At 45.2% G+C, this 72,089-nt stretch overlaps 1 protein-coding gene across 1 annotated transcript; it reads right to left on the bottom strand.

Moving 5' to 3' along the window:
- Positions 1–42,863: 42,863 nt before the first annotated feature.
- Positions 42,864–68,333, bottom strand: C16H17orf67 (chromosome 16 C17orf67 homolog). Its single transcript, XM_025363256.1, has 4 exons — positions 68,207–68,333; positions 67,314–67,414; positions 46,717–46,853; positions 42,864–43,304 (listed from the first exon to the last, which is right to left on the bottom strand). The coding sequence occupies exons 1-3, from the start codon at positions 68,259–68,261 to the stop codon at positions 46,737–46,739; spliced, it is 273 nt and encodes a 90-aa protein (XP_025219041.1). The 5' UTR covers positions 68,262–68,333; the 3' UTR covers positions 42,864–43,304; positions 46,717–46,736.
- Between the last annotated feature and the right edge of the window lie 3,756 nt (positions 68,334–72,089).

Genomic DNA, 72,089 nt, shown 5'->3' with positions numbered 1-72,089 from the left:
CGATTTCTTCCTTATTTGCCACTTACGGATTTTAAATGTGAAAATATTTTAGGACTTTTTCTTCCAGTTAATATAAGGGCTTATGCTCATCATTTATTTACAAAAGAGTCAAACAATGCGGGAACATTTAAAAACCAAAGTCGGAATTTCTTCTGCAGAGAGAACGAGGTTTTGCATGATGCTGCACGACTTGCTCTCAGGCTCTGTCTGTTCACAGATACGTGCATGTGCCGAGCTCTACACAGATGGGTCCCCAGTCAGTGGGTCATCCTGTAACCTGCCTTTCTCACTACACAACAGGCTGTGGGTGTCTTTCCATGTCAACAAATGTGGAACTATATCATTATTGATGGCTACTAGCATCCTGTTTTATAGACTTACCATGATTTACTGAACTCGTCCCTGTTGATGGGGGTTTAAGTTTGTCATTTACACTTCCCCACCCAATTCTCGTTTCTGTCAAGTAAAAGAGAAACTCATTTTAAGCATTCAAGAGAATCTGTCAGGATTCAATTGCAGAAGGCACAGACACCTCTCTTCTCTCTTGCTCTCTCCCACGCTCTCCACTTGAATGGTCTCCCATCTCTGCTTTTTCCTGAGCATCACTTAATTCTTCCTGCTCCTCCACACAGTGCCCACTGCTCCTCACCACAGGCCCTGGCCTATCAAGTCCACGCACATACAAAATCATGGCTCCTGAGTCTACGCAGCCTTTACATTTGCTCCCCAGTGAACACACTGTTCACTCTTAACTCTGATGCAGATCAGCCTTTGCCTCCACCGTCTTCTTGGATGGGTGGCAAAGGTTACATCCATTCCAGCAGGACTCAGGGAAGGTGCAAACACACACACACACACACACACACACACACCACTGCCAGTGGCAGCAGCATCCAAAGAGAACCTCAGAGAAGGCCTAGGGACAAGACCCTTACCTACTGACTATGGCAATGTGACCACAGTGGCTCCACCATGGCCTGGCAGCCATGGGGACTGGTGGTGAGGACATCAGCTATAGTATCTCACAGACCTGGGTTTAATCTCCTTCCCACTCTCTGATCTTAAGAAAGCCACACAAGGGCTCTGAGCCTGCTTCCCTATCTGTAAAATGTGGATAACACTCGCTGACTTGCAGGGTTCTTCTGAGCGGCCACCATTGCAGTGATTTGCTGGCACGGGTGCTTGGGCAGGGAGGAACAAATGGCAGCTGCCATCACTCTCATAACTATGGTGGATGTGGACTATTCCGCCTCCCAGGGAAAAGGTCACAGAGGAGCAGAAGATTCAGGAACCTGCCAGCTGGGCTGGACAAACTGGGGTCTAAGTAATGACAAGAATAGAGGCCACCATGTGTTGAGTGCCCAGGACTTGATTAACTTATTTCTCACATAAACCCCCATGAGGCACCAATTAGGAAATAGAAACTGCTCTGAGTCCTTAAAATAGAGGGAACTTAGTGCGCGGAATTGGCTTTCTTGGTGACAGAAGAGCAAAGAAGCCAAATAAGGATAGTGAGAGGGCCCAGAGATGAGCCATAGGAAGAAGGCACCATCCCTGCCCCTAGGCACAGCTGGGCATTTGGCTCTGGGGTCACCCGGAAGCTGGAATCACAGCATCCCTGTCCGGCGGAAGCCAGAGTCCTGAAGGAGAAGCAACTGCTTCTAGAAAGTAGGGCCCAAGGCAGAGAGAGAGAGAGAAGAAACCCTCTGTTTTTTCTCTTACTCTACCCCCCAACCTCCTGCCAATGCCTCCTACTGGCAAAACTCTGCTGGAGACCAGATGTCACAGGAGCCTGCAAACACAGCCTCCCCCATCCCCACCACCACCACCACTTCGATGCAGAGCAAGGAAAAGGCATAGAACGGATATCAAAGCAAATAGGCCCAGGACCAGCACAGGCACCTTTCTCATCCCCACTCACACATGAAGAAGCACAGAAAAGTTAAGCAACTTGCCCAAGATCAAACAGCTGACCTTGGAGTGGGAATGTGAACCCAAGCAGCCTGTCCCCTGAGCCCATGATCTCAACTGCAATGCTACAGCACCTCCCCTAGCGCTGTCTCACAGCTCTCAGCTTTCTCTTACTTTTCTCAGTCTTTCATCCTTTCTCTCTTTCTTTCTTTCTTTCTTTCTTTCTTTCTTTCTTTCTTTCTTTCTTTCTTTTTCTTTCTTTCTTTCTTTCTTTCTTTCTTTCTTTCTTTCTTTCTTTCTTTCTGGCACAGACAGCAGTGCTGGGGCAGGCACAGGGCTTTGGGGTTTCAGCTTCAGCTTTGTTACTGATGATCTGGGTAAAGTTACTTAATCTGGTCCATCAACATGTATTTATTGAGTACGTACTACATGTTTTCCAAGCCTCTGTTTTCTCATCTGGACAATGAGTATAATGATATAAGGTAGCCAAGCAGAGACAGCAAGGTGACTGCATACAGCATTATTACATTTGTTCCAAAAAATGCTGCTTCTCCCACTCTTCCCTCTTTCTGGCCTTTTTGTTCCTGCAAAGCTTTAGGTTTTCCTTGCCAGACTCACTGCTCATCTCTGCTGGTGGTTCTTGGAGTAGATGTCACTGGCTCGTATTGGAGCTAATCCCCCAGAGAAGCAACACACCCCCTACCCGTGTCACCTCCTGCCCTCCAGGCCAGCTCTACCTCTGTCAGCACCTCAGTGCCCCAAACTGGAAAGTGGGTTGAGGGGATAATGCCCAGCTGTCTCCCAGCTTGGCCGCAAGGATGAGGAAGGGGGTGCGGACAGAGGAGCAAGAGGGAAACTCACAATTTGGAAGTGTGAAAAAGCATTTAAAATATTTAATAGCATGAGCAATACCAGTAATAGCTTTGGGCAGCAGAATTTGGTGTTTGTTTACTTTCCCTGCTCCCAGACGTCCCGCTGCTTTGTACAGGAAGGAAATAAATAGATGCTGGGCACATTCATGCAGAATCCATCATCCCGGCAGAGTGATGTGATCTGTTCTTAGAACAAGTCACGGTGAGAAGACATGGCCAGCCGGTCTGAGCCCCCACACCACATGCTCCCCAACACCCCCACCGTGCACCCCACATACCTACTCTCACCTGTCTCTGGCCTCCCTGCAGCCCTGATGTCAGGGACCCAGGAGTTTGTTTCAGAAGCCATGTATATCCCATATGCCCAGTGTATAGTCCCCTGCACCCACAGGGGAAGCCCATCCTGCCTGCCAGCTTGTATGAGATAGCGAAATTGGAAAGACCACTATGTCTTCTACAAGCACTGCAGCCCTGGCAAGATCTGTTACCCTGAGCCTCAGCCTCCTCCTCTGCAAAACAGAGAAAGAAGCACTTGGTGGGTTGTAGGAAACAGAAGATGCAGGGTAGGGTGGGTTTGAAGAGAACTTCATGAAGGAACTGTTTATGGAAGTGGAAGCAGGGCTAAGGGACCCAATGTGGGATGTTGAGACACCCAAGGACTAGATAATGTAAAGCTGTTACCTCCCCCAGGGCTGAGAGACCAGGCAAGAGCTGGTGACAGGGAGGGCCCCACCACTAAGGGCTATCACTGTGAGAGACACAGAGCTGTGGCACAGAGCGGGCAGAAGGGAAACACCCCAAACTCTCTTCTCGCCCTCTGATTTCCTGATATTATCTCCCCTTGGACAAGCCCAAAAGGAAACCACAGGGCAAGCTAGCCCAGTTAATGTGGTCTGTAAGGGTCCAGCCTCCCTTGCATAAAAGGAAGGGCAAAGCATGGATCTGGAAGGAGAACAGCCATCACACCCTCTCAAAGCACGTCTGTTAAGTGAAACACTTGGCACAGTGCCTGCCCATAGTAAGCACTCAGTGCATTCTGGTTCCTGTTGTCATCATTATCAATTACATTCTTTGTCTGGCATGAAAACTGCCCCTTCCCTACAGCTCTGTTCTTCTGTCCCCTCTTCCTCCATTCTAGGGAATTAACTGGGATATCCCTTTGAGGCAGGAGAATAGGGTCTGGAAATAGGGAGCCTTCACTTCAGCCTCTGATTGGTCATGGGCCAATTCTTCATTTGCATAGGGCTGATTGGTCATGGGCCAAGTCTTCATTTGCATAGGGTGTAACTCTACTTCAGCCTCCAACAGGGTGAAACCAATAGGAAATCTCTAAAAGGTACTTAAAGATTTTGCAACTCGTGCTGCTGAGCTGCTCGCTTGAGCCCACTCCCACTTTGTGGAGTGTATTTTCACATCAGTAAATCTGTGCTTTTGTTGCTTCATTCTTTTGTTGCTTTGTTTGTGCATTTTGTCCAATTCCTTGTTCAATGCACCAAGAACCTGGATGATTCATAGTCAAGACCCTCCACTGGTAATACCTTGTCTTCTTAGGGAGGAAAAATAAAGATGACAACATTCAGCTCCATTCTAATGATCAAATCTCATCTCTGGTCTCACTTTACAGAGTTTATTAGGGTGCTAGGGACAAAGGCAACTAAGACACCAAGTCCTCCTTTATCCTCACCAAAGCCTTACTTAGAACCCTTTGCTCAGAATTGATTCCATTTGATTTGTCAAGGAATCAAGGAAACTAATCGGCATTGACTGGGCCCCTGTGCTGTGCCCTGCACATTCTATGCTCATACCTGACTCAGCTTAGTAGTTAAGGGTATTCGCTTTGGAGCCAGGCCAATCTTGGGCCATCTAGTAAACTTCTATAGCCTCAGTTTCCTCCCTGCCAAAATAAACCTGCTGCCACCCTGCAAGCTGCTGTGAGGATAGTTGGAGAAGGCCTGGCACAGAGAAGACCTTCCGTAACCTCTTGGTGCAGGTGTGACAGATGAAGAAACGAGCACCAGAATACAAAAGGGATTTCCCCCGGACCCACACTAGCAAGCTGCTCTTGAACCCAGTTTTGCCTTGGCCCAAAGCCGGTGGCTTTCTGCTCTGCACCCCACACTGTCTCTCCCAGTCGACTTATCCCCATCAGCAGATAGGTGCGGTGTTTCAAAGAAACCAAAAACATTTTCTTCCTTCTTTGTTTGAGAACATATTCTGTGTTTTTATTTTTCTGGGAATTATTTCTTTGTTGTTATGGACAGATGGGAACGTGTGTGTGCAGCCATTGGCCTCTGTGGATGGCAGCTGTGGACGCAGCTCAGAAAAACATAGGGTAGCAGGAGGGAAGATTTCTGCTTCTTCAGAGAGGCAAATCCAAGCAAAGAAACGGAGGGGCTGACCTCAGCCTGTTCTTTGGAGTTTTCTTTTATTGATTTTTTTAGGTTTTTCGTTTTTTGTTTTTGAGATGGACTCTGGCTCTGTCGCCCAGGCTGGAGTGCAGCGGCACAATCTCGGCTCACTACAACCTCTGCCTCCCGGGTTCAAGTGATTCTCCTGCCTCAGCCTCCCAAGTAGCTGGGATTACAGGCACTTTCCACCAAGCCTTGCTAGTTTTTGTTTTTTTAGTAGAGACGGGTTTTCTCTATGTTGCCCAGACTGGTCTCGAACTCCTGACCTCAAGTGATCCATCCGCCTTGGCCTCCCAAAGTGCTGGGATTACAGGTGGGAGCCACCGCGCCCGGTCTGGTTTTTTCTTTTATTGAAACGGCCAGCCTTGGGTTTTGAGTCAGGACTCTGGGAACCCCAGCCCTATTCCTGGCCTACCAGGAACCCAAAGCTGCCCACTTTCCCAGGTCCCAGATCTAGAAAGTAGATCCTTTTCTCTCTTGAAAGGCTGTGGGGTGAAGTCAAGTCATCCAAAAGTCTGGGATCCAGGAAGTCCATGTTGTGGGTGGTTCCAAAATGAACTTTGGAGTCAGCTAGACTTGGGTGTGAGTCCTGATGTGAACTTTATTCTATGGGACCTTGGGCAAGTTTCTTCATCCTTCTGGTCCTCAGTTTCCCCATCTGTGAAATAGGAGTATTAAGATATAACTCCCGGTGTCATTAGGAGGGTGCAGTGAAGTCAGGGTTTAGGGGAGACTTCACACTGCTGGGAGGTGCATTTAGGGACAGGGCCTCAGGGAGCGAAAGCCATCCTCTCCTGCCACTCAGGCCAGGGCTGCCAAGAGCAGCTTCCCAGGGCTCTTTAGGCCGAGGCCAGGCTCCTGTCTGCCTGCCTCAAGTCTGAGGGCCCTTCTCGCCTGGGTTTCCTGTTGTCCTCTTTTACTCTTTTTAAAGAAAAGAAAAGAAGCATCCTTCCTCTGGAGACCTTTGTCCTGAAGCTAGCAGGGAATGCTAGAGACAGTCAGTCCATGCTGAGTGTGTTGAGCCACTTTCTGGGTTTAAAAAAATATATTATTGTTTACCTAACAGTTCTTCTGTGAGAAATGGGTGTCTGTTCCTTTAAACAGAGCACAGGGCAGACAGAGTGGCTCCGGGGTTGTTTGCAGCAGAGAGGAGGGGGAGGGAGAAGGAAGGCATCCTGTTGTTGAGTAGAAATGAGAGAGAAGCCAATGGACAGACAGACAGACAGCAGAGGGAGAGGTCAGCAGAGACCCAAACAGTGGAGCTCAGCTGTTTTTGTTTTTGTTTTTGTTTTCTATGAAAAATTTGCTTTGAAAAAGCAAATTTTTTTGCTTTTCTTTCTGAAAGAAAGAAAAAAATTTACAATTTTTTTTCTTTTGGCCTGTATTTTGCCAGTCTAACCCAAGATACTACTGGTTTTCTTAAGACCAGGGAATCTTTTTCACCTGAACTTTGCTGGGGGATGACATTTCAACGTAAAGAAAAATAAAAAAAAGGTCCTGGCAGTCTCAACTCATTAAACTTTGTGCAGAAGATGTTGTGAGCTTTTCCTAAATTCAACACTTGGGAATAGAAATCAGGAATAATCCGTCTTAATATTTACTGAATGGCCATGCATTTCCTACATTATCTTCAATCATCCCAACATCCCTGCCAGAGAGGTTTATGTATCCCTATTTTACAGATATGGAAACTGAGGCAAAGGCAGATTAAGAGCGTGCCCAAGATTAGGAAGATACAGAGGAAGCAAGTCGTGGGCTGAGGTTTCACCTCCTTTGTGAACACAACAGCAGGTCCAGCGGGGCACGAAAGGGGAGAGGAGAGAGACAGCGTGGACTTCCTGGCTGTGTGATTTGCCAGCCTCTAGTATAAATACTTCTAGCAACCCCTTGGCTCTTTAGGGTTCTCCAGCAACAAGGAACAAGCCCAAGACTGTAAACTCCCAAGAGTAGGTCTAATTCAACCACCACCATTGTCAGCAACATTACAGAGCATTTTAAAAATTTAAGAGACGTTTTGTCAATTGCCACATCAGACTGTGTGACTCTCCTGCTGACATTTAGGAGGTGGCCCCCGAGCTCCTACATGATTTGGTCTCTGCCTCCTCCAGTCCCGTCTCCTTGCTCACTATGCTCTCCATAAATCTCTCAGTTCCTCAAACATGATGCTACCGGCATCACCTGGGAGTAGGTTGGAAATTCAGTTCTGCCCCACTCCAGAAGTACTGAGACAGAGTCTGCCTTTTAATAAGGCCCCCAGGTGCACAGTGAAGTGTGAGAAGCACCACTCTTGCACATTTAGCTTTTCCACCTCGGGACCTTTGAACATGCAGCTCTCTGTCTAGAACATTCTTTTTTTTTTTTTTTTTGTTTTTGTTTTTTGAGACGGAGTCTCGCTCTGTAACCAGGCTGGAATGCAGTGGTGCAATCTCAGCTCACAGCAACCTCCACCCTCCCAGATTCAAGTGATTCTCCTGCCTCAGCCTCCCAAGTAGCTGGGACTACAGGCACGCATCACTACACTCAGCTAAGGTTTTTTTTTTTTTTTGTATTTTTAGTAGAGACGGGATTTCACCATGTTGGCCAGGATGGTCTCCATCTCTTGACCTCATGATCTGCCCGCCTCGGCATCCCAAAGTGCTAGGATTACAGGCGTGAGCCACCGCTCCCGGCCACACTCCTTTTTTTAATCTTGAATTCTGAGATTCATATCTGAGCTCATTATGTCACTTCCTCTGAAAAGGCCCCCTTGACCTTCCAATGAAGTTATTTTTTCTTAAGAGTCCAGTTCTTTTCTTTCATAGCACCTATTGCAGTGTGTAATTACATACCGACTTACTGAACATCTGTCTCCATGAAGGCTGAGGCCATGACTCACTTGCTTACCAGGGACATAGTAGAAACTGCACAGACACATGCCGAAGGAATAAGCATGGTGCTGTTTCTGTGCAGCATCAAAAGAGTTCACAGACAGAGTGCATTGGGTCTCTCTAGGCATTTGGTCTCTGCATGAGGCATTTGGTCTCTGCAGGCATTTTTATTCAGTTTCACCAAATATTCACTGAGTGCTATTATGTGTCCGGAGCTGGAGTCATACGTGTAAGGAGGCCTGGTGTGACAAAGTGGATCCCAGAATTTGGTGTAGTGACTCAGTTGTCTTGTTCAGTGGACAAGGTTGGGGGCTGAATGAAATAGCCCAGGAAGTGTACATTTCTGGTGATTACAGCAACGAACCCTCAGAAGGTGAGAAAGGAAATTAGCATTTCCTACTCCCCACATCTGGGCCAGGCACCTACATGGTTAGCAAGTGTCAAAGAGGGATTTCAAATCCACTAGAATAACATATGAATTGCTTAACTAAAACCCATGCCTTTTGCCTTTTAAGTAAGATTAAGAATGCACACAGTTAAAAATAAGATAGTATAGAAGTGCTTCATCCCTTGCCCCCCTTAGTTCCATACTCCAAAGATAACTACTTTTTATCTCTTTTATCTGTTTCTTCTGGTAGCTGATTTCAAATCTCTGAGTATTTTTATTTACTGTTTCTTGATTTGTTAATTTTAAAACATCAGGAAGCAAATTTCGCTGTTTTATATCACTCTCACCTCCTTTATTCTCCCCAAATAATTATATCACTATTATACTTGTAAATATAAGTTGATATGGTTTGACTGTGTCCCCATCCAAATCTCAACTTGAATTATATCTCCCAGAACTCCCACGTATTGTGGGAGGGACCCGGGGGAGGGGGTAATTGAATCATAGGGGCCAGTCTTTTTCCCGTGTTATTCTTGTGATAGTGAATAAGTCTCATGAGATCTGATGGGTTTATCAGGGGTTTCCACTTTTGCTTCTTCCTCATTTTCTTTTGCTGCTGCCATGTAAGAAGTGCCTTTCACCCCCCGCCATGATTCTAAGGCCTCCCCAGCCATGTGGAACTATAAGTCCAATCAAGCCTCTTTTTCCTCCCAGTCTCGGGTATGTCTTTATCAGCAGCGTGAAAACTGATTAATACAGTCAATTGGTACCAGTAGAGTGGGGCATTGCTGAAAAGATACCCGAGAACGTGGCAGCAACTTTGGAACTGGGTAACAGGCAGAGGTTGGAACAGTTTGGAGGGCTCAGAAGAAGACAGGAAAATGTGGGAAAGTTTGGAACTTCCTAGAGACTTGTTGATTGGCTTTGACCAAAAGCCTGATAATGATATGGACAATACGGTTCAGGCTGAGGTGGTCTCAGATGGAGATGAGGAACTTGTTGGGAACTGGAGTAAAGGTGACTCTTGTTATGTTTTAGCAAAGAGACTGGTGGCATTTTGCCCCTACCCTGGAGATTTGTGAAAATTTGAACTTGAGAAAGATGATTTAGCGTATCTGGCAGAAGAAATTTCTAAACAGCAAAGCATTCAAGAGGTGACTTGGGTACTATTAAAGGCATTCCATTTTATAAGTGAAGCAGAGTTTAAAAGTTTTGAAAATTTGCAGCCTGACTATGTTATAGAAAAGAAAAACCCATTTTCTGGGAAGAAATTCAAACCAGCTCCAGAAATTTGTATAAATAGCAAGGAGCCTAATGTTAATCCCCAAGACCATGGAGAAAATGTCTCCAGGCCAGGTCACAGACCTTCACAGCAGCCCCTCCCATCACAGGCCCAGAGGCACAGGAGAACGTGGTTTTGTGGGCCAGGCCCAAGGTTCCCGTGCTGTGTGCAGCTTAGGGACTTGGTGCCCTGTGTCCTAGCCATCCAGCCATGGCTGAAAGGGGCCAACCATCAGCTCAGGCTGTGGCTTCAGAGGGTGGAAGCCCCAAGCCTTGGCAGCTTCCATGTGGTGATGAGCTGCAGGTGCACAGAAGTCAAGAACTGAGGTTTGGGAATCTTAACCTAGAATTCAGAAAATGTATGGAAATGCCTGGATACCCAGGCAAAAGTTTGCTGTAGGGGTGGGGACCTCAAGGAGAACCTTGCTAGGGCAGTGCAGAAGGGAAATGTGGGGTCAGAGCCCCCACAGAAACTTTCTACTGGGGCACTGCCTAGTGGAGCTGTGAGAAGAAGGCCATCATCCTCCAGACCCCAGAACGTAAATCCACTGACAGCTTGCACCATTTGCCTAGAAAAGCTGCAGACACTCAACACCAGCCTGTGAAAGCAGCCAGGACGGAGGCTGTACCCTGCAAAGCCACAGGAGCAGAGCTGCCCAAGACCATGGGAACCTACCTCTTGCATCTCCCTGGATGTGAGACCTGGAGTCAAAGGAGATCATTTTGAAGCTTTAAAATTTGACTGCCCCACTGAATTTCAGACTTGCATGGGCCCCATAACCCCTTTGTTTTGGCCAATTTCTCCCATTTGGAACAGCTGTATTTACTCAATTCCTATACCCCCATTGTATCTAGGAAGTAACTAGCTTGCTTTTGGTATTACAAGCTCATAGGCAGAAGGGACTTGCCTTGTCTCAGATGAGACTTTGGACTGTGGACTTTTGGGTTAACGCTGAAATGCGTTAAGACTTTGGGGGACTGTTGTGAAGGCCTGATTGGTTTTAAAATGTAAGGAATGGGCCGGGCACAGTGGCTTACACCTGTAATCCCAGCGCTTTGGGAGGCCAAGGCGGGCAGATCACGAGGTCAGGAGATCGAGACCATCCTGGCTAACATGGTGAAACCCCATCTCTACTAAAAATACAAAAAAATTTGCCAGGCATAGTGACGGGCACCTGTAGTCCCAGCTACTCGGGAGGCTGAGGCAGGAGAGTAGCGTGAACCCGGGAGGCGGAGCTTGCAGTGAGCCGAGATCGCGCCACTGCACTCCAGCCAGGGCGATAGAGTGAGGCCCCGTCTCAAAAAAAAAAAGTAAAGACATGATATTTGGAGGATGCAGGGGCAGAATGATATGGTTTGGCTGTATTCCCACCTAAATCTCAACTTTAATTGTATCTCCCAGAATTCCCTGAGCCTCAGTTTCCTCAACAGCAAATGGGAATAACCCTTACCACATAGGAATGTTGTGAGGGTGAAATAAAATAATGGTAAGGCACAATAGAAATGTTTATTGTTATGGGAAAGTGAAAATTTACAGCAGCAGACAGGAGGGGTAACCTGGGAAGGCAATGAATTGGAAAGGCCTTTTTCAGCATTTTGAAAATAATTAGATAGGCCTGCTCCATGCTAGATTCCCACCATCTCTGGTTCAAGCATCAGCAACATGAATTCTCATGTCTCTGAGCAGTATAATAATACCTTACATTTACATAGCGTGTTAGGCTTGCAACATGCTTTCTCATGCATTATCTTACTGGATTTGAGTCTTCCAATATCCCTGAGAGGCAAGGAGTACCAGCATTCAAATTTCCATTTTACAGACAAGAAAATTAAGAGTCAGCATGATGCAAACATGATCAAAGTCATAGAGCTAGGAAGCTCTGGGACCAAGCTCTAGTAGAACTGGAACCAAATCCAAACCTTCTGAGACAGGAAGCTTGTCACTGCCCTGCACTATGATGCCAAGAAAGGACATCTCAGGGCCAAGCGTGGTGGCTCATGCCCGTAATCCCAGCATTTTGGGGGGCCAAAGCAGGAGGATCACTTGAGCTTAGGAGCATGAGACCTGCCTGGGCAAATAGGGAGACTCCATCTTTACAAAAAATATAAAAAATTAATCAGGCATGGTGGGGCACACCTGTGATCCCAGCTACTTGGGAGGCTGAGGTGGGGGGGTCATTTGGGTCTGGGAGGTTGAGGTTGCAATAAGCGTCAGTAGTGCCACTGCACTCCAGCCTGGGTGACAGAGAGAGACCCTGTCTCCCAAAAAGAAGAAGGAAGGAAAGAACGAGGGAAGGAAGGAAGGAAGGAAGGAAGGAAGGGAGGGAGGGAGGGAGGGAGGGAGGGAGGGAGGGAGGGAGGGGAGAGAGAAAGAAAGAGAAAGAAAAGAAAAGAAAGAGAAAAGAGAAAGAAAAAAGAAAAAGAGGAGGAGGGAGAAGAAGGAAGGAAGGGAGGGAGGGAGGGAGGAAGGAAGGAAGGAAGGAAGGAGAGAGAAACTTATGTGTATGCAAAGGTTACTGGGAACAAGTGAGTACACTCATACACCTTCCTGGACTTGGGATGTCTTAATCCAGAGATGGCTAGCTGGAGACCCACTGGGTCAATCAGCATGCCAGAGTTTTGTTCAATAGTAGCTCAGTGTTCTCAGAAGTGCTGTATGTGTCACCATTCAGACATACCTAAACACAGTGGATGCTACCCCATGTAATCTCTCCACCTCTGTGCTTCTGTCACTCACACAAGGTTCCAGGCCTTAGAAAGGAGCATCTATTGGCTGAGCCTAGAAAGGGCACCTGTGCCTGAGCTGTCAGGAGCAAAGATAAAGAGGTATTTCTTATTCACCTTCCACAATGGGAAGCAAGATCCTCCATCCCAGGCCACCCTGTGTGACTGTGTATTACACAAAAGTAGACTAAAGAGGGTGCATAGGGGCTGAAACCTAGCCTACCTCTGCTCTTCGAGTCCTGTGTCCTGGCCCAGGGCTTGGTACATGGAGCTTGTACTGAATTTTAGGCTCCAGCTACCCTCTCGGCTGAGCACTCCTGTGCAGTGTACAACCTGCAGAAGCAAACATGGCAGCCCTGTTTCCTCAGAAGAGCTGGCAACGCTAGATGCCACTCCTACATGGCAACAATTAGAGGGAGCCCAGTCATAGCTGCCCTTCTGGGACAGGGCACACACTCCCGCATCACCATACTCCCCACCATGCCTACCTCACTTGTTTGTGTCACCTGCCAGTCCCCTAAGGTAATTGAGTTTATGACCCTGTCTGAAACAATAAATTTTGTTACATTGGTTTATCCAAGTAATTAGTTTCATGGTCTATTTCTGAATGGCATTTTTCTTTCCCACCCAACCCCCTTTTCCAGCAGTCCTAGTTAATCTATTTATTTTTACTCTACCTCTTTCTAAAAATACATACAATACAACAAGATTTTTTAAAAGTCAGACTCCTGGTAATCTCTGGAATGTGGGAAAAGCACTCTTACCACAAAGTTATATTAAGAAGTTTAATTATCAGAAAATTACTGTATAATAAATATATCAAACATTAAGTATGTACACTGTATATGTACACTGCGAATTCCTGGGCAACCTCAGTCTATAAACCCATTCACCTCACCCACAACCTCAACCGACTCTTTGTTCCTCTTCTTTGGCTGGCATGGGAGACTTTGAGGTACACTTGCTTCTGTATGTATAGCCTCCCACCTTTTCCAGGACCCACTAGGTATGCTGAGTTTTCCAGGCAGTCATGAGAACTTTGTCAGCTCATCCCAAAGTTTATGATCATTTCTCCTTTCTGTTGGTATCAGCCCACTCCCAAATTGTTTGCCATTTACTTTTTTACTTCCTATCTTTAAAGAAGCCATGGGACTCATGGTTGCTATTGCGGGTTGTCTCAGTCAGCCACCACCGCGTAACAACCAACCACAAACAGCACAGTGCCATATAACAGGAGGTATTTCTCGCCCATTTGCCTGAAGGTCACATGGGGTGGCTTCGCTTCAGGCCACAGGTCTACAGGGCACCTGGGGCAGCTTTGTTCCAAATACCTCTCATCCTACTGGACTCATATCATATTTTTCTTGTGGCAATGGGAGAAGTGCAAGACAGCAAGCTCTACAGCGCAAGCACATTTCAACTCCTGCTCATGTCACCTCAATTAACATCTCATTTGCAAAAACAAGTAAAATGGCAAGGCCCAAAGTCAAGGACAGGGAAGTGTGTGTGCCCCCTAGAGATAGGTAGAAGAGGAGGGAGTGAATATTTACAGACAATGGCCACTCTTTGCCCTTTTGGTCACAAATATTCACTTCTTTCCCACATGCAAAATACACTCACTGCATCCCTAGGACGCTCCAAAAATCTTATCCAACGCTGGTATTGAGCTGGAAATCCATGTTCCATGCCAGATCTCACTGAGGCTCCTCTTGATTTGATAAGGACCTAAAAAATCAAAAAGACAAGTTGTTTTCCATAGGTACCCAGGTACGGTGGAACAGGTGTAGAATCACAAAAACACTGCTACTTGGAAAGAAAAGGAACGAGAGTCACTCAGCACTGGCTGGGCTGCAGCAATTCTGATGTTCTCCTGGGAATTTTTGGCCAGGTCCTCCTAATCCAGGAGTTGAGAATTTTCCTTGGTTGGGCCCCTGTTCCACACTCAGTCCTTTCTTCTGTGGGTTCTTGGCTCTGCCCTGTGAGAGATTTTCTCTTACCATCAGCCTTGATCACTTCGAGAGAGCACATCGGAGAATATGACAATGACCATACTCTCAGTCTGCTTCCTGTCTATAAGAAGGTGGGGCCCCAGAAATTTGTTTTTATCTCCAGCAGTTTCATTTTCTTTTAGACAAGCCTGGTGGTAGTTTTGACAGTAAACTCTCTCAAAAATTTTGTGGGTTTTCTGTGCATTGGATTCCATTCAACTCCAGGCACCAAAAGCACAAAATCCACAATTTCTTGGAGACATGCTTCTCTTTCTCTCTAGACTCACACCCTTAATTTTTCTATGAGTTCTTTTGTCCAGCTGAAAGGGTACACTGGACACTTGTGCCTTCAGAGGAGCTGCATCTTAGTGGATGTCAGAATCAAAAACTTTAAGGAAAGCTAGTGCAATTGAGCACAAAGTTTTAGTGATTTTCCTTGTGGCCAAAGGAAAACGTAATGAGACACACAATTAAAATATGCATCCTAGTTTGTTAATTGAGGTACCTTTTTTCCTAGGGACCATCAAGCACAGTAAGCAAGATAAAATTCAGATGCAGAAAACTTCCTACAGTGAAGACAATGTCCCACAGGCCCAAGAACTCAATGATTACCTTGGGATTAAAAAGAAGGGTCTTGCCGGGCGCGGTGGCTCACGCCTGTAATCACAGCACGTGGGAGGCCAAGGCAGGCGGATCACGAGGTCAGGAGATCGACACCATCCTGGCTAACACAGTGAAACCCCGTCTCTACTAAAAACACAAAAAATTAGCCAGGCATGGTGATGAGTGCCTGTAGTCCCAGCTACTCAGGAGGCTGAGGCAGGAGAATGCAGTGAGCTGAGATCGCGCCACTGTACTCCAGCTTGGGTGACAAAGTGAGACTCCGTCTCTCACACACACACACACACACACACACACACACACAAAGGGCCTTTCAGAGTTCATGAGAACCTCAAGCTAAGGCTTTATATCCTAAAGGCAGCATTCTGTTTTGTGGGGGAGATTGGAACTTGGGATGAGGGAAAAAAGAGAAGGCATTTAAAGCATCTTCCAAGAGAGAAAAACTCAAGATTTACCCAAATGTTTTTTATTTTTCAAGCTGCAAAAAGCTGAGGAGAATCATAAAATTAATTAGCTTAGTTAACTAGAGAGCAAGGAAGATGTATTATTTCAGTTTCATGACTTGTTAATTTGCAGGTGTTATCGTTTGTACTCTAATGACTTGGGGATATGACTTGGGGATATGACTTGGTCTGATGGCTGAGGCCTGATGCAGAGATTTGTTTTTTGAGTGTGTTAGGGAGCTAAGATCCTAGGTACTCCTACATCAGGTTTAGGGAATAGTCAACCACTCTGGCTCATGAGCAAGAGGCTGTAATGTCTCTTCCAGCCTGGAGGGGCAGGATGCCAGAAAAGGAGAGTTACTAGACTGGTAATAGAAAGTGTTTGAAAGAGGCTGGGCGTGGCTCACATCTGTGATCCCAACACTTTGGGAGGAAGAGGTGGCAGGACCACTTGAGCCCAGGAGTTTGAGACCAGCCTGGGCAACATAGGGAGATCCTGTCTCTACAAAAAAAAATTAAAATTAGCTGGGTGTGGTGGTGCATGCCTTTAATCCCAGCTACTCGGGAGGCTGAGGCAGGAGGATAGCTTGAGCCCAGGAGGTTGAAGCTGCAGTCAGCCGGAATCACTGCACTCCAGCCTGGGCAACAGAGTGAGATCCAGTCTCGAAAAAACAAAAAAGAAGAAAGAAAAGAAAAAAAGTTAAAAAAGAGAAGCTTCTTGTGTTAAAATTTTCCTTCACCATATGGAATGAGATTTGGTTCCTGGGACAATCCATTCCCAAACTCACTGCCTATTTGGGGCCTTTGTAAAACAGTGCCAGCCCCTCCAGTTCAGTAGTTTATATTATTACCTTTTGTTCTAGAAGCCAGGCTTCAAAGTTCTGGGGGCTGCTTTGTCACAGGAGGACAGGGAGATGTGGACATCATATTTATGGCATATCTTTGTTTGGAATTTCAGAGAAGTGAACTCAGTTCAGAGCTACTTTGAATATGACACTATCCTCCTTAATTTGGCTCTGTTGGGCTTGAAGTGGAGGTAGGGGATCAGAGGAAGAAAGACAGGAGAGTTGACTGGATCCAAGAGGTTAAGTTTTAAAAGCACTTTGGAGTTAATGTCACCAATACAAGGGGCAGTTTTGTTTCCTCAGCCTGTGTTCTGCCTGGCCCACGGCTGAGTGCTGAAGCCAGAATTTGGTCAAACTCTTTCCCGGATTCCCAGCTGGGTCTCCCCTGTCCTGGATTACTGGCATTTTCTCTACTTACTAAATGTGCTTTGTGATCTCAGCTAGTGGGAAGCAGAAAACCCACTGCTAAACAGGGAAGCAACTGAAAACCCAAAATGCCAGCGTGTCTAGTCAAGTACACGGTAAGGCACTACCCCGTTCATTCATTAATCTCTCCATTCACAAATATCTGTTTTCTGTCCATTGCAGTGTGAGGGCTTTCAGTTCTAGAAGTTTCATTCAGAACTGAAAAAGGATAACCAGTCGTGGTCAGAGTGGTTAGAATAAGGGAAAGTGCCTTCAATCTAGACAATGTGGTTGAGTGTAGCCTGGTGGCAGGGTCTCCATTAGATATCCCTCTCTAGCTGGGGTATCCTAAAGAGTGTCGTGAAGAATGAGATGGAGCCAGTGGGTTAGTAAAACAATTAAAGAACAAAATGAAGAGCACTCTCAGCACTGGCCCCCAGGGAAGGTTACGAATTGGAATAGAGCACAGCAAGCCTCATCTAAACCTCGCCAAAGAGACCAACCCCAGGCCACTGCGGAACTCGGGGCGGCCTCCCTGCTGTGGGGCAGGCATCCTTGGCGGGCAAGGAAATCATCAAAGGCTCCAGCAGCAGGAACGCTCCAGCCATCAGACAGTGGAAGACAGATTTCCTCTAAAATGTGCCTTTAAAGGCAGCTCATTTGCCTCCATGGGCCCCGGGAAAGCCTAAGATAGGTGCCATCCAGGAAACCCAGACTCTTTAAGATCAACATGGTTTAATGCAGCATAAGAGCCTTAGGTCGGACCAAGAAATGACTTCCTGACTGTAAGGGCTTATTGGACCATGAAAGCGGACTCCTAGAGAGACTGTGAAATTGCCTTCAAAGTTTTTAGATTGTGTGTGTGTGTGTGTGTGTGTGGTGGGGAGGGGAGGCAGTGGATTGAGGGCCAGCCCAGAGACTGGCAGAGAGGTTTGATGAATTCTCAGGCCACTCCATCTCACCCCAGGAGGCACTTTCCAGCCTAAGAACTGAGGTTTCCCCCTTTCTGGGTAGATCATTGGGTCCAGAAAACCAGCAGGGGCAGCAAATATTAAACTCTGCCTAAATTGCTCTAATGTCCTTGGGGGCAGCAGGAATAGGATTAAGCCTTCATTTTTTACTTTCTTCTTTTACTTTCCAGAGATGGGTCAACTGGGTAAGCTCCAAATCCTCAAACACTAAATAAGAAATATTGTCAGTCTGGAAACCATTTTAATATTTTAAATACGTGGGGTTTCCCCAGCATTGCAACAGCTGTGGGACGTAAAATAAAATCCATTTCTCTCCAGCCCCTGGGCAGCTCTAAAGTATCAAATGGTCAGTCAGGATGATGGGAGGTGGGAGGTAAAAGGTGAGAGCTTGGGGGGTTGGCAGGCAAGGGTGGGGTAGAGGGTGCATTTTCTTCGTGTTGTGGTACATTTTTTTAAAATAATCAGATCCAACCCCTCAGAGTCCTGGGGAGCTATGGATTTTGTATCAGAAGGATATCTGAGAGTTTGGGAAATGCTTCCAAAATTTGAACACAAACTCCCTGGGTGACCCAGTTGGACTCAAGCAGGCTGTGCCTCCAGCAGCTGGACACTGACATTCCCTGGTTTGAAGAAGAGAGAAAGGGTGGGAGGGTAGGGTAGGATGGAGCCCTTTCATCTGGGCTGTTGGGATTTGTGATCCTCCTCCAGGATAATTCTAAATGGGCTTATAAGCACAATTGCCACACAGAGCAGATGCCACAGCCTACTTGGTTAGATGAGTTCACGTATTTAATGAATATGTATTGGGCCCTTGCATTGCTTCAGGAAGTGAGATAAGGGGTTGGAACTGGGCTTCTGATGACAGCACCAGTGGCCCTGATCTTACCTGACCTTCCCTCCCTGCTATGTCCCTATCCTTGGTGCTTTGGAGAGCACAGAACTACTCATTCATTCATTCAATTATTCAATGCCTTCAGTAAATACTCACTGCACTCTTCCCAAGAGCTAAAAATACAGCAAGGAATAAGACAGCCCAGCCCACTGCCCTGCTCCTATGGGGCTCACACCCTAGTGACAAAACACCCATAAACAATGAACAATGATATATAATAGAGACACATAGATAGAAGAATTCTTATATTTATCAATAGAAGTATGACCAACTTTATATATGTATCAAATAATTTTAAACGGTGTTGAGTGCTATGAAAAGAACAAACCAGGCTCAGGTAATAAAGAGTAACTGGAGTGAGATCCAATATTAACTCAGGTGGGTGGGAAAGGCCTCTCTGTGACATGTACACTGACACCTCCTGCATGTCCAGGAGCCAGCCTGGCTCCTGAAGTCGGGGGAAGAAGCTCCAGACAGAGAACCTGCCAGGTGCCAAGGCCATGGGGCAGAAAGGAGCTTGGCATGTTCAAGGAACAGAAGAAGGCGGGTGGCTGGGGCATAGGGAAGGAGCAGAGTTGGAAAGAATAATATAGATCCAGCTGGAACTTAGCCCAGAATTAGTGCCAGCTAGAAATTTAGAGGTCACTGGATTCAATTCCCAGATTTACACTTGGAAAATCTGAAGCTCACAGAGAAAGTATGACTCGCTCAGGGTGACCCAGCAATTGGGAGCAGTGCCAGGACAGGTCCCTGTGCCTACGGACACTCCTGTGTAGTGTCATTCCACTGTTCATGTCTGTCACGTGTGTCAAAGCTCACGTGTGTGCAGCACAGACCCTCCAGCAGATTCCTGCACATTTACTGACCCCCGGAGACCAGCGTGGCCCTTCATGGAGGAGTCAGGTTTGGAAGAAAAAGCAACAGCAGCAGGAGGTGGTAAAAGAGAAGAATGAAGAATCCAGACTTCAGTGTTAGCCAGAGCTAACCTCAAGTTCACACTGCCCCTTACTAGATATATGACCTTGGAGACATCATTTAATCTCTGTGAGCTTCAATCTCGCCATTCGTAAAGTGAGATCACAGTCCCACCCCATAGATGTACTGTGGGATTGGTGTGAGATGGTGCATCGAGAAGACTTAGCACAATATCAGGTGCATGTGAAAAGCCCCCATTGCAGGGTCATCGTTACATGATTATTATATAATCCCAGGCCTAAAGGAACTTCCCTCATCATGCTGGAGAAAACATCCATGCACAAACACTGCAAACACTCTACTCTTCTTCATGCACTCACCAAATATTTATTGAGTATTCATTCTGTGAAAGGCACTTGCACTGATCACCAGAAATACCTCAGAGAACAAACACAAATGCTGCCCTGCAAACGTAGAGGCAGGCAACTATCCACATAGCCACATAAAAATAAGTGAAAAATCGCCATTGCAAGAAGTACTAGGAGAGGGGGATTTGCAGTACTTTGAGAGACCATCAGGATTTCAGTGACTTGGTCAGGGAGATCAGCACAGACAGCATAGGTCTCCCTGAGAAAGTAAAGCTTGGGATGTTACATGATGAGCTAGGGGTAGCCAGGCAATGGATGAGAAGCAAAGGACAGTGTTCCAGGCAGAAGGAACAGCATGTCTTAAGACCCTGGCATGGTGGGTGTGAATAACTGGGCAGAGGCTGGACCACTAAGATCTTTGTGCCAAGATAGGGAGTTTGAGTTTTATTCTGAGAATAGTAAGAAGCATTAAGGGAAATTTAAGCAGGATGCTTGGGATATAATTTTGCCAGTCCCTCAAATGTATTAATTCATTCAACAAATACTTACTGGGTGCTTTGTAGGTACAAAAGACTGTTCAAGACACATGAGGATAAAGAATTTTCCCCAGCCACAAAGTCTCTTACAGAAGAGTGGAGTAGAAGACATATTAGCAACTGTTACCTATAGAGGAAAGAGCACTGGACTTGAGTATTAAAGACATAGGTTCAAGTTTCAATTCTACCCTTTATTTCAATTCTACCAGAGTTTCATGAGGACAACGACTAAGTTTAATTATGTCTGGGACCAATCACCTGACATGCAGGAGAATCAGCAAACTTAGAATGATTATGTCACCTTGGGAAATATCAATAAGAGAAATATCAATAAGGCCTAATTTTTGTTTCATATATTATCCTCTTTAAAGACCTTTCACATACTGGATCTTATTTTACCCCCACAATATCCCCGTTAATGTTATGGAGTTGAGGTGAATTCAGCACTGGCTACATAGTTTGAGGAGCCAAGTTCAAGATGAAAGGTGGAGCTCTTTGTCCAATTAATAAGCATTTCAAGACAATGACAGCAGAGCATTAAACTAAGTGCAGGATTGTTGTGGGCATGGGATCTGGTGTCACTGCACAAGTTGTGCATACATAAAGCCAGCTCTGAGTAAGTTCTGTTTCATTCACTTTACGGATGAGAAACAAGGTAGAGTGACTCTGTCAATGTCACTCAGCTCACCGAAAGAGTGAGGCCTCAAAATAAACCCAGGACTTCTGACTTCCTGCTGAAACAGGACTGCCCTGGTTTCTGCCTGAGTTGCAGTGTTCCTGGAAGGGCAGTTGGAAGCATCTGTTTAAATGGTGATATAGACAAGAAATTGAAGGGAAATGTTCAGGACGCTGCCCTGTGTGAAACCTTTCAGCAATTCATGCTGCTCTTAGGACAAAGCCTAAAGGCTTAGACTGATGCACAGAGTCCTTTCATGCTCTGACCCCTGATTAAAATTTTCCAGCTGCACTGCCCACCTCTGCCCACTCCTTCAAAATGTGCTTTACAACACACACTTCTTGCCATTTCCCAGCTGGGTCTTGCTCCTTCTGGCCTCCAAGCCTTTACTCCCGGCCCTCCCTCTGCCTCAGATGCTGTGTTGTGAAGGGGGACTACAAGTAAGCCAGCTGAGGAATGCAGCAGGATGAGGAAAGGCAGCTGAAGCACAGGGAAATCATGACTGATTTTTCTGCATCTTTGGAATAGCTATCCATCCTGCCATCCACCCACCTTTCCATCCACCCATCCACCTATCCACCTATTCATTTTTCCATGTACCCTTTCATCTATCGACCCATCTCCCTTCCATCCATCTATCCATCCATCCGTCCTTCCATCCATCCATCCATCATCCATCTATTTGTCACCCATCCATCCGCCCTTTCATCCATCTGTTCATCCATCCTTCCTTCCATTCATTCATCTATCCATCATCCATCTATCCATCCATCCATCTATTCATCCACCCACGTACACACCCATTCATCTATTCATTCACCTATCCATCTACCCTTCAATCCATCTATCCACCCATACATGTATACATCCACCCATCCATCCAATTATCCTTCCATCCATCTATCCCTTCATCCTCCCATCCATATTTCCGCTCATCCACCCATCCATCTTTCCATTCATTCAACAATTATTCACTTAGTCTCATATGCTATACGCCAGGCACTATGTGAAGCACTGGGGATCCAGCAATGAATAAGCTACATTTCCTCCCCACAACAGAGCTCACAGTCCAATGGAAGGACAAACAAGTATAACCCATAGCTTGAATCCCCAATTTCAGAACCTATATGAATCAGGACTCCCTTCTCACAACTTATGGAAATTCCACTTTCTTCCTCTTGATCCTGTCTCCATTCCTGTGTCTATAGGTGTCATCCCAGGATGGTCTTGAGCCAGTTAGGACACAGTTCTAAGCCCCTTTACCATTTTTCCACAAGAAATACAAATTCAGCAGTGATATCGTGGGTTTAGTGATTTGACTGTAGATCTGAGAAGCTACTGTAAAGGATTATGTTCCACATGCCACAGCCTTCCACTGTCTTGCTGCTTTCCCACCAATAATTGTCCAGTTCCCCAAAGCCCAAGCTATTGACAAGAAACCCTCCCTGCTGCACAGACTCCTGGAAGTGTAATCTAGTCCTCACTCCCTAATATGACGTACCACCCCTGCCCCAAGACAGTCAGCTGTCCCTCAAATCTGGTGAATATAATGTGCTCCAACTCATGACACCTGTAAATAGACTGTTACAGTACAGAGAACAGTGAGCTCTACAACAGAGGTAAGGTCAGGATGCACACACAGAGGTGGCAGAGAAAAGCCAAACCTAAACTAGTCTTGGGCTTCGGGAGGGGCTTCTGGGAAAGATTCTTAGATAAAGAGTGGGTGATGAAGAGGATATTTCAAGCACGACAAATAACAAGGACAAAGACACCAGAAAGGTCACTGTGCTTTGCAATGGGAACAAAACTGGTTCAATAGGACTAGAGAATACAGTATGGGGAGCAACAGGAGACAACACTGGAGAGGGAGGCAGGCAGGGGCTAGCCCATAAAAGGTGGAGCAGGCCATGCTTGGGATTCTGGACTCTAAGCTACAGCAGTAGAAATGCTACTGAGGGCTCCTATGCCTAGAAGGGACTCGATTTGAGAATTTTAGAAAGACAGTAGGGGCTGGGATATGGCGTCACTCAACCCTAACCTCAAGCCTGTGATAGCCTCCAGCTCAAGGCCAAAATTATTACAAGGCAGCAGTCCTTTCCCCTCCCAAGGAGTAGGTATGGGATCAGACCAGTCCTGGAGCTTAAGGTCTTGTGATAAAGACAGACAGTCAGAGCACAGAGTGGCTGTCCTTGTTTCCCCGGGGAGGTGGCCTAATGCCCACTCTGTTTTCTAACAACTTTTCTTGGGTATGTATCAGACCAAAAACTAGGTCCACAAGATTCACTGACTGTTGAGACCTGGTCAGAGAATTCATATTCATTTTCAAACGTCTTTGGTCAGCAAAACTTCACATGCACTTTTTCCAGAGTCCTTTCCTCCTCTTCACACCCCCACCCCACCCTGTTGCTGCTAATTGTAAAAGCCACATGCACTACAAGGGAAATGGAATCAGTCTGGTCCTGGTTCATTCACCTTCGAATCCTCAAACAGGCTGTTTTATAAGAGACCCTGGACTTCCAAGGCACCCTCGCAGGCTCCCTTAGACAGTGTCTTGTTTTGAGTTAGGAAACTTTATTTTGCCAGAACCTGATGTTCAAGCTCAATATTAATGTCAGAACCCACAAAATGTGAGCGGGTTCTAAATTTGGAAAAACATGGTCTCTAATCTCTCCCCAAAGCATTCCTTCAGCTATTGACTTTGGAGGCAACTTCTCAATACTATGTAACTGTCCATTGTTTGCTCTGAATGACACATGGAGCCTTCAAACACAGGAGGTGCTTACTTAGCAGATCAATATATCATCACCCCCATCATCGGCATACATTGGTTGAACATCGTAGAGGAAATCCAACATACAGCCTGCTTCCTGTCCTGGCAAAGCCACCAGATTGAGTCCTGTTTCCATGCAACACTTCTGCCCTGACTTAAACTTTGACTCCAGTGTCCTTTCTGAGCTATTTGCACTGTGAACATAGCACCTAAAAAGATTTATTAAAAAAAAAAAAAAGTGGAGGGCGAGTGTCATTTTTAGAAAGGCGAGACACCCAACACATCCTACTCTGAGTAGATTTCTTTGACAGCTTGTGATGTTGCCTGAATGGTAAACATATCCTCAGACTCCGAGTAAATAGTCCATGGCATGTAACTTGGGCATAAAAGAGGAAATTTTACACAACGTGGCCACAGACGCCTTGTCATTTCCCAGAAAATTAGAGGGTCTTCCAGTGACCCTGTAAATTTATCGCACGAGTACTCTTCCACAACTTCAGAAACAGATGGGGCCTGTTTTGATCATGTTTTCCAGTCCCCATAGATAACATGCTAGGGGTGGCGGGAGAAGGTGAGAAGCAAGAGAGCCTGCTATTGCTCCCAGAAACTCAGCCTGTGGGCGATCTGTGCCTCTGGTCATCTGAAAGACACTTTGTTAGCACCAAGCATTTCGTTGCTGAAGGGAGCAGCAGCTAATTTTTTTATTGGGTAGCCTCTTTACTAAAGCTGGAAGATGTGAAAGGATTGGCTAAAAGACAGGTTCAAACCCAGAGGATGGGCTGGAGTCAAAGAGAGGCTGCAAGGCATCTTGAAGGCATCCCTCTGCCTCCAGGAAGGATCAGAGAGGTTTTGAACCCAGGGGAAGATTTCACAGCCTCTGGTGGCAACCCTTTTCAGCATCTCCGCAGAGATGGGGAAATACAAATCAATGTCTTCTAGGCAATAACTATTGGTTCACCTTAACCCAGGCCCTTCCATCAGTAATAATAATAGCTAATATCAACTATTCCCAGGCACTATGCTGAGCACTTGATGTGTTAGGTGAAATATATCACCTATTCCTCACCAGCCTGGATGCCAGAGGAGGAAAATGAGGATCAAAGAGCTCACAGCCATGCACAGTGTCAGCAGCTGGTGAGGACAGAGCTGGGAGCAGAGGTATGATCTGTGCAAGTCTCTTGGGCGCTCTGTGCCTGGGTTTCCTTACCTGTAAAGTGAATGGACCTAGTAACAATATAATACCGAGGCTTCAAGGACTTTTTGTTTCTGTTTTTTGCTTTTTCACTTTTGTCTTTTTTTTGACCAGGTCATGGTTCTTATTTCCAACTGTCATCATTCATTTGTCCATTCCACAGTGTTATTAAGCACTTTCTATTTATGTCTCTGCCATTCAGACTTTTAATCAGAGCCTTTATAATTAGCCAATTCATCACCTCTTCACAGTGGGCTTTACACATCACTATCATGCCTTTAACAAGCATCTCGTTATGCTACTGTCTGTTTCACAAAAACTAACTGATATCTGTTTTTACTTGGCTGTTCACAAAGTCCCTTCACATACACTTACTCATGTCATCCTTATGAAAACACAGCAAAGAAAAGAAAAATAGATGTAATATTACTTATTATTATTATTTTCCTATTTTACTCACAAGTAAAGTAAGACCCAGGCACATTAAGTGAATGCTGGAGCCAGAATTCAACCCCAGTCTTGTGATACCTAAACCGGAACCCTTTCCACTACCACCCACAAAATGAATGTGGACATGGCCTTCCGGGAGCTGCCACATAACAGCAGCGTTCATAGGAACACACCACAAGCACAGAGGGTGGGGAAGCTTGGTGATTAAGCACACGGACTCTTAAATTAGACGGCCTGGACTCTAAAACTTGCCTCTGACACTCACCAGCTGGATGAATGCAAGTGACTTAACCTCTTGATATATCAGTTTCCTTATGACTAAAAAGGGGTTAATAATAGTACCTACCTCAGAGGATGACTATGGAGATCAATGATTAATATACATAAAGCTCTTAAGACAATGTCTCAATTTAATTAATATCTTCTAATTGTTAATTGTCTTAACATTATTATAGATGCACCCAAAAGCAAACAGAGGCTGTGAAGGGCAGGACAGAGTTGAGCAAAGAGGCCTACCACCCCCGGGGGAAGAAAATTAACTGAAACTAACAGTCAGGAGATGTGGTTCCACTCCTCATTCTGCCACTTACCATCTGTGCAATCTTGACAGCGCTACAATTGTAAAAGCAAACTAGCGTCACTTGCCATAAAGAGAAGGAAAAATAAAAAATCAATGAAAATAAAACAACTGTCACTAGGTAGCAGTGCTGACTGAGGTTCCGTCTAGCCCCAGGGTCCTGCTCACTCTTTGTTAAAAAGGAGAGATAAGTAAGCATTAAAAGTATGCTGGAATTTTCTCCTTTTCATAGCAGGATTACAAATAAAGTAAGTTCATCACTCTGTGATTTAATGTAATTTAATGCCATATCTGTTTGCCACTTAACATTATCTCCCTGCCATCAGCAGAGCACCTCACACACATTTGGGAAGTTGGAATCAGAGAGAGTGTAAAGGTGAGAGGATGAAGGCTGGGTCGTCATTTAAATTTAGGGGCACTCCTCCTTCCAAAGCAGCCCTTCCTGCTAGTTAATACCTAATCCAGACAGGGCAAGGCGGCTCACACCTGTAATCTCAGCCACTCCGGAGTCTGAGGCAGGAGGACCTCTGGAGCCCAGGGTTTCAAGACTAACCTAGGCAACATATTGAGCCCCCTATCTCTACAAAGAAATTTAAAAATTAGCCAGGCATGGTGGCATGCACCTGTAGTCCCAGCTACCTGGGAGGCTGAGGCAGGAGTGTCACTTGAGCCCAGGAGTTCAAGCCTGCAGTGAGCTATCATCCCGCCACTGCACTTCAGCCTGAGCAATAGAGTGAGACTCTGTCTCCATTTTTTATATATATATAATATTATATATTATTATATCTATTATATATAATACTCCATGTTATATTAACTTAAATAAATTATATATTATATGTTGTATCATTTATTATATTAGTATATATAATATATATACAAATATGTATAATACATTATATATATATAGATATACACACACACCAAGTTAGATAGGCCAGCAATTGAGAGAAGATGCCCTTACAAACTTGCTTTTTTCAGGAATTTTCACCTTGCCCCAAAGGCTACCTTGGAAGTACTATAATGGGCCAAAGAACAGAGAAGAGCACCCAAGAAAGGTCCTTGTTCCAACAAGATCACATGGGAAGAATTTCAGCAAAACAAACCAGCAGCAAAGGACCTGTGGCTTTTCGACCTCAACTTTGAGAAGAGTCTGCTGACTCCTCAAAGCAAGCTAAGAATGACTGAAGATTCATCATGTGGCTGAAATTTCAAGGTCACTACTATTTCTTCCAAAAACATAAAAGTATAAAAAATGGTTTGCCACCTAAGATTGGTTTCCCAGACAAATGCCAAATCATCCTGTAGGAGAGCCTAACCCCGCCATGTGTGATCTTCCCTTATACAGCCCCTCCAATTTGAGGAACGCCATTCATCTTCTCCATTCCAGCACTGCCCTGCACACTCAGTTGGGCCACCTCACCCATTCCGTGGCATTAAATACCATCTATGAGCCAATGACTCACAATCTACAACACCAGCCCAGCCTATCAGCTGCATGCCAGACCCTACCCGACACCTGCCCCGGACATCTCACTAGAACCTCAATCTCAATGTGTCCAAAACTGAACACGTGATTTGCTCTGCCCCAAACCCACTGCCTTCCACCATCCACTCTTCTGTTCAGACTCAAAACCTAGAAGTCTTCTGTGATTCCTCTTTCTCCCTTGTTCCCACATCCTATCAATTCTGTCACCTAAATCTTTGCAGAATCCATCCACCTTCTCCACCCTGACCCCTCCCACCCTACTCCAGGTCACACTCATCTCTCCCCACTGCCTACTACAGAGGTTCCTAGTTAATCTCCCATGCCACCTTGGCTTCTCTGTAATCCTCTCCACTCCATGTTGCAGATAGCTACAAGAGACATTTTTTAGATGTAAATCTCATTACCTTATTCTCCTTGCTTAAAATACTTCCGCTATATCCTATTACCCTTGTAATGAATCCTCAAAGCCTTACTGAGGCTATGAATCAAGGCTATGGATGGCCTACCCCACCCCTGCCCCATTTCTGCAAGCTCACCTCAACTCACTCTCCCTTCCTGTTGTTCTCTCCGCTCCAGCCCTGCAGGGCTTTTCTCTGTTTTCTTAAACTTTCCACGTTTTCAACCTCAGGGTCTAGCACAAGCCTGGAACACGCTACCTCCTCTCTTTGCCTAGCTACCTGCCGTTCATTCCAGACAGCAATCCTCTGGAGGCCTTTCCTGATCTCTGGGCCAAAACAGGGTCCCCTCACCCCTGTATAAACTCCATAGCACTCTGAGCACACTGGCCTTCTCCTTCTCCTTCCCAACACTCAGCAGAACAGCAATTATTGTTCCCCGTTAGGCTGCACCCTCCATGGAGACAGACCCACCAATATCCCCACACCTAGTACTGTGTCCATGAATATAGCAAGTGCTTCATAAATATTTGGAGACTGAGTGGTAACTGTGAGGATCACTCCCAAGCAGCCTGAGTCCCCACCCACACAAAGAGATCTGAGTCTTCCTCTCCATCCAGTTTCTGAAGAAAACTCAATAGCATGCATTTTGGTCTTGGAGAACGTGGTATCTCATGACACCACTGGGAACACTGACAAAAATGTGGCCATAGTGGGTTCACCCAGCTTTCAGGAAGGAATAAGTGTCAGGTCATGCTGCATCATCCACAGGAAGAGCATGAGCTGGTGCCGACAGCGTGGGGTGTCCCAAGCTTTTGGTCTTGGGTTTCTCTTCCTAGAGTATTTATATCCATCCGGAGAAGCCGGCTGGCTTCATTAATTGTGAGCGTGTATCCACTCATAGCAGCCATATACCAAATATCAAGTATCAAGCCTAATATGGATATCTTTGTTGATTTATATGTTGTTAATAAGCAACATGAAGTGAATGTCTAAGGTGAGATGCCAAATGTTTGTCTTCCTTTGTCTTCTCAAACGTGCAAGGTTGTTGGTTTGGTGTACTGTTTGTTTTCCATGGAAGGATGACTTTTTAAAAGAGAAAGAGGGAGTTATGAGGCCCACAGTCATTTGATGAACTGAATAAGGACAAACATCCAGGTCACAAGTGGCAGCAAAGAATGCAAATTCTATGTCCAGTGTCTCAAAATAAGAACCACTAACACTTAGTGGAGATTTGTGCCAAGCACCATTCAAAACAAATACATTAATTCATTTCATCCTCATGACACCTCTGAGAGGTAGGGGCTACTATTACCCCCATTTTGCAAATGAGGAAACCAAGGCCCAGAGAGGCTTCAGTGACAGTCCTGTTTAGCAAGCAGTAGAGTTGGAATTTTCACCCAGGAACTCAAACTCCACAGAAGCAGTTGCGCCCCATGGAGATCCATTCAGTCCAAAGCAAAGACAAACCCAAAGGCCCACTTCCAGAGGGCTCAGACCCCTGCCCTAATTTGATCTTTTCTCTCTTGAGGGCCACAGAGAAACCATAGCCACAGTGCTGGCCTCAAGGAGTTTACATTTTTGCAAGGAGATCAAACAAGAGCACATGTATTTACAGTAACATAAATTAGTAAGTGTGAAATGCCTGCAAGGGATTTAGATGCTGCAAGGAGAGAGAGGTCTGAAGCATCGACTGATGGGTCTGCCTTCCTGCTCTGCAATTGCCAGGTTCTGTACCTGTGGGCAAGTCGGTTGCTCCCGCTGAGGGTAAACTTTCCAATCTGTAAAATGGGAAGATGATGATAATGATGATAACATCATCTCTAGTTCCTATCTCACAGGGCTGGTGTAAGGATTCAATGAGAGAAAGCATGCAACGCATTTAGGACAGGGGATATGATATGTTCAGTATGCACTGGCCCTTCCTTATTTCTAGCAGAGGAGTTCGGGATATCATATATTCACTCACAAACATATATTAAGCACCTCCTAACAATGCACCGGGAACTGTGCCACGTGCTAGGGCTACAAAGAAGAATGAGACAGTAGCCAGGCTTTCAAAGAGCTCATCCTCTAGAGAAAGGGACAGTGGGGGAGGCAGGCTACCAGGAGGGTAGGAGTCTTGAGTCCTTGCAAAAAGAATCAGAGAGGGTGCCTTGGAGGAGGGTGACGGGAATGCAGGAATGGGGTGAGGGTGTTTCCCACGTGTACAAAGCAACGGCAAGCAGGCAGTTTCAGGGCATCCTATCTGCCGAGTGGGTAGGATTGGGGATGGGCCTTGATGACCACACACAGTTGATTCCAGGGACACTCAGTTCGAGGTTCCAGGCAGGTAGCTCTGATGTTGTGAAGTCTGCCTCCAAGTTCTGAAGTTCTCTTTACCTCCAGACTCAGCTTGAGATGAGAATAAGTACTGAACATTGAAGTGGAAATCTAAGCGGGTTTTTCTTTTCTTTTTTTGTGCCCTGTTATTTGCCTGTTAGCTAGACTGAGGATAAAACTGAATTTATGTCTCACCAAGGAGGCACAGGAAAGTGAAGAGAGAGATTATACAGGGTTTTTTTTTTTTTTTCCTTCAAAGTGTCTCCTCTGCAGACGCCTGGTGCAGCTCTGTCTCCGGGGAGCGGTTCACCCTCCAGAAAATATGACACTTTATTTCCTGCCCTTGTTTGCTAACACACCCCATTACCATCCATCTCAGTTTCATGTAACTGCCAGCCGGCATTAACGCCCTCCTCCTCGCCGAGGCAGAAAATAGAAAAGGAAGAATTCAGCAGATTTTCCCCGGTGGCCCCCACGGCGGCACCAAGATAACCAGGGCAGAAACCACAATTGGATCCTTATTCCTCCAGCCCAGGAATGCGAAGGACAGGACGGTTTAACCGCCTTCTGCATTTTCCTGCAAAGAGAGCTGGCTTGTTATTTCGGTTGTCTGGGCTCCCTTCTTTACTACGGAGAAAGATACATTAATTAATTTTTTTTTTTTCTTTTTAATGTTAGGCAGGAAATGTTGCAAACTGTCAAGAACTGTCAGCGGGCGCCTGCCCCAATCAGGTAAGCGGCGCGCGGGCGCCTGCGGCGGAGACACACTGACCCCTAGTGGCCGGCCGGGCCCCGCGCCCGCCCTTGCTCTGGGCGGCCAGAGTCACAGTCAAGTCGCTCCTTGCACAGAGCAGCTCTGTGTGGACTGGCGGGGGTGTGGTCGGTGCTGTGTCTCCACCGCCCACCCCAACGCAAGCATGCGCGCGCATACACACCATGTCCATTTGCTCTTCCAAACCAGAGAAGCAATTGCTGTCCTTGTCCAATTTCAGAGAACACAGATGCCTGAGAACCTTAAGCAGAGTGCCTCTGTGCTGTTGCTCAGGCATGTGCCTCTGCTCTTAAGGAAAGACAGACAGGGTCCCAGTAGTGTGACACACAGCTCAGAGGAAGGAAGGGGGTGGCGTTTGCGGAGATTCCCGGTACCAGACACTGTGCACACAGTTTTCCCTAGGAGCCTAATGATAGTCCCATATTTGGAAACTGAGGCCCCAGCCGTCACATGGCTTGTCCAGGTCACAAAGTTGATGTTTTTATTCATTTGTGTTGATTTTAATAAACAAATGTTTACATAGCTCTTGTCTGCCAGGCTTTCTTCTAATGCTTTACCTATATTAAAATTACCTGTGTAGAATCCTCATCACAACCCTGTAAGTACTACTATTACCTCCATTTCCCAGATGAGAAAACCAAGGCACAGAGAGGTTAAATAACTAGTGAGCATGAGTCCAGCATTTAATCTAGGCAGCCTGGCTTCAGAGTGCTCTCAGCCACTGCACTGGGCTGTTTGTGTGTGTGTGTGTGTGTGTGTACCCCACGGATACTAGTTAAAAGGAGACCAGGATTCTAGTCTGCACATCATGGGCTCAAAAACCCAAGCTGTTCTGAGTGTACCTCCTTTGTTCCCTAGGGATGAAGTGCTACAGCAATGCAAGAGAGGCAGCAATAATTCTGGCTGCCACAAAAGGAAGGCACCTTGTGGAAGAGGTGTCTGATAAACTCCTCGAAGACATAGACCGTGCCATCACCTTCAGAGCCTCATTCACGCCTGGCACACAGTGGGTGCTTAATAAAAGCTGAACTGGACTGGACCTTGAGGGAAGGTCCAAGGAAGGTGTGAAGGCAGGAGGGAGGCTAAGTGGGTTGCAAGAACCACAACACTGCGGTAGAGAAACACAGGTCCCTTAGCACCCCATGAAAACGCATTTTCAGACACACTCACACTGCATGTTCTCTTTTTGGCCGGGACAAGGGGATGAGCTAACTGCAACTGAGCAGCCCCTACGACACAGTGATGTGATTAATACCATCTAAAATGTGTGTCCCCACTTTAGTTTTTCTTATTTGCATTTCATAGTAGCCCCATGAAGTAGGTATAACCAGCCTCCATTTTAACATGAGAAGATGGAGGCCTCTTCCAAATGGGCTAGGTAATGTGTCTCAGGTTTTCCTAACTAATAAGCAAGGACCTGCACACCCTGGCTTCCTCACTCCAAAGCTTATGCCTTCTCACGCTGTTGTTGTCAGCCAGGACCCCACACGCAGAAAGCCCAGCCTCCCCATCCCCACCCAAGCAGCTCTGGCCTTCTCTCAAGCAGCCCCTTGAACTGGCCAGGCTTGTTCCTGCCTAAGACCTTTCCCTGAGCCATTCCCTCAGCCTGAAATGCCCTTCCTGTACATTGGTCTTCACACAGTCGGCTCCTTCCTGTCATTCCGGTGTCAGCTCAAATGTCACCTCCTCCGAAAAGCCTTCCTTGTCCACCCAACCTAAAATAGCCTTCCAGTCACTCTGTTGCATCACGGTTTTATTTACTTCCCAGCAGGTATTAATCTCTGGTAATTTCTTATTCAGTTACTATTGTTAGACTCATCTCATGTCTAATAAGGGGTATCAATTACAGAGTGCAAACCGATAATGTCCCAAGCAAAGTTCCAAAAGCTTTACTCACAGTGAGCCATGAAATTTTCACAACCACCCTTTACTGTGAGTGCTGTCCTTAACCCTCATTTTACAGAAGGGGGAACTGAGGCAGGAAAGGTTCAGTAACCTGTCCAAGATTTCACCCTGAGTAAGTTGTGCTCTAGTCACTACAAAAACATCAGCAGAATTTGTAAATGGATAAAAGACTTAAATAGGCATTTCTCCAAAGAAAATATGCAAATGGCCAATAAGCACATGAAAAGATGCTGACATTATTAGTTGTTAGGGGAATGCAAATCAAAACCACAGCAAGCTACCACTTCACACCCATATGGTTTAATTTTTAATTTAAAAAGAGGGGGTGGCAGGGGGAAATAAGTTGTTGACAAGGACATAGAGAAATTGGAACCCTTGTACCTTGCTGATGGGAATGTAAAATGGGGCAGCCACTGTGGAAAACAGTTTGCTGGTTCCTCAAAAGTTAAACAGGGAATTACCATTTGATCCAGCAATTCTACTCCAAGGTATGTACCCTAAGGAATTGCAAACATGTTCGCAAACAAAAACCTGTACATGAATGTTCATAGCAGCATGGCTCACAATAGCTAAAAAGCGGAAGCAACTCAAATGTCTATCAACTGATGAGTGGATAAATAAAATGGGTATAACCATACAATGGAATATTACTCAGTCCTAAAAAGGAATGAAGTACTGATATGTGCTACAACACTGCTGCCCTTGAGAACATTTGCTAAGTAAAAGAAGTCAGATACAAAAGGCCACATATTGTGTGATTCAACTTATGTGAAATACCCCAAACAGGCAAATCCATAAGGATAGAAAGTAGATTGGTGGTTGCCAGGGGCTGGAAGGAGGGAGAAATGGGAAGTGACTGCTTAATGAGTATGGGGTTTCATTTGGGGGGTAGCAAAATGTTCTGGGATAGGCCAGGTGCAGTGACTCACGCCTGTAATCCCAGCACTTTGGGAGGCTGAGGCAGGTGGATCACCTGAGCTCAGGAGTTCAGGACCAGCCTGGCCAACATGGTGAAACACCGCCTCTACTAAAAATACAAAAATTAGCTGGGCACGGTGGCATGCACCCACAGTCCCAGCTACTCTACTCGGGAGGCTGAGGCAGGAGAATTGCTTAAACCCGGGAGGCGAAGGTTGCAGTGAGCTGAGATCGCGCCACTGCACTCCAGGCTGGGAGACACAGCCAGACTCTGTCTCAAAAAAAAAAAAAAGTTCTGGGATAAATGGTGGTGACGGTTGTGCAACATTGCAAATGTACTAAACACCACTGAATTGTATACTTTAAAATGGTTAAAATGGTTAATTTTATGTTATATGAATTTTACAACCTTTTTTTTAAATCAGCCTTGTCTGTCTCGTTCATCACTGCACTCCTAGAGCCTAGAGCAGTACAAGGTACACAATAGGCCTCAGAATATATTTTTTTATTTTTTAGAGAAATGAGTAAAGGAGATGAGAACCCAGGTCTCAGTTTCAGGTTTCTTTTGTTTTTAATTTTTGTTTTGAAGTTCAGGGGTACACGTGCAGGATGTACAGGTTTGTTACATAGGTAAACGTGTGTCATGGTGGTTTGCTGCACCTATCAACCCATTACCTAGGTATTAAGCCCAGCATGCATTAGCTGCTTTTCTTAATGCTCTTCCTCCCCCATCCCGCCCCCTGACAGGCCCCATTGTGTGTTGCTCCCCTCTCTGTGTCCTCATTGTTCACCTCCCACTTGTAAGTGAAAATATGTGGTGTTTGGTTTTCTGTTCCTACGTTAGTTTGCTAAGGATAACGGCTTCCAGCTCCATCCACGTTCCTGCAAAGGACATGATCTTGTTCCTTCTTATGGCTGCATAGTATTCCATGGTGTATATGTAGCACATTTTCTTTATCAAGTCTATCATTGATGGGCATTTTGGTTGATTCCGTGTCTTTGCTATTTCAAATAGTGCTGCAATGAACATACGTGTCCATGTATCTTTATGATAGAATGATTTATATTTTGGGGGGTACATACCCAGTAATGGGATTACTGGGTGAAATGGTATTTCTGGTTTTAGATCTTTGAGGAATTGCCACACTGTCCTCCACCATGGTTGAACTAATTTATATTCCCACCAACAGTGTAAAAGCGTTCCTAATTCACCGCAACCTCGCCAGCATCTGTTGTTTCTTGTCAGCCCCAGCTTCTTTCCACACATAGAGCTTTCCACTTCAGGAAGCTCTATGCTAACTCCAGCATGCATCAGAATCACCAGGAGGGCTTACGAAAACCCAGATCGCTGGGCCTCAGCCCCAGAGTTTCTGATTCAGAAGTGTCACAGACATCTGAACCACAGACTCCATCTTGAATAAGAACTGAAGAAAGGAAGACCTGCTGGGTTACAATCCCAGGAGGCTAAGCACTCCTGGTCACAAGATGTTTAAGGCTGAGGGAACAGATTAATGATGCTTACTAACTAAACAGGACTCAGAACTTAAGGAAATCTCCTGATGTCCCAATATCTTCAGAACAAAACACATTCTTAGTTTAAGAATAGGTTTCGCTTTAGAGATAATAGTATGTTCATAAATTTTTGCAAAAATAAATAGTTACACAAGAGAATAACAATACTAACAGCCTGTCACAAGCTTGTCATGAGCCTTTGTAGTAAAGCACATAAGGCCATTATTTTTAGCTCTGTTATCCTATACAAGCAAGCATTGTATTTGAGGTAGGGGTGTTCTTTCTCTTGCTTTTAGAGGACCACCTACCCTGTAATAGAGCAGTCTCTAATAAACTATCTTCACTACACTGCACTCTGCAACTTGCTGTACATTCTTTCCTGCACGAGATCCAAGAACCCACTCTTGGAGTCTGGGTCGAGACCCCTTTCTGGTAACAGAAGATCTGAGTGGGGCCTGAGAGTTTGCATGTCTAACGGGTTGCCTGAGGGCCACACTTTGAGAACAGAGGCTGTAGCTACCCATTAAACCACAAGAGAAGATAAGATACATATTGACATGACCTGGATGGAGGAAAAGCAGGGCCCACATGTAATGAGAGAGAGAGAGAGAGAGAGAGAGAGAGATTTCAACCACCTGAAAACTGAATCTCACAAAAAATAAGTTGTCAATTGTAATCAATTGAAGAAGTCCTGAAGCAGGAACTTGTTTGCTCTCAGGTGAGCTTACAGGTTTTGGGGGAGGGTAACTTGACTGTATGACACTTGCTGGATCGTGGGAGTAAACTCATGTTCTGATTTGAAGTCAGAGAACTCACTGTGGCTTCCTGCCTCCACGCCCATCTGTTTCCCTGTGTCATTGGGATAACATCCAAATTCCTTGCAAAGGTCTGTGAGGCCCATAAACCTGGCCCCTGCCTGCCTTCCAGGCTCATTGCAGACACTCTCCCCTCACTCTTTAGGGAAGGCCACAGTGACCTTCTGGAAGCTCCTAGGACAAACCTGCTCCTTCCCCACCTCAGGGCCTTTGCACTTGCTGCTGCCTCTGCCTGCAACAACTCTCTCCACCTCCATCCTGTGCCTCTCATTCTACCCCCACCCTTCCCTACCTTGTATCCCCATCTCCATCTCCTTTGTCAAATTAATTCCTTGACAAATCACTGAAGGTACCCTGTCTTCCTAGAGCCTTTCCTGACAAGGTACCTGTCAATGCCCACACACCTGGTCATCTTGACTGCTCCTTCCTAACATTCAGCACGCAATGTGTTCTTCCATACTGGCCTCTGTTTAAGTGGGAGTTTCAGGAAGAGTGTCCAGTACCTAGTGCAGTGCCTAACACATAGGGAATAAATAAGCAAAGAACAAACAAACCTAGGAACCAGATCCAGAAGCCAAAAGCAATCAAGACCAGCCAGCGTCTGGCATCAGAGCACTGTCCATGACAGCAAGCTGCCAGAAGAAGGAGGAGTAAGGGTTTGGAACAAAGTCCAGGTGGCATAGAAAAGTACACCTTTGCAAAGAGCTTTTCCTTTGGACAGAAATGCCCTGCCTCCCCTTTTCTACCTGGAAAAATGCTTCTTACCCCTCCTGCTAAGTAAGCTTCCAGTAATGCCTTGTTTTGAGCCATCCCTAACCCCCTGCCTCAGAGAAAAAGTTATCATAGTACCAGGTTTGCAATTCAGTGCTGGGGTGGGGCGGGGCAGGACATGGAAAGAATTCACCACTCAACTAATAAATATTAGTGAGTGCTACCTATGCGCAGAGCAATGAGCTAGGCATGGAGATACAGTACACAGAAATCGTCTGTGCCACTCAGCTACTGCTCCAGCAAACAACAGCTACCTCCCTTATCCACGGGAGGTGCCAAGACCCCCAGTGGATGTCTGAAACCAAGCATAGTACTGAACCCAATCGCCGACCACATTTCTGTTCACATCTTCCACCCACGTTTTAGAACTTTTCCATCTTAACTAAGCATTTTTCACTGTAGCCATAACTTTTGCAGTTCAAGGTGCAACAGCAAAGCTAGCACAAATTTATTTTTCCTTCTTCACGATTTCTCAGATATAAAATTTGTTCTTACCACAGATCTTAGCAATCTCAGCATACATTTTTTTTCTTTCTTAACTAAGTTGAGAACCTTCGCCTTTTCACTTAAAAGTAGCACTTGTGGTTTCTCTTCAGCATATTTGAATTGCCAGCATCATTAGTCTTGCAATACAGGGGCATTATTAAGTAAAAGAAGGGTTCCTTGAACACAAGCACTGCCATAATGCCACCTGACAGTCAATTTGATAATCGAGCCAGCTACTAACTGACTAACAGGGCAGGTAGTACACACAGAGGAGTGATTCATGTCCCAGGCAGGAAGCAGCAGGATGGCGTGAGATTTCATCACGCTACCCGGGACGGTGCCTAATTTACAACTGATGAATTGTTTATTTCTGGAATTTTCCATTAAATGTTTTCAGACTGTGGTTGACCTTGGGTAACTGAAACCTCAGAAAGAGAAACCACAGATGGGGGAACTACTGTGATGTTTTTTGGCCAGCTCACGTGTGCCAGCCTCTGAGATGGACACTTTCTATGGGCCCTGAGGAAGAAGCACAGCACAGAGCTAACACTGTGGCTTCTGGGTCAAGTAACTTCCTAATTTTGTGACTTAATGACTTTGGGTCCATCACGAAACCTCAAGGGCCCACATCTGTAAAATGAGGATAATAATTGTACCTACCTCACAGGATTATTGCGAAGATTAAATGAATACAGTGAAGGAATTAGCATGGTGCCTGGAACCTTTCAAGTGCTCAACAGAATGTTAGCAGTTATCTCATTTAATACTCCCAGCAACATAGAGACCAATATGACTATCCCATATAAAGATGGGGGAGCAGCAGACTTGGAGAAATTAAGTGATTCACCTAGTCACACCACTTAGCAGAAGGTTAAATTGCAATTAGAATCTGTCTCACTCGAAAACTAGGTTTCTTTCCAGTCCACCATTTACCCCATTCTTGTCCCCTACTTATCCCTCTATACAGTAGCCATGCACGTTTGTTTACTTATTGCTTTTGGCTGCTTTACAAATACAATAGCAAAGTAGTTATGATAGAGATGACATGGCCCACAAGACAAAAATACTTGCTATCAGGCCTTTTACAGAAAAAGTTTACCAACCCCTGATCTATACAGCAGCTACCTGCTTATATATCTATCTCCCTGAGTAGACAGTAAGTTCATTTGAACTGGGATCTTATTTCTCTTTGAACCTCTAGGAAGAGTAAGCACACTTTTTTGCAAGAGTCTCAGTGTTGTTTAGATGAAACATGAAATGCAATTCCCTCTGAAAATCCTTATGCTCATTTTCTCTGACCCCAAACCCAGACCATAAGAGCCAATGGTCTCTGCCTGTTTCAGGAAGCACATGTATTAGTCAATAAGACTGAATGCTTCGGCCGGGCACAGTGGCTCATGACTGTAATCCCAGCACTTTGAGAGGCTGAGGTGGGTGGATAACGAAGTCAGGAGATCGAGAACGTCCTGGCTAACATGGTGAAATCTCATCTCTACTAAACATACAAAAAATTAGCCAGGCGTGGTGGTGGGCGCCTGTTGTCCCAGCTACTGGGGAGGCCGAGGCAGGAGAATGGTGTGAACCGGGGAGGCGGAGCTTGCAGTGAGCCAAGATGGCGCCACTGCACTCCATCCTGGGTGACAGCAAGACTCTGTCTCAAAAAAAAAAAAAAAAAAGACTGAATGCTTCTGCCAGTAGTTCGGAGGCCTAGAGCTGCCCCACTGGAGATACCCTTGGTGAAGTTGTTTCTGCTCCACCAGAGAACCTTCCCAGGAGCGATGCTTTTGGATATGAACAATATATAAAAATCAATATTATCCCTACACATACCAGAATAACCAACTAGAAAATGTAAATTTAAGGAAATTCCAGTTATAATTTGTAAAGATCCATAATGTATCCAGGATTAGTGCTGTTTAAAAAAAAAAAAAGTATGATCTTTACAAAGAAAATTATAAAATTTTAATGATGGACATAAAAATGGCCTAAGTAAATGGAGAGATAGACCATGTTCGTAGATAGGAAGATGCAATACTGTAAAGAAGGCAACCCTTTCTCAAGTAGGGAGGCCTTTTGACTCTAGGTCCCCCAAACACTCTCCACTTGTTCTCTAAATAAAAGGTTTTTTAAAAATATAGAGAGAGACAGAGACAATTTGTCTTAACAGAATAATGCCCAAGAATTTTAAAAATATTAATAGCTAGTTTTATGGAGCGCTTACCCAATAAACTAATAATCACAATGGCATTTTGAACTAAGTACTATAATCATTCCCATTCTACAGTAAGGAAACAGGCCCAAAGAAGTTAATCAGCTTACCCAAGGGCACACAGCTAGTCAGTGGAGCGAGGATTTGAATGCAGGCAGTCTGGCTCCAAGCCTGGATTATGAATTACTGCTGTCCACCACTTTCAAGATTTCTGTCACTCACCTGCCTTCTGAGAAACTTTGATGGTGGGCAAAGGGGGTGTGAAGTTGCAGCAAGCTCACTGTGAATTGCTGCACTTCAGCCCCTTCATCTGTGGGCCTCAGGAGAGTGTGTTCAGGGTAAACAGATATATTTTGTGTGTCAAGAGGAGGAGGCTGAGAACGAGGCTGTATGTGACTGATGAAGAATCCTCTTTGTTCTTAAAGGAAGTTTTTGCCCCTGATATGTGGGCCATACCCAGGGTCTTTAGAACCTCAAGGAAGCCCTTCCTTCTCTTCCTGGATGCAGGACCCTGGCTCCCTGTAGGTCTGATTTATTTTTAATTCTGCTTCCCTCCTTCTCTCTTTTGGGACCTGTTAGTCTCATTCCTGTGCACTCTGTCCCACATGCACAGATTCAGCTCCTATTTCTTGTAAACCACTCTGAGAGGCAGGTGGGGAGGTGGACTAAGGGAGCGTTCTGTCCACCACTGTTCCATGTACCCTGGACAAGTCCTGGCACTAAATATCAGAGCCCATGGAAGGTGCCTGTGCTCAGATGACATCCCAGCTAAGTAAGGAGTGCAGTTGAGTCTTAATAAGACACATCCTCAGCCCTCAAGGAACACGGTCTAGAAAACTACTTCATTCAAGGCATAAGAATATCAAGTTTAGGGCAGAGGTGCAAAGTGTTTGTGGGGGGGAGGGGGGCATAGTAGTGAGGGGCTTCCCAGGTTCAAATCCCAGGTCCTGTACCCACCAGCTGTATGAACCTGAACAAACTGTCTGCCTGAGGTAGGCAGAATGATGGCTTCCCCAAAGATGTCCATGTCCTAATCCCTGGAACTTGTGAAAACGTTACCTTATATGGTAAGGGGGAATTAGCATTGTGGATGGACTTAAAGTTGTTAATCAACTGACCTTAAGATAGAGAAATTATTCTGAGTTATCTAAAGGGCCCAACGTAATCATGACAGTCCTTAAAAGTGGAAGACGGAGGCAGAAGAGAAAGGCAAAGTGATATGATGTGAGGCTCAACTCACCATTGCTGGCTTTGAGACGGAAGAAGGAGCCAGGAGCTAAGAAAGGCGGGTAGCTGGAAAAGACAAGGAAATAGATTCACCCCAAGAGGAAGAGAGGAAGAGAATGTAGCCCCGCTGACACATTGATTTAACCCAGTGAGACTCCTTTTGGACTTCTAACATGCAGAACGTAAGATAATTAATGTGTTGTTTTAACCCACTAAGTAATTACAGTCAAAATAGAAAACTAATACACTGCCTAAACTCTATAAACCCCAGTTTTCTCATCTATAAGTTGGGGATAGTACAGATGCTCCTAGACTTACAGTGGGGTTACATCATAATAAACCCACTGGAAGTCGAAGATGCATTTAATAACACCTAACCTACCAAACATCACGGCTTAGCCTGTAAATGTGCTCAGAACCCTTACATTAGCCTACAGTTGGGCAAGATCATCTAACACAAAGCCTATTTTATAGTAAGTGTTGAAGAGCTCATGTAATGTATTGAATGCTGTACTAAAAGTGAAAACCAGAATGGTTGTATGGGTCCTTGAAGTATGCTTTTGGCTGAGGGCATATCACTGTCACACCACCAGAAGTCAGGGACCATCTGTACAGAGTTTGACCCAAAATGTTGGTATTATTATTATTGAGAGATTCAGTACCTTCATCCCTAGACGAGCACACCTAATATAGTTTGGCTCTATGTCCCTACCCAAATTGCATGTTGAAATTCAATCCCCAATGTTGGAAGTGGGGCTTGGCGGGAGCTGATTGGATCATGGGGGCAGCTTCTCGTGAATGGTATAGTACCATCCCCTTGGTACTGTCCTCACAATAGTGAGTGGGTTCTCACAAGATCTGGCTGTTTAAAAGTGTGTGGCATCTTCCCACTCCCTCTCTTGCTCTTGCTCTGGCCATGTGACTGCTCCCACTTCACCTTTCACCATGTTTGTAAGTTTCCTGAGGCCTCCCCAGAAGCCAAGCAGGTGCCATCATCATGCTTCCTGTACAGCCTGCAGAACTGTGAGCCAATTAAACCTCTGTTCTGTATAAATTACCCAGTCTTAGGTATTTCTTTATAGCAATGCAATAATGAACTAATACACCACCCAACCTCCTTTGGGACAAGCCCTCCTCTGTAGCTCAGGGTGTGTGGGCATCCCTCCTTACCTTTTATTGAGGATGCCAGATTCTTCTTTCCCTAGAACCATTTGGCCCACCTTCCCTTGCCCTCCAAATTTCTGCTTTTTTTGGCCTCTAATTGTCCAATCTTTGATCCCGAGGTTGTGGGGCAGGTGAGGGCCTCTGGGATACAGGAACTGCAACCCACTTTTCACAAGAAATGTTGCCTTTGCTAAAAGACCAGGGTGTACAACTGGTATTAAGCAATGGCCCTATTTCCAGAGCTGGCCTTAGGCAAATAATTTTATATATATATTATATAAATATATATATTTATATAAATAAATATATATAAATATATATAAAAATATATATCCCTTGTGCAAAATTGCTGGGTGTTTGTATTTTCATTCATTCAAAGAACAGTAAGCTTTCTGATGCTGGATTTACAAAGATAAACAAGGGAGGGAAATCTCTGTTTCAATATTTATAAAGAAAGAAAGAGGCCGGGCACAGTGGCTCACACCTGTAATCCCAGCACTTTGTGGATCGCCTGAGGTCAGGAGTTCGAGACCAGTCTGGTCACCATGGTGAAACCCCGTCTCTACTAAAAATACAAAAAAAATTAGCTGAGCATAGTGGCGCGTGCCTGTAGTCCCAGTTACTCGGGAGGCTGAGGCAGGAGAATCACTTGAACCTGGGAGGCAGAGGTTGCAGTGAGCCAAGATCATGCCACTGCACTCCAGCCTGGGTGACAGAGTGAGACTCCATCTAAAAAAAGAGAGAGAGAGAGAGAGAGAAAGGAAGAGACCACTAAAAGTAAATTTAATACCAATGTTTATTAGGGCAGAAAAGAAGAGGAAAAAAAATAGATGACAAAACAACTCAGCAACCCCAAGTGGTATGCTTCACTACTCTGAACAAGGATTCTCCAAATTCCTTAGGGCAGGCAGCCTGCCCCAACTCTGGGTCTGGGAGTTCCAGCTCCATCAGCCCCAGGTAAGATTCTAGTTGTTTCCACTCTTGCAAACTGATGGAAAGACCTTTGGCAGGTGTCTATGCTTTAAGCTATTAGTTTCAGTGACTTATGCAGGTTAGTAGAATGAAGCAATATATATATTTGCCATTTCCAAGGCAATCTTTGATATGCCCACAGTTCACAAGGTCTGAAGACATCCATTTCCGCAATTTAAAAACAAATGTAAAAAGCAGCCTTGTCTTGTTTCAACATTATCCAGGTTGTTGTCTATTAAAATGCTTGCTGAAAAAGAACAAGAAAATAACATTAGGATAATGACAATGATTGTGGTGGTGGTGGTGGTGGTGGTGATGATGGTGGTGGCAGTGATGGTGATGATGGTGATCATGCTGGTGGTAATAGTGATGATGGTTATGACGGTGGTGGTAGTGATGATGATGATTGTGGTGGTGGTGGTGATGGTGATGATTATGATGATGGTGGTGGTGATAGTGGTGATGGTAATGATGGGGTTGATGGTGATGATGGTGGCAGTGGTGTCGATGATGGTGGTGGTGGTGATGATGGGGTTGATGGTGATAATGGTGGCGGTGGTGACGATGATGGTGGTGGTGGTGGTGATGATGGTGATGATGGGGGTGATGGTGGTGACGGTGGTGATGGGGGTGACGGTGATAGTGGTGGTGGTGACGGTGATGATGGTGGTGAGAGTGGTGGTGGTGGTCATGGTGGTGGTAATGATGATGGGGACAATGGTGGTGACGGTGGTGGTGATGATGGTGGTGGTGGTGGTGATGGTGATGATGGTGGTGATGGTGGTGGTGTTGGTGATGGTGATGATCATGATGGTGGTGATTGTGGTGGTGGTGATGGTGGTGATGGTGGTGGTGGTGACGGTGATGATGGTGGTGAGAGTGGTGGTGGTGGTCATGATGGTGGTGGTGGTGATGATGGAGACGATAGTGGTGGTGGTGGTCATGGTGTTGGTGATGGTCATGGTGATGATGGTGGTGATGGTGGTGTTGGTGGTGGTGGTGATGGTGATGATGGTGGTGATGGTGGTGGTGGTGGTGGTAATGGTGATGATAGTGATGATGATGGTGGTGATGGTGGTGATGGTGGTAGTGGTGGTGGTGGTGGTGGTGATGGTGGTGATGGTGGTGGTGGTGATAATGGTGGTGATGGTGGTGGGGGTGATGGTGATGATGGTGGTGTGATGGTGGTGATGGTGATGATGGTGATGGTGGTGATTGTGGTGGTGGTGATGGGGATGATGGTAGTGATGGTGGTGGGGGTGATGGTGATGATGGTGGTGTGATGGTGGTGATGGTGGTGGTGGTGATGGTGATGATGGTGGTGATGGTGGTGGTGGTGGTGGTAATGGTGATGATAGTGATGATGATGGTGGTGATGGTGGTGATGGTGGTGAGAGTGGTGGTGGTGGTCATGATGGTGGTGAAGGTGGTGGTGGTGGTGGTGTGATGGTGATGATGGTGATGGTGGTGATGGTGGTGGTGGTGATGGTGATGATGGTGGTGATGGTGGTGGTGGTGGTGATGGTGATAGTGATGATGATGGTGGTGGTGGTGGTGATGGTGGTGATGGTGATGGTGACGGTGGTAGTGATGGTGATGATGGTGGAGGTGGTGATTGTGGTGATGGTGATAAAGAACAAGAAGGAGGAGGAGGAGAGGGGAAAAGGAGGAGACTAAGGAAGAGGAAGAGTAGACCAAGGAAGAAGAAACACCATCCAGCTGTCATTTTCTGAGCACTTCCTATGTGTGCCAGGGCAACACTAACTATTTTCCAGGCATTGACTTTTTAAATCCTAGAACCATAAGGAAGGAACCATTACTATCCTTACATTACAAATGAGGGAACTATTCAATCAGGCATTTTTTTTCTAAGGTTATTCAGTCAGTGACTGGAGGACTCATTATCTGAAGTCTGTCTGACTCCCAATTCCAAGTTGACACATTTCTCCAGCCACCGCTTCCTTGTATTTACGTAAGTGGGAGCTGCCTGGAGTGAGGCCTCTGCGGAACCCTGTGTTTGCAGGAGCTAGGCACCCAGGCTCACCAGCAGTGCCTGTCCTACCAAGAATCAGAGGCCTCAGTCACCCCTTGGAGGGTACTACTGTGGGGCTGAACCCAGAAACCTCTCCTTTAACTTCAACTGCACAACACTAATAAGTGTTTTAATTTTTAGAGTCACTTACTATGCACCAGGCTCCCTACACATCATTATTACCCCAACTTACAGAGGCAGAAGCAAAGAGTCAGTGAGGTTAGGTGACTTGCCCAAGGGCACAGAGCTGGAAATCAGAAAGTCAAACTCAGCTCTGGCCAGTTCCAGAGCTTAAGCATCCAATTACTCCACAGTTCTGTTTTCTGGAAGAAGCCAAGTGAGGGCTTCCAGTGCTAAAAGACAAAGGCCCTTGGTGCAGGGGAGGCCAGCACCCTGGGAGTTGGGAGCCAAGCCCAGGCACACCAGAACCCTCACCTAGAATAGAGCTCCAGCAGCTGGAAGAATTAGAAGAGGGATGTAGCCCACTCCTACCCCTCAAAAGCAGAACTTCTATTCCACTGCCAACAGGTGATCCTCTCACTATCTGTGAAAGCTTCCTCAGAGTGATTCCATGCCCACACACACACAGGACTGTGCAACACGGTCCACATAAAGCATGCAGATTTATGGTGGTCAGAAGCCTGGCATACCAACCACTGCCTAGCATGAGTTAGTAGCTTAATCATGCTCAGTTAGCTCCTCTTTAAAATGGGGTTAAAGTGCATACCCTGCAATGACACCAGGGTGTTAAAAGGATCATATGAGGCAATTTATGTTATATTATAAAGAGTGATTAATAGGAGTGTACCTGTGTCAATTCACAGTAGTACAAAATAAACAACAAAGGTATAAGATTTCTCTCACCACAAAGATAAACTACCTGACTATATCTTGTCCTGCTTGGTCCATAAAACTTACAGAGGAGAAATGAAATTCACTGGGCTTATCCTCTGAAGGAATTTTTCTACCTTATCTAACAGGATTTGGAAAGGGGGGAAGATGATGAGGACAGACAGGGAGAAGCAAACGGTCTCATCCAGGCACAGAGGTACGGAGTTGGGGGCATGCTGGGTGTGGGGGGAAAGCTGGGCAGTCCCCTGCTGGTAGGCTGAAAACAGAAACCCTGGGAAAAGGGAAAGACAGAGGGTGGGCTGGGCAGATTGGCAGCCTTGAAGGCTGCAGGAAGGCAGTGGGGAACATGAGCGAGATCTGGGAAAGAAGTTGTTGATCCTGATGACAGTAGTGATGATCGTGGTAGATGTCACAGGTTGACTCCACGAATGCTGAGCCCTCCCAAAGAGACCCGAGTCTCAACAAAATACACTTCTCCAGATTTGGGGTCCAGAGAGAGGTTTTCTGCATGGCAAATAGGGTCACATCCCTCCTCATTTGGGATCACTTTGTGACTCAATAAAAGTTAGGCTCCCCTGTGTGTCCCCCAGTGCTCCTCTCAACCTGGCTCCCCACTATGTCTCCTGCCTCACTCTTGCCACCCCCACTCCAAACCCATAAACTGCTAACCAGCTGGTCCCCCTGAGGCGTGGTCCAGAAAATCTCCCAGCCCATGCCATGCTATATCCCCCGCCACTCCTTCAGACAGAGGCCTGGGAGAGAGAAGGAGACGTACCAAGGCTGGTCCTGATCCCCTTACACAGGATGAACCCTGTTCCTGTCACAATGGGGTTTGCAGTGAGGGTTCAGCCAGTGCTCCAGGAACTGCTCCTCGGCGCGATGCTCCAGGGCGAGCAGGTGGTGCATGTGTTCCTGTCAAAACAAACCACACTGAAGAAGGCTTCATCCACAGTGACAGCCGAGGGGTCAGCATGCATGGCGTGGCTCTGGCCCCCTAGACAGGGCAGGATGGGAGGACAGGCAGGAAGGAGAAATTGACAGCCACATCCATGCCTCTCAGTAGGGAAGATCAGTCAGTATGACCCACCCAGTGAGCAAAATAAAGAAGTCTGACAATACTAAGTGCTGAGCAGGTGGATCTCCATGAAATCATGGAACAACCACTTCAGAAAACAACTGATTGCCTGTAATCGAGAAATTTCACTCCTACTTCAGTGGACCTCAAACTTTATCAGATACCACAGTCACCCAGAGAGCTTATTACAACACAGATTGCTGGGCCTATCCTATAGTTTCTGACTCAGTGGGTCTTGGGTGGGACTTGAGAAGTTGCATTTCTAACAAGTTCCTAGCTAATAGTTATATTGCTAGTTGCTCTGAGAACAAGAGAAACTCTTATATCAGGAGAGGTGTATAAAAATGTTTATAGCAGCAATAAATTTGTCATAGCAAAACACTGGAAACATGCCAAATAGACTCTTACAGGAGAATGAATCAATAAATTATGGTAGGGTTATGCCATGGAATATTACACAGCAGAGAACATTAATTATACTGTAGCTATATACAACAACATAGGTGGGTCTTAGAAATAGCATATTGAGTGAAAAGTCCAAGTAACTACATTTATAGCATGACACTATTTTTATAAAGTTCAAATATGTATAACTAAATCATGTAATATATTACTTATGGCCATATGCATTTCTGATAAAATCATCTTTTTTAAAAGACAAGGGATAAGCAGAAGAAAGCTAGGGTTGCTATGCTAATATCAAACAAAAAGACTTCAAAGTATAAAAAATGTTACTAGAAATAGAGAAGCATTTTGTAAAAATAGTCTGGCAGCTCCTTACAATATTAAACATAGAGTTACCATTTGTACTCCTGGCTAGCAACTGTACTTGTAGGTATATACCCAAGAGAAACAAAAAATGAATGTCCACACAAAAACTTGTACACAGATGTTCACACCAGCATCATTTGTCACAGCCAAAAACCAGAAGCAACCCAAATGTCCACCAACAAATGAATGGATAAATAAAATGTGCTACTTCCATATAATGGAATATTATTTGGCAATTAAAATGAATGAAGCAGTGATCCCTGCTACAATACGGATGAACCTTGAGAACATTATGCTAAGTGACAGAAGCCAGTCACAAAGGACCACACGGTGTACGATTCCATTCTTATGAAAGGTGGCCAGTCCTACACATTAATCTGTCCACAACAGAAAGCAGCTCCTTGCCCTGACTAGTCCTGCCCCTTACTGTGGCCAGCATCTCCATTGACTCAGGAACCCACTCCAGAACACGAACTGTCATTGCCTCCCTCACCCTCAAACTCAACATAGGACTGAGCATTAGAACGTTGAGGCTATCTCCTGAATAGTTCTCAGATGCCCTCCCTCATCTCTGCCACTTCCCTAGGTCAGGTCTTCACCATTGTCCACCAAGGCTGCCGCAGACTCCTGACCCCTCTGTCTGTCTCACCCATCTGTGTTGCATTCCTCCCACCCCATGCCTCCTCCCTCCTCCATCCCTGCTCCACTCTGACAGAGTGACCCAAAATGGTCAAAGGTGGCCCACCAGGGCCACCTTCCTCCTCAAAGACGTCACCAGTGCTGTCTGCCTGCAAGGAGTCAGCGCCTGCCTCTACCCATGGGTTTTGTCTGTGGCTCTGGATAGTGTACTTGCAAGCCAGCAGATGAGTGCAGCTTTGGGTAGGATTCCCCACCTTCCCCCACTCCTCACAACAGCAGGGAGTGACCCTGCCCTCCCACCTTGGTCTACAATTGTCATTGACAGCCTTTGTTAATCTCTATGCTTCTCAAGAACACAATTTCTCCCTGAAAAGGTTGCCTGAAGAGACTTTAATGAAGAGATCATTCACAGCCATGTGAGTAGGGTTAAGGGAACTATCAAAGAATATTCTAGCACCCAGGGACTAGCAATACGGGGAAGCCGTGACCATGCCTAAGTTTGCAGGGCCAAGGGTGGAGAACCCTTAGAGGAGCCAATAGGCCTGGGGCCAGGGGGGTGGGGCTGCTGTGGTCTTGGGGGCACAGCACAGCCTTTGCAAGGCAAGGAGGTAACAGGGAACAAACAGCCCATCCTCTCCCTCCTCTTCCCCTCAGTCTCCTGCAGGGCCCAATCAGAAGCCAGCCGGCCAGGGAACCAAGGGATTCAGTCTACAGGGGTCAGTCTCCTTGAGCACATAGTGGGGCACAGCAGGGTGGAGGATGGACTGGGGTCAGGGCAGAGAAAACCCGCGTCAATGCTAGGATGATGAGGAGTGGCAGGTGTGCTACCACCAGAGAAGGGAGCAGACAGCACAAATAACAGAGGGCCATGATAGGGCCTCTCTGCAACCTGCAGCTCATCAGTCTCTGAATACACCCATCCTTTGCATGAAATTTTTGTCTTTGCATCTCCTCTCTCTCTCAGTTTGCTCATGCTCTGCCCTTTATCAACAGGAATGTCACTTCCAGCCTTTGGGGCTGGCCTTCTCCTCCCAATGTGCCTTGGTCTTCCCCAAAGCCAGTTCAGGCTGTGAATTTTCTGTATGTGGGTTACTCACGGCATTATGTGCTATAAGTGATGCATAAAACAGAAAAATGATAAATCAACAGGACCTCTCTTAAATAAAAGAATAAAATGTGATTCCTCTTGTCTTAGTTATAAGGTCTCCTCCTTCCCTCTCCATCTTCTGGTGCAATCTCTGGCCTACAAGAACTGCCTATCATACTGAAGGTGGTTCATCATATCTCTGCTTATGGCAACCACATCGCTAGTTAAGCAAGAAGCTTCAGCGCACTCCTCTTCCTTGCTCTCCCAGCATCCAAGCAGCCTAACTCCTGTGAATGCTCCTGGATACCTTCTACCCACCCCAACTGCCTCTGCCCAGCTTAGGCCCCAGCCCAGGCCCCAGCCCTGGGGCTAGACCCCTGCCACAACCTCTGCAGGCTCTTACTACCCCTTGTCTTACCTTCTTCCTCTCGTGGAATTTTTTATTGTTTTGTTTTGTTTTCTTAATAGGCTTTATTTTTTAGAGCAGTTTTAGGTTCGCAGCAAAATTGAGCAGAAATATAGTGTTCCCATATATCCCCTGTCTTCACACAGGCACAGCCTCCCCCACTACCAACATCCTCCACCAGCATGGGATATTTGTTACAGTTGATGCACCTGCATTGACACATCACCATCACCAGTCCATAGTTGACATTAGGGCTCACTCTTGGTATTACACAAAAGCATGGCAGTTGGGCACCATGGCTCATGTCTATAATCCCAGCAATTTGGGAGGCCAAGGTGGGCAGATCGCTCGAGCTCTGGAGTTCGAGACAAGCCTGGGCAACAGGGTGAAACCCTGTCTCTACCAAAAATACAAAAAAAAATTAGCCAGGTGTGGTGATGCATGCCTGTAGTCCCAGCTATGGCATGAGGTGGGAGGATCTCTTGAGCCCAGGAGGTGGAGGTTTCAGTGAGCTGAGATCGCACCATGGCACTCTAGCCTGGGCGACAGTGCGAGCTTTTGTCTCAAAAATAAATAAATAAATAAAAATAAAAATAAAAGCATGGCACCTACATCTGCTTCTGATAAGGACCTTAGGAAGCTTCCACTCATGGCAGAAGGTGAAGGGGAGCTGATATATGCAGATCACATGGTGAGACAGGAGGCAAGAAAGAGAGGAGGTGCCAGGCTCTTTGCAACAATCTTCTCATGGGAACTAAGAGTGAAAACTCCCTCATTACCACCATTCATGAGGGATCCACCTCCATGACTCAAACACCTCCCACAAGGCCCCACCTCCAACACTGGGGATCAAATTTCAACATGAGACTTGGTGGGGCCAAACAAACCACATACAAACCCTAGCACTACCATTGCAATATCAGCAATATCACACGGAACAGTTTCACTGCCCTAAAAATCTGCTTTGCTCTGCCTGTTCATCTGCCCAACCCCTGGCAACCACTGATCTTTATACTGTCTCTATAGTTTTGCCTTTCCCAGAATGTCATGTAGTTAGAATCATAGAACATGTAATCGAATTTTCAGATTGGTTTCTTTTCTTCAGTAACATGCATTGAAGTTTAATTCCATGTCTTTCTATGGCTTGATAGCTCATTTTGTTTTAGGGTTGAATAATATTCCATTATCTGGATGTACCATAGTTCATTTATGCACTCATCAGGACATCTTGGTTGCTTCCAAGTTGGAGTAATTATGAATAAAACTGCTATAAACATGTGAGTGCAGGTTTTGTGTGGATCTAAGTTTTCAACTCCTTTGGGTAAACACCAGGGAGTGTGATTATTGAATAGTATGTTAAGAGTAGGTCTGGTTTTGTAAGAAACTGTCAAACTGTCTTCCAAAGTAGCTGCATCGCTTTGCATTTCCACCAGCAATGAGTGAGAGTTCTGTTGCTTCACATCCTCACCAGCATTTGGTGTTGTCCGTGTTCCGGATTTTGGCCATTCTAATAGGTGTATAGTGGCATCTCACTGCTGTTTTAAGTTGCATTTCCCTAATGACGTATGATGTTTCACATGCTTACTTGCCATCTGTATATCTTCTTCAGTAGATGTCCATTCAAGTCTTTTGTCAGAATGGGTTTTTAAAATATAAAAAACAAAAATAGCTTTATTGGTTTTTATTTTTATCACAACAGTGATACATATTACTTTCTTAAAGTCACGTAAAAAAAAAAGAAAGTTATAAAAAAAGGCTGAAAAATCCCTCTTGATTTTTCCATATCCTGTTGCAAAGCGATTTTTTTTTCTTTTTTTTTTTAGATGGAGTCCCACCCTGTCATCCAGGCTGGAGTGCAGTGGCACCATCTTGGCTTACTGCAAGCTCCACCTCCTGGGTTCACGCCATTCTCTTGCCTCAGCTTCCTGAGTAGCTGGGACTACAGGCACCCACCACACCGGGCTAATTTTTTGAATTTTTAGTAGAGATGGGGTTTCACCGTGTTAGCCAGGATGGTCTTGATCTCCTGACCTCGTGATCCACCTGCATCGGCCTCCCAAAGTGCTGGGACTACAGGCGTGAGCCGCTGCGCCCAGTCACAGGGTGATACATTTTTTTAATTCACCCACATTGCTTCTTCACTTAAAATGCCTGCATGCCTCTCACTGGGCTCAGGAGAAAGTTCTGATTCCTTAATGTGGCTAAGGGCTTTCCATGACCCAGCTATACCCATCTCCTGAGCCTCTTCACTGACCATCAATACACTTGAGCTTTGTTCTCCATCTTTCCCTGAACGGGCCATGCTTGCTGTTCTTTCTAAGGCTTCCAAAGCACCTGTTGTTTGCTCTGCCTAGAACACCCCTGTACCTTCTTATTTTCCCATCTCATCCTTACCTGACTTTTCAGGCCTCAGCTTAGATGTTACTTCCTCTAGGAAACCTCAGATTCCCCGTGACCCCACTTCTCTGGGTCCCCAAAGCTCCATAGACTTTTCCCAGCGTAGCCCTCCCTGGTCATTCTGTGTGGCAGTGAGCTCTCCCTGAGAGTGGGGACTTTATTGGCCTGCCTCATATTGTTTAGTGGAGGTGGTAGGTGGGTTGGCTCATATATTGGTATCAAAATTTGATGTTCCAGCTGGGTATGGTGGTGCACACCTGTAGTCCTTGCTACTCAGGAGGCTAAGGCGAGAGGATTACTTAAGCCCAGGAGTTTGAGGCTTCAGTGAACTATGATGATGCCATTGTACTCCAGAGCAGGCAACAGAGCAAGACTCAAGCAAAACTCAAAACAAAAACAAAAAACTTGATGTTATTTTTTGTTCCTTCCAAAAGAGAATGGATAGAGAAGGGAATGATTTTTAACTTGGAGTGTGTTTTTGATATTGTCCTGAAGGAAATGTTGGTGCTGTAATTATAGGATGTAAACCATTGCAAAGTATGCATAGAACGGGTCCATACAAACTGCAGAAGAATAATCAGAGAAGTGGCATTTCACCTTAAGAAAGAGTAGACATACTCAGTCGTACTTGTGATGTGATTAAATTGTTTTTGGCATGTATCAATATCATAAAAATTCTAAATCATGGAAACCTTCCTATGGCATTAAGAAGGCTTTAACGAAGGGTCCACTTTAGAACTCTAAGTTTTTAAGTTTTTAGAACACCCTCTAGGAACTCTGCATTCTATATCAAATGTAGTCATTTAAAAAGAAAGAAAAAAAAAGAATGTGCAAAGGAAGGAATTATGAAGTGTCCAACTTTTCTGATTTTTTTCTTTCCCCCAGGACCCATGCAGTTTGGATTTGTTTTGGTTATGGTTGTTGTTTTCATTTAACTCATCAAAATACACTCAGTGTTCTGGCAGGAAGTCTCTGGGTCAGCTGGGGTAGAAGGCAGATGGTGAGAGGGCTCCTTGTAGGATCCAACAATGATTCCCTGGCTGCTTTCTGAACATTTTTGCAGATTTTGGGCTGAGCTCCTTTCCTATCCAGGGAGTCTTTGGCCAGAAAAATAGTAATTGGGAGGAACAGGAAGGCCGTGTGCAGTCTTGTAAATAAGGAACAACAAGTTCCCAGCACATAACTTTACTTGTTCAACTATTCTGTGGAAGCAGCACACTGAAGGAACCCCTGCTGCCTGCTTCTTGCTGGCCTGTTGGCCAGACAGGGAGGAATAGAGGCTAAGAGTCTCAGTCTCCTTCAAACCTGGACTCTGTCTTATTGCTTTACCTCTCCAGCCTCAATTTGTTCATCTGCAAGACTGGGATTGCACTAGCACTTGCTTCCTTAAGGTAGTTAACTTGCTTCCTTGGGTTAGATATTAAATGAAATGGTGCAAATAAAGTTTTGTGCCAAATAAGTAGCCTGCATTTGTCCCTCTAGGTCCATTCTCTCCCCCTTTTCACCTGGCTGTGGGACCCAGATTAATTGTCGGCATAGACTCCCTTGGCCTGTGGCTTCTGGTTGGGTTTCATCAGTGGGAGGTACCAGAACAGATTAGAGGGTAGGAGGAGGGAGAGGTCAGAGTATTCAATCCCCTAGTTCCTCCCCAAGGAGTCACAGCCACACCAAGCATAAATACAATCACAAAAGAAATCATTTAAGCTTGAATGTCATCTTTTTAAAGAATTTCCAGGCCGGGCGCGGTGGCTCAAGCCTGTAATCCCAGCACTTTGGGAGGCCGAGGCGGGTGGATCACAAGGTCAGGAGATCGAGACTATCCTGGCTAACATGGTGAAACCCCGTCTCTACTAAAAATACAAAAAACTAGCCGGGCGGTAGCGGGCGCCTGTAGTCCCAGCTACTTGGGAGGCTGAGGCGGGAGAATGGCGTGAACCCGGGGGGCGGAGCTTGCAGTGAGCCGAGATCGCGCCACTGCACTCCAGCCTGGGAGACACAGTGAGACTCCGTCTCAAAAAAAAAAAAAAAAAAAAAGAATTTCCACAGTTCACCCCAGCAATTGGCTGCATCCCTTTCCTGAAGGCCACAGCTCCTAGGAGGCTGTCCTCTCCAGCTCCGGGAACCATCTGCCTCCCTTACTCCTTCATGGTCTAGAGACTGTTAACCCTGATCCTTTATCATTTCTTGTTGGTTAACCTTAATCCTGCCCACGCCTTTGTAAAAAGTCTCTTTATTAAACACTCTTCAGGTACCCCATCTCCTGCTGGGACCCCAATACTCCAGGGGCTTGGCACACCATTCCTGGAATGTAGTAGGAACGCATTAAATGCTAGCTGTTAACTTTGGTTACTATTAGATAACAAAGATCTGAGTACACACCAAGGTTGTGAAGGAGAGCATCTTTCCCAGGAACTGGTACACAGGAAACTTTCCGTAAAGGCTTGTTGAAGAAAAGACTACAGCATCATTCTTCAAAGCGTGATCTGTGCTCCCCTCAGGGGCCCATAAGGCCAAATAATTTTTAGAATAACACTCAGACATTATTTATCTTCTTGCTGTATTGGCATTTTCACTGATGTGCCAAGGCAGTGGTAGGTAAAATGACTGGCACATTAGCAGGAATCCAGGCAGTGGTACCCAATTCTATTAGCGGTCATCGTATCCTTCCCCACCACACACTCACAGTATGAAAATAAAAATAAAACATTCTTAAAATGCCAGTTGCCCTGAAGAATGCCCTGGTGAAACAGTATACAGCAACCCAAATGGGCATATGCAGGCAGTACTTCTGCTGTATGACAAAGTGCAATGATTTTCACAAGGAAAAGCACGTGTGCAATTGCTGGTGTTGAACTGGCTATGCATGTTTTATGTGCACATTGGGCAGACATCTTGACAATGAATGAAGTAAGCCTGTCACCTCAAGGAAAACAATTTACAGTATTTATTAAATTGAGCTTCCCACAGGAAACCGGATTTTTGAAAACTTGCATCTGCTACAGGAGGCTGGCAACTTCCCAATACTTAAAGACATTTATAATGAGATCACTGGTGATATTAACGAATGTCACTACTGATACACAGCACCTTTTATAATTATATACTCATTTGCATCTTTACTCATTTAATCTCTGTCCCTCTCAGTCAAATATCCAACCAGTTTTTTTATGGCAGTGACCAAAGTATATCTGGTCTATGACTTAGTGCTTGGCACACAGTAGGACCACAACAAAGCTCACTGGAAAAATGTATAAAGGAGCAAACGAATAAATAAAATAACTGTTCTTTCCCCATAATATTGCTAAATCCTCCTTGGAAATGTCTTGACATGTGTGTCAATCTGCTCATTATAACAGCCTAGGCCAAATGTACATTAAAAGCATCAAAAAGTAATATATATTTCACACTCCTAAACACCAACTGAAATCATCACTGAAGAAAAACAACCAAAACAGACACACATTGAGAACAAGAAAGAAATCAGCACTGGTTTCCATGACATTTCACAATTTACTTAAAATGTTAGGAAAATGAATATGCCACAAACGCCTAAAAAGCAATCATTAGTCAAATCAAAAGGCAAATTGCAAATCTCCTGAAAACCACAAATTCAACAATTGCACTGGCTGAGTTAGAAATGACCCGACATTAGCGATAATCTCAAATGTTCCTGGAGCAAGGAAGAAGAGGTATATGGAAAATAAGTTTTAATTTCTTCAGATTCCTTTCTCCAAGTGGGGGGGGGGGGTGTAAATTAAAGCAAAACAAAACCAATATCTGTGTTCCATGTCAAATGCCAACTGTAATGATTTAAATATTTCTCAGTAACTAGAGCAGAAATTAAAAGTAGTCCTTTATTATGGCTCTGGACTGGTGTGATAACGAACTTGTCTTCTTGCTGTATTGGCATTTTCACTGATGTGCCAAGGCAGTGGTAGGTAAAATGACTGGCGCCTTAGCAGGAATCCAGGCAGTGGTACCCAATTCTATTAGCAGTCATTGTATCCTTCCCCACCACACACTCACAGTATGAAAATAAAAATAAAACATTCTTTTATACGTTTGTAAATAAAACATTCTTTAATACCCACCAGAACTTGACCTATGCTGAGAATCATAAAGTGGACAGCTATTCTATCGAGGCAGGGCCTTTTTCCAAGAAGGCAAAATCCTTCCCGTGACATTTTTGCAGAATTAAAGATCCATCAGCATTTGGAAAAATTATTTTGCTCATTAGTACAAGCAAGGTAATCCCATAGATAGAATGGTGGCTCAGAACTTAACTACACTGGAACACTGAAGGCTCAGCCCAGAAGGAAGGCAGAACAGTGCTGTGGGCAATTTACACCTCGGTCACTCCAAACTGGCCTTTGAGGTAATGGGGAACAAAAGGGTAATGGAGTTACTACACACATTTGTCAAAGAGCTAAACATGAAAGTATATTTTACAAAGTCTACTTATAATAAAGCTAATATAATTTATGCTTGCCAAACAAGAACATTCCTTAAAGGATCACAGGCCAAAATGGAATACTTCCTAGGAAAGTGTATTCCCAGGTTTCACAAGCACTTACAAATATAATCACAAAAGAAATAATTTAAGCTTGAATGTCATCTTTTTAAAGAATTTCCACAGGTCAATCGAGCAATTGGCAAACAATCTCTTCCCTAAAATTTGAGTAGATTAAGAGAAATTTAATGAGTCTAAGTGAGGCAATAGAAAATTTTTTTTGGAATAACCTTCGGGTTTTACAGCAGAGCTATATCCCACAAAATTTCTATCCTGGAGAGAAGCAAAGAAGGGAATGGAAAGAAGTAACAATCATTTAGTAAATGCCAATACTGTACTGTGCTTGGTGGTGGGGACCCAGAAGTGAAACAACTAGTCCATCTCCTCAAGTAATTTAGAACAGTCTAGTAGAGAGACACTAAAGAGTCAAAAACAGCAACCTTGTGCTGCAAGTGCTATGCTAGTGGGATGTTCTGATTTACTAGGGGGAGGCACCAAGAAGGCTCTCAAAAACGACATCATTTAAGGTGAGTTTCTGGGGATGAATAAGAGTTAACCAGGTAAACAAGAGCAGAAGATACAACTACAAAAGCAGATGCCATGGGAGGAGAACTTGCAACACACCATCATCCCACATACATTGTTTCTAGTCATGGATTTCCAATGCCAATGAATGGCACTAAGTTGCCTATACAAAACCCTACAGGTTATTTTTTATCCCTACTCCTCCCTGCCTGCACCCACTCCTCCTGCCCCAGCAACAGCCCACTGGTCTCCAATTCAAGATACAATAATCATGTTCCCATCATATCTTTACCTTAAAACCTCTACTAGAATACTGTCTCAGAAGACAGTTACATTGAATACTAAACATAACATGAATTGTTTAAAGTCTTTTGGAAAATAATTCAATAATATATACTAAAAGTTTTTTAAATACTCTGATTCTTGGACCTAGTAATTCATTTTCTGGGAATATACCCATAGAAAATACTTTAAAATATTAAAAGTACTTTATGCACAAAAACGTCCTGAGTGTTGTTTATAACAGAAAAATATTGGAAATGATCCAACTATCTAACAAAAGAGGATAATTCAGTAACATTATAGTTACAAATAGCTTATAATAGTACGAGGACATGTGTATGTTAATATTAAGGGAAAAAACAGGACAGAAAATTGTAGATACTTTTTAAAAAATATATACCAAGACTAAAAAGAAACACATTTTTTATATGCCTGTCTTTGGGGAGAAGGGGCAGGACTACAGTTGATTTTCCTTTTTTTTTTTTTTTTTTTTTTTTTTTGAGAGGGAGTCTTGCTCTGTTGCCCAGGCTGGAGTGCAGTGGCGCAATCTCGGTTCACTGCAAGCTCCACCTCCTGGGTTCACGCCATTCTCTTGCCTCAGCCTCCCAAGTAGCTGGGACTACAGGTACCCACCACCACGCCCAGCTGGTTTTTTGTATTTTTAGTAGAGACGGGGTTTCACTGTGTTAGCTGGGATGGTCTCAATCTCCTGACCTCGTGATCTGGCTGCCTCGGCCTCCCAAAGTGCTAGGTTTACAGGCGTGAGCCACCACACCCGGCCTACAGTTGATTTTCTTTCATTCTTTTGACTCTTTCTTGGCTTCCAATTTTTCAATAGTATATGTGAAAGGTTTAAATATTTTTAATTATACAAGTAATTACTCTAGTATACAATTCAAACATCAAATCACTACCTTTAATCCTAGTCTCCTAAATGAGATGATACAGTTAAAAGTCAACTGATTACCTCTCTAGACCTTCTTTTAGAAATTTACATGCATATCGATGTACCTATATAAATATTTCATCATATAGTATTGTTCTGGGTGTGAGTCCCAGGAAGGCAGAATTTTACTCTGTTGCCCAGGTTGGAGTGCAGCAATCATAGCTCACTTCAGCCTTGAACTCCTGGGCTCAATCGATCTCCCACCTCAGCCTCTCCTGAGTAGCTGGAACTACAGGTACATGCCACCCCACCTGACCAGGACCGTGAATTTTTTTTTTTTTTTTTTTTTTTTTTTTTTTTTTTTTTTTTTTTTTTTGAGACGGAGTCTGGCTCTGTCGCCCAGGCTGGAGTGCTGTGGCCGGATCTCAGCTCACTGCAAGCTCCGCCTCCCAGGTTTACGCCATTCTCCTGCCTCAGCCTCCGGAGTAGCTGGGACTACAGGAGCCCGCCACCTCGCCCGGCTAGTTTTTGTATTTTTTAGTAGAGACGGGGTTTCACCGTGTTAGCCAGGATGGTCTTGATCTCCCGACCTCGTGATCCGCCCGTCTCGGCCTCCCAAAGTGCTGGGATTACAAGCTTGAGCCACCGCGCCCGGCCCGTGAATTTTATTCAGAGTAAGACAGGAAGTCATTGGCAGGTTTTGTGCAGGAGAGGGTCATGATCTTGTTTACACTTTAAGAAATAACTCTGACTGCTCCATTGAGAGCAAGACAGGAAGTAGGGAGACCATGACAAGATTATTGCTTAGTCCACTCTACAAATAATTGTGGTGGAGGTGGCGGTGGAGGGTGAGAAGTAGTCAGGTTCTGGATTTGGAGGTGGTCCCATTAGCTCAATGTGGAACGCTAAGGCAGCAGTCATTATGAGGGTAAAACAGGGAATTTTGTTTGGGGCTGTTAGATCTGAAATGCTTGTTAAATATTCCAGTACAAACAGTGGTATGGAGTGGACAGTCATGTAAATGACCGGGAAGAAGTCAGGCTAGAGATAGAAGTGTGCACCATCAGCAGGGAGGTGAGCTTTAAAGCCACATGGAGGGCAGAGCCCTGGGACCCCCTGACATTTAAACAACTGTCAGAGGCCAAGAATCCAGTAAAGGAAACCTAGCAGCAGGAGCCACCAAGTGGAATGAGAAGCTTGGGCGAGGCATGCTGGGAAAGTGGAAACCAAGTGAGCAGAGTGCCCAAAAGGAAGAAAGAGAGATCAATTGTGTCAAAAACTAACATGCACTTGTTCCCAGTCCCAGGATGCCAGGAGCAGAGATGGACCACCTTTGCAGTTCTCCAGGGTGAACAGGGATCACCTGGGGGTTAGCAAGGCACAGATTTGCCTTCAGGAAGTGTGGAGAGGAGCCTGGGTCTGCATGTCTGACGGGATCCCAGATAAGGCCCGTGCAGCCCAGCTGGGGATCATATTTTGAACAGCAAGAGTTTAGACTACAATCCTGAAAATCAACATAAGCACATTCATCACTAAGGAAACCTTCAAGGAAAGCTCAGAATATTTTTCCACCTTCTTCCCTCTAAACCCAAACCTAGCCCTTCTTTTCGCAAAGCCTGATCTTCATTGATTTCTCCCCAAGCAGATGTTTTTTCTCTGTCAGGATCTTGAGCCTTCATTATACCATGAGCTCTCTAACATGATGGGGCCACTTTGTCTAAAGTAGAAAGTCAAGAGAATCACTTGAGCCCAGGAGGCCGAGACTGCAGTGAGCCATGATTGCACCACTGCACTCCAGCCTGGGCAACACAGTGAGATCCTGTCTCAAAAATAAATAAATAAATAGTAGCAAGTCAATTCAGCTGAAACCTACGTGCCTCCAAAAGCGATGTCCTCAAGCAAATTAGGTCCAGCCTTCGGAGAGTGTTCATCCCATTCCTGTGAAGTCTAGAACCCTACTCTCCAAAATCTCTGAAAATGTGGGGTCAAGTTTATTCTGAATTATTCTCATAACCAATTTCTCTACCCCTGCAACTTCCACATTCTAGGCAGTCCCTTGCTCTCGTCAGCCCCCACCACCCATATAATACACCCCTGCCATCCACCATTCCCTCAAGGAACTACTAACACAAAGTTTCTGTATGTAGCGGACTTGTCCTAAGGTTTGGGGGTAGCAGTGGGTAATAACAGCACAGAGCAGAAATCAACTTTAAACTCAGTGTTGAGAGTTACCATAAAATAAATGTATCAGTTATTCCTGCTGCTGGGAATTTCAGTGGTTTGCCCTCCTTGGGTTCTACCTTCCCACCTTCTACTTCATACGCTACCTCTATTCGCTGCCTCCATACACTCAAAATCCCTCCTTCTCTCTTACCCAGAGCCATCTGTCTCCCTCTGATCTCCCTCTCCATCCCCTCTGGGCCTCGTCTTCGTCCATCTAGGGTCCCCACAAGGTGTCCGTGCTCCTCTGAATTGAATACTGGCCCTCCCTACAGTACAGGGTTACCCAGCAATCTTCTCAAAAGCACTTTGTCCTTCCCACCACCAAGTCGGAAAAGAACACCTTGTTGCAGTGAATCAGCAGGATCTATGTCAAACAGTCTAGCCCTTTGTGTGCACGGGCACAGCTTGTCTCAACCTGTTTCCAAAATGCCTATAAATCCACAGAAGCCAACCTCTGCCAATATTTAAGCCAAGTGTTAAGTTTATAAACATGGCTCAGTAGATCTTCATGGGGAGAGACTTCTGCAAATCTTCATACTTGTTTTCATTTTGAATTCTTAACACCTCCCCTAAAGCACCATTTGTTTACCCTCATCAGTGGCCTCTTCCCTCTCTGAAAGTGTTTTCTTTTGCACAGTCCCTTAACACGGAGAAGCAAAATAAAATAACCTGACCAGTCATCTCCTGGTAATTTAGAGTGTGGAGGGTTGTGTGTGAGGGTGTGTGGGTCTGTTCTCAAGGGCACATGCATTCTCCAATGATCACTAACTCTACTCATTTGCCCAAGTCCACTTGTTTGTCTGCTGAATACCATGGCAAGAAGGTGCAATAGAGCATCCAAAACGTCACTTCCTATTTCCCAGGTATGACAGCATCTAAAGGCAAGCATTTAAGAGGCTGCATCCTGAACTTCTAAAGGGCCCCTGGAAACAAGATCTAATCACATCATTCCCCTGCTTGAAATCCCTGCACAGTTCCCCACTGTGTACAGAAACCCAACTCTGCTGTGGCATCCAAGGACCTTCCAACCCAGCCTCACAACACCTGGTGATGCCATCTGCCATCACTCCACACAACCGAGGTCCTCAAGTCAAGGTGAGAGTAGAAGAGGGGGCTGGAACTCAGACCTTCTGAAAAAATACTCAGCAAGGCCTTTTCAAAACACACAAACACAAACCCTCACACACGCCTCACACATACACAGCCTCACACACACCCCTCATACACACCCTCATCCACAGATCCCTCACACACACTCCTCACACACAACCTCACACACACACCGCTTATACACACTCTCACCCACAGACCCCTCACACACACCCCTCACACACCCCTTACACACATTCACACACTCCTCACACATACACCCTCACATACCCCTCTACATGCACTCACATACACCCCTCACACACAGACCCCTCACGCACACCCCACATACACACCCTCACACATACACCCTCACACACACCCTTCTACACACACACACCTCACACAGACCCCTCACACACTCACACACTCCTTACACATACACCCTCACACACTCACACACCCCTTACACATATACTCTCACACACACCTGCACCCTCACACACCTCTCAGACCCCTCACACACACCCCTTATACACACCCTCACACACACCTTCACACACCCCTCACACATACTCCTCACTCACACCCTCACACACACTCCTTGCACAGACCCCTCACACACACCCCTCAGACATCCCTCATACACCCTTACACACACATCCTTCACACACACCCCTCACACTTCTCACACACAACCTCACACTCCTTGCACAGACCCCTCACGCACACCCCTCACACACCCCTACCTCACACACACTCCTTACACGCACCCCTCACACACACCCTCACACACACCGCCGCACCCCTCACATACATCCTCACACACATGCATCCCTCTCCCAGACCCCTCATGCACCCTCCCACACCTTCACATACTCCTGACACATATACCCCTCATACAATTCTCATATTTGAATACACATACCCTCACACACACACCCCTCACACACACAAACCCCTCACACGCACAAACCCCTCACACACACCCCTCACACATATACACACCCCTCACACATATACACACCCCTCACACATATACACACCCCTCACACATCCCTCTCACACACATTCACATGCACATACACAGACACAATACTGGCAGCCAAATTCACAGCATGGTGCATCCATCCCACCCTCTTCCCGAGCAAAGGGACATCTGTGCGCAGCTGTTCTTGGCCTACACTCAGAAACAGGGAGGGTGAGGAGGTCTTGGCAAAAGGCAAAGAGCCAGAAGGGCTGGCTCCTAGGAGGCAAAGGCCTGAGCCTCTGAACTCCCTCCTTCCCAGGCTACAAAGATGTGGGCCCATACAGCAGCTCTAGTGCCAGCCTCTGACCTCCCCTGGCCATAGGTCCAGCCTCTTCGGCTCCTCACCACCCAAGGACAAACCTGAGGCCACTGCCTCTTATGCTCCAACTGGGAGTGCAGGGCCGGGATCATTTTTACAGTCACAGTTAAATGCAGTAAATTACCTCTTTTTACGTGCCAGTGACTGGCATTATTAATTTTGCTTTCAGTAAATCCATAAAAGAAGAAGTCAACAAGGAGACCCAAGAGGCATGAGTGGGTCAAATAAGTAAGTCGAGGATGTGGAATACTCCCGGCAGCAGGGCCAGCATGAGGTGAGAGGCCTGTGGTTTCTAGGGACACCCCTCCAGGGGCCTCAAAATAAACTGCCTGACTCCTCACTCGGGTTGGTATCCTGCTGCCTCTGGCTCTTCTGCCACATTGCAGACTGGCACCAAGAAACCTGTGTCAGCCCCAAGGTTCTATCCAGAGCCCTACAATATGAGACCTGAAATTAGACATTCTGGAATCTAGGCCAGATTCCAGCCAAACTCTGCATTTTACAGATGAAAAAACTAGGCTTCCAAAAGAGGGAGTGACTTACCCAAAGTCCACAACTAGTTAGCGGCAGAATATGGCCTGGAAGTGCACTGGGTGGAATGTTCTTCCCGCCTCATCCCTACCCCCTGCACTGCCTGAGAACTCCTAGTCATCTTTCAAGCCACAGCTGGGGGTCACCTCCTCTGGGAAGCCTTCCCAGCCTCCCCTTTCCTTCCAGTTAGAGCTCGAGACTCTCTGCTGCAGAGCCACAGTTCATTGTACCACATAACCTTGTTAGTGAGCCCAAATCAGGCTGGAGCTCTCTGGCTCCACCTCCACACAGTGGGCACCTTGCATAAGGAAGAATGTCTGGTTTATCTTGCATCCTCAGTCCCCGGTGCTTAGTAGGGCACAGTCAATATAAAATCTAATTAAGTGCACATCTTGATCAGCACCCACCACTTGACCCTCTCATCTCTCTTTTTGTCTAAACAACTAAGATACTCTCCATACCGCTCACTTCAACATTTAACAGCTTTCTAAATGCTTTTATGTTCCCAACTAGACCACAGGAACTGGTACACACGTGGCCGATTTCTCCCAGATGGCCTAGCCCAGTGGTTCTCAGTCTCAACTGCAGGTTGGCATCACTGGGGCTTTGGCCCCATCCCCCATACCTAGGTCTCACCCCAGGCCACCCCTCTGGGAGTGGGACCCAGGCATCAGAATTTCAATTCCCCAGGTGGTTCCAGAATGTAACCAAAGTTAAGAAACACATTTCTAGAAAAAATATGATACCAGAAACTATTTGTTGATTCAGCCAGTTCTGTGTGTGTTCAAGTGAGTGCAATTATAGAGAAAGACAGAGAGAGACACACACAGCGTGACAGAGAGTAAACAAGAAAAAGTTTACTTGGCAGTGTGTAGACTTGGTTCCTCTCCTTTGGCACTATTGACATTTTGGGCCAGATAATTCCGGGTTGTGGAGGCTGCCCTGTGCCCTGTGTACAGTGTTTAGCAGCATCCTTGGCCTGGACCCACTGGGTGCCAAAAGCAATGCTCCACACAGGTGTAACAACCAAAAATGTCTTCAGATATTGTCAAATGTCCCTGGGGATGAGGAGGCATAATTACCCATGGATGAGAAGTACTAGTATAGACTAGCCACCCAATAATTGACTGCATGTTTGTTTCACATTTCAACTGTAAAACCTATGACCACTTTTCCACACTGGACTGAGTGCCTGAGGATTCTGAATATTGGATCAAGTGTCTCTGGGAGGGACATGGAGGACGGGATGGTGGCTCAGCAACAAGTTCTGAGGCAAGAAGGAGTTACATGGAAACTAATCAGATAGGTTCAAGGCAGTTAAGAGGAGCAGGTGGTGGTCAAGCCCATAAAAGATGAGCAAAACAAACCAGAAAAAGCCAGATATTCAGTAAAATTGCAAAGTTGGAAGCAAGCAGAGGGCTGTCAAGGATTAAGGGAAGTGACGACCACAAGTGGGAAAAGGCAAACAGAGAAGGAGCTTTCAGAAGTTTTTGAGCAGGGGAAGGACCACGCAAAATAGGGTTTTAGGGCCAGAGTCTAGCCTGGCATGTAGGCTGGCATATGGACAGGGTGCAGGAAGGGTGGGGGGCAGGGAGCTGGGCTGCAACAGTTCAAACCCACCTGTTCACCCACACCTACAATGCCTCAGTTAGGACAAAGACTGTTATTCCACAGACAGAGTTCAAAAGAGCCAGGTGCAGATGCTGGCACAGAAAATGTCAGGGGGCAGATGTGGGAGTCATTAGAGCTGCCTCTCGAGCACCTTGAGCAGGAGCCACTGCTTTGAGGACCCTTCAACCAGCTCCCCCAGCCCCTGCCAGGTCCCTGAGGAAGAGCTGCAGAATGGCTGCTCCAGGCATCTTGCCAAAGCACAGGGGGCCAGCCAGAGCTCCCCGACAGGATCCCTCCCTCCAGGCATCCTCCTCCCCATCACAGTTGTGCACATGCTGCCCCTCCTTCACCCCACCCCCTCCTCCTATGCCTCCCCCACCTTGCTCTGTCACCCCCACTCTCTTGGCTTCTCTATCTCTCTGCATTCCTTCTCAGCCCTTTCAGGGTTCCTCTTCCCCTGCTCACCTCTGAGTGTTGGTGACCCCAGACTTTAATCATGGGCCTCTTCTCTCATTGTCTCAAACTCTCTAACACCCAGACCTGTACTCCCCCAACTTGAAAAATCCTTCAGTTGTTCTCTACTAGACACAAGATAAAACTCAAGGTACTCAAACCTGTCTCGATCTTGCCCTGCCCACCTCCCAGTCCCCTCCAACCTTGCACTTAAATATTCTGAGCTACCTCTTATTCTACAAAAAAAAAAAAAAAATTAAAAGCCACATCTATCCCTAACAACCTGAAGTCATCTGTTCTTAAATCATACTGCATAGCAGCCATTTGCTTACTTCTGTCTCCACCACAGACTTTGAGCAGAAACCTACAGCCCCAGAACCTAGCAGGTATCTGGTACTTAATACTCAGAGGAGTACTTACCATTTGCTGAGCACTTTCTAAGTGCTTTCCTAAGAAGTACTTTGTTTTACCATCATAAAATAATTATTTTACATTATTATTTATAATAATATTATAGTAATATCAGCAATTGTATTTATTATCCCCATTTTATAGATGAGAGTACTGAGCTACAAAAATGTGAAGAAACTTCCCCAAACTTACCCAGTTAGAAAACAGGGAGATTCAAACCCAGTCTGACCCCAGAGTCAGCACTCTTCATCACTGTGCAATACTATATCTTAATAAGAACCTTTAAACGAAATAATCAAATTATGCATGAGATTTTGCAGTGAATGAAGGCAAATGCTACTGCAGCTCTTTCTGAGCCTCAATATGGAGATTCAGGGAAGACAGGATAAGCATCGTGCCCAGATGAAGGGGCCAGGATGGGAGACCAGCCTGACAGACATGGCTTCCCAGACATTCTAACTTTGCTGGGTCACTGCTACTTCCCTTCATTGCGTGGCATTTTAGCCACCAAAGTCACTATCATTTTAGCAACAGGAGGAAACAAGCCAGGCCTGAATTGGGTCCGGGGCCAGCTAGCAGGGTCTAGTAACATCTACTCACAGAAAGCCTGGCTCAGAAAGACTAGGCAGGTGGATATCATGACCCCACAGGGCAGAAGTAAGGCCAGAGACCAAAATCAGAGAGATGAGATCAGAGCAGAACTCCTCGGGCAGCTGGGGCAGAGATTCTCCCTGCCTGGACAGACCATCATTGACCAAGGATGCTGGTCCAGCCTGCCCCAGGGCCTAAGGGAAGAGGCAGGAGATGGGCTTAGCATTGGCTAAAGGGAACAGCTCCCAGCAAGCAGGACAGGGGTGACATTCAGCAGCCCTCTCCAGATTCTGGAACTCCCACCGTTGGCCCCATTATTTCTATTTTAAGTTACCCTGTTCATAACAGGTGAGTCAGGCTGGCACCTCCAGAGGAGAAAATGCATAGGTAAAAGATTGAGATTGCATGTATCTTATACCTGAAACTCTAACCGAACCCCCAATTAGCAGCCCATGCTGGGACCAACACCTAGTTTCATAATGAATCGCATTCAAATGATCACATTTTCTTTAAAACCGCCAGAGCCAAGCACTTACCCGCATTGGCTCGTCGGGGAATCCAGGTTTGCTTGGTCTATCCTGTCGCCGAGATCTTAGGAGCTGTTTGGCCTGCTTCTCCGTCAAAATCGGGGAGGTCTCTGGAAAAGTCGGGAAGGTGCCTTAAGGACGCTCAGGTTCAGGAGTTCATGAGCCATCTCAGCAGTCCAAGGCAAAAGATTTGCAAGTTCAATTTTGGTTAAAACACGAAATTCTTTCCCGGGGACCTGTCCCAAAGGACGCAGCATTCCAGAGGGCTCAGGAAGCAATTTTGAATTGTTTCGAACATAGTTAACTCAGAGCAAAAGTTGCACAACCTAAACATATTTACTGATTGTAATGGTCCATCTCTTTAAAAGTGAGGATTATTTTAATGGATCTTCAGTTCACTGCTCTGTGTCTCTTAGGCTTGCTTTCATGGAAGTTTTTTTAATCCTCAATACACTAAATCAAGTTTAAAGTCATTACTGGAAGATGCCCAGTGATAAGAAGACTATGTTAAACTTGATCATCACAACCCCTCAAAGGAGATAGTACAAAAGTGCTTTGATAATTACTTGCAAATTTTAAAAGACATTATCATAATAAAAATATATCAAATTTTGGTGATCTCATATAAACTCTAAAATAAGCTATCAGAAGCTGAAAATTTATCAGCATTTTTGAGAATTAGTGCTCAAATACATTTCAAGATTTTTTTAAAAAATATATAATGTAACTTTAATGATAAAAATTCTGGAAGCCGGCTCTTATGGAAAAAAAAAAGAAAAGAAAAAGCATTGAAATATCTATATACCCTATATATTATTTAAAATTTTAAAAATTAACTGTTAAATAGACTATTATTTATCATGTCAGCATAGAAATAGACTGTTTTTGGAGTCAGTGCTCACCTGAGAAGACAGTCAGTAAGGTAAGAGACAGCACGAGCACAGGCAATGTCTTCATCCTGCCTTGGTTCCTCTGCCTCTTGCTGAGTGAATCCTCCCAGATGGACTCAACCAACTTGAAGGAAGCCCCGCCAGGTTCTGCACTTGTTTATGCTTTGACTAACGGGACTTACGGTATGATGCTGAATGTATCTGACTCTGAGCGTTTTAGTAATGACCACTGAAATATTTTCCTCTGAATTCCTGTAAATTTTTATCCTGAGGAAGGAAATTGTTACTCTGTAATATGACGTTCAGAGTTTGAAATTGAAAAAGCAACATGTGATATTCACTTCATTTAAACAGACAGATAAGCACCAGACAGACGTTTGTGAGTGTTTCTCTGGAGTTTCCGTTTATACTCCTGTTTCATTGAGAATTCATGATCTATTACACATTTGTATCTTTTATGACATTTTTCCAAAGCCCATTCACCAGTCTAATTTGATCTTCCCAATAATCTCAGAGGTAGGCAGGAAATTAGCAAGGGGCATGATGAGTGGGGGAAAACAATTTTCAGCTGACTTTGGAGACAGAAAAACAGAGTTCAAATCCTAGCTTCAATTTTTTCTAGCAATGTAACCTTAGGTAAGTGACTTACCCTTTCTGAACTTCAGTTTCCTACCCTGTCAAAAGGAGATAAGAGCACCTACCTTGTGGGGTGTGATAAGGGATGAGGGGAAAGCTATGACCTTCGTGGCAGCTAGTACTGTTCATCATCCATTTCCATTTTACAAATGAGAAAAGTGAGATTCCCGAGATGTTAAATCAAGTTCAAGTTCACACATTATGGATGCCAAGATAGAGCCTAAGTCTTCTGTCTTCAAACCTAGAACATGTGTTCTTCCTAAGAAGCCCTATAACCTCAGGGACAACTCCTCATGTTTTACAGGGCCTCACGCAACATGCTGTCATAAGACTGGAACCAGCCAGATTCAAGGGTATTTTTAAAAAGACAACAAAAGTTTAAGAAGCTGAAGTCATTTCAAATTCAAATCATCTATAAATATCACATGAAGAAAGTTTCTTGTTTTGATTTGCTTTGGTTTGGTTTGGTTTGGTTTTGGGATAGGGGTCTCACTTTGGGTCTCACTCCAGGCTGGAGTGCAGAGGTTCACTGCAGCCTCTAACTCCCAGACTCAAGCGATCCTCCCACCTCAGCCTCCCGAGTAGGTGGGACTACAGGCACACACTACGACACTCAACTAACTTTTTATTTTTTTATTTTGTAGAGACAGGGTCTCACTATGTTGACCAGGATGTTTTCAAACTCCTAGGCTCAAGTGATCCTCCTGCCTCAGCCTCCCAAAGTGCTGGAATTATAGGCATGAGACACTGCTCTCAGCCTAAGAAATTAAATACGTGATTAAAATACGTCTGGAAGGCATGTGACATTTATTTGGATAAAATTCGGTATTCAGAGAGATGATCTGATGTTTCTGTGGTCACTTTGCCAGCTCAAAAGAAAACAATACCCTATGTGTATTTCTCCAAATTTATGCTAATGTGTAACTGATATTAAACCTGAATGTGCTGCCCACACAGTTGGCATAAAGATATTTTGAGCAGATTGTAAACAAAAAAAAAAAAAAATGCAATGTTAGCAAAGTTGTCTCACATGTTGTCTCATTCTATTGCCCAGGCAGAAGTGCAATGGTCCATTCACAGCCCACTACAGCCTCAACCTCCTGAGCTCACGATCTCACATCTCAGCCTCCTGAGGAGCTGGGACTACAAGTGTGCATCTCTATGCCCAGCTGATGTTTTTTCTTTTTTGCAGAGATGGGGGCTCACTATGTTAGCCAGGCTGGTCTCAAACTCACAGGCTCAAGTGATCCTCCTGCGTCAGTCTCCCAAAGTGCTGGAATTACAGGCAAGAAAGAATTGCACCTGACCCATTTGCTCAAAATTTGATATTTGATTTCATGCACTCTGCTGCTATTAACATCCTTCTGTTTTCACATAATTTTCAATAACTAAGGAATTTTAGAAGCTTTTTTTTTTTTTTTTTTTTTTTTGAAACAGGGTCTCCCTCTGTCACCTAGGCTGGAGTGCACGAACTTAGCTCAGCACAGCCTCAACCTCCCAGGCTCAAGAGATCTTCCTACCTCAGCCTCACTAGTAGCTGGGACTATAGGCATGTGCCACCATGCCCAGCTAATTTTTGTATATGTTCATAGGGATGAGTTTTGCCATGTTGCCCAGGCTGGTCTCAAACTCTTGAGCTCAAGCGATTCTCCTACCTTGGCCTCCAAAAATGCTTGAATTACAGACATGAGCCAACACACACAGCTAGGAGCATTATTTAAAAAAAAAAATTGTCACGTTAAACAGCTTGAGTTTTGTATGTGTATATTCAAATTTTTCACTCCTTTTACTCTTTGTGGTTGGATAGAACACTATTTTGTTTTATTATATCAAATAAATATCTTCTGTGGACCAGAAAAAAAAATCTATACTTAGCTATAAATTTCTAAGGTATCCAATGTAAATTTACAATAAAAGTATTTTTTTGGCCAGGCATAGTGGCTCACACCTATCATCTTAACACTTTGGGATTCCAAGGCCAGAGGATCACTCGAGCCCAGAAGTTCAAGCTTGCAGTGAGCTATGATTATGCCACTATACTCAAGTCTGGACAACAGAACAAGACCTTGTCTCAAAAAAAAAAGTACTTTTTTAAATTTTGCAACTTTTATCTATATCAGCACTGTCCAATAAAAACATAGAGAGCCACAGATGCAAACAACATATGCAATTTAAATTTTTTCAGTAGCCACTTTTTTTAAGTAAAAAGGTTAAATATTTTCATATTTTAACATGATGAAATATCCAAAATATTATTATTTTAACACATAATCAATATAAACAAGTTATCAATGAGAGATTTCATATCTTTTTTTTTTGTACTAAACCTCCAAGATCTGGTGTAGATTTTACACTTATACATTTCAAGTGCTCGGTAGCCACATGTGGCTAGTGCTACCATATTAGACAACGTGCGTCTAGATCCTTCTGTCTCTATTGCCACCACCGAAGTCTAGGCCACTGTTTCCCTCACCCAGCTTCTGGCATCAGGCTCCCAAATGGGATTCTAGTTTCCCTCTCGGTTCACTTCAATCCGTTCCCCAGGCAGCAGCAAGGATGAAATAGAAAGTATCAGTCAGACCTCGTCGCTTCCCTGCATAAGAATCTTTCCTCATCTTCCCACGAAAGTCAGAATAAAATTAGAATCCCTACCAAGCACGACAGGACCCTGTGTTATTTGTGCCTAATGCCCTTTCCAACCTTACTCCAACCACTCCCCTCCTGCTCACTGCCATCTGGCCACACTCACTCACTTTCAGCTTAACAAGCCCACTCCCACCTCAGGAGCTTTGCATGTGTTTTTTCTCTCTTTTAATAACTGGATCCATCTCATCCTTCAAGTTTCAATTTGAAATTTCTCCTACTCAGGAAAGCCTGCCCTTACCAGCCTTCTTAATAAAAAGTTCTCTGCCCCCACCACCACCACTACTCTCCATCTCACAGCATTCACCATAATGTATACATATTGCATTTATTTGTTTACTTTTTAAAAATCTGTCTCCTTCACTGGTAAGCTCTAAGCAAGCTTGTATTATTTTTATAATTTTTAAAGCATAAGGAAACCTCTGGTGGACTGGGGTGGTGAGACTGGAGAGTCGGGGCCTGTATCACACCCTGGGAGGCTGCCGCAAAGTCTCAGGTGGGGAGGGCCGTTCAGGTGTGATACTGGCAAGGCCATCAAATGCCCTTCAGCTTGGCCTCTGGATATTGTCCCAAAAGAAGCGAGAGGGGGAAGAATATAGAAAGATCGAAAGAGCAA

This window comes from Theropithecus gelada, chromosome 16 (assembly GCF_003255815.1).
Source record: "Theropithecus gelada isolate Dixy chromosome 16, Tgel_1.0, whole genome shotgun sequence".
Lineage (NCBI taxonomy): Eukaryota > Metazoa > Chordata > Mammalia > Primates > Cercopithecidae > Theropithecus > Theropithecus gelada.
This window is presented reverse-complemented; position numbering and strand designations above follow the sequence as displayed.

Excerpts from the sequence above, each read along its gene's own strand:
- C16H17orf67 (XM_025363256.1), bottom strand. The coding sequence starts at position 68,261 with ATGAAGACATTGCCTGTGCTCGTGCTGTCTCTTACCTTACTGACTGTC. Across the intron at positions 67,415-68,206 it reads CTTACTGACTGTCTTCTCAG|AGACCTCCCCGATTTTGACG; the intron begins GTGAGCACTGAC and ends CGACTTTTCCAG. Across the intron at positions 46,854-67,313 it reads TCCCCGACGAGCCAATGCGG|GAACACATGCACCACCTGCT; the intron begins GTAAGTGCTTGG and ends TTGTTTTGACAG.